A 71,452-nucleotide genomic window follows, 5' to 3' on the forward strand; every position below is an offset into this window, starting at 1 on the left:
GTGTGTACATACATACAGGCATATATACAAACACGCGTACAAATGTACAGTCAACCGCAAAAGTTTTTGGGACGTGGTTTCCACTGCAAATTTGAATTACTGCACTGTTAAGGCATGCCACTCTTAATTTATTGAATCAGTCTTCTAACTTCTACTTTAATGAATCAGGTTGCCAAGGATACTACATACTGGAGCATTTAATTTGCGGCTGTGTGACCAAGCTTCGCGAGAATTCAGCTTCTTGGCAGTCTCTGCGTCCCGCAAACTTTTGCGTTTGACGGTACATAAAAGGGGGTAGGACCCCCCTCCCCCGAAATGAAATCCCGACGACGCCCGTGACTCGAACAGCTCAAAAGTTCGCTTGCAAACGCGCCGTACAAAAAGCGGTGCAACGTTTTTCAGCATGCATATGAAGTTTTCTCGCCAAGGCCGATAGGCAAAAAATGTTTCAAAGGGTATTTGAAGAAAACTTCACACACGCATGGTCACGGGCAAGGTGGACAATTATGTGAGCGCAAATTGCCGATTAATGATTGTTGCCAAGAAAGATATCGTGCCTGCAATTATGTCGGTGACTGTTAAGAGAGCGTCATTTATCACTAACCGTCGTTCACAGCAGCTGCACGTTTTTGATACATCGGGTGCAGAAATGTAGATTTAAACGCATTTCAAATGTTCACATGCGCATGTTTCATGCAAAGCTTATTTATAAGACTCATTCATCCCGCAGCCTAAACAGCTGCTTCGTAGCAGCAAATTTGCAAGTAGAAAAATATTCAAGGTGCTGGAGATTCTAGATCAAATTTATTTCATACAAGGGAATAGATGCCCGATGGCTGCTGGCGGCAGGGCAAGTGAGCTGGTTCTTGGAGCCTTGGGGGGCATAATTCAAGGCAACTGGAAAGGCAAAAAACTATTGGGAGGGTAACGACAGGTTATTTTTATTGCACTAATCAGATCAAGATGGCAAACTTGCTCAGTAATTATTTACACAATGTAGACCCTCTATCCCGACATGAGATTGCAGTAGACTAAGGTCAATATTGACCCTTTTCGCGGCGATCCCGTGGGCGCTGTCATTTTTGATCACGTGGTGACGCCTCCATTGCTTGCCTCAACTGCCTCCGTTGCCTCCTTGTTTACAATGGTAGTGTATGACGCCAGCACGGCTTAGAAAACCTATGTTTTCGGAGATTTCATAGACGGTGACTAGGTGGACGACACGAAGCTTTGATCACAGCTTCAGAGAACATTCAAAAGCGCTTTCGGAGCTGATTAAGCTATGTCCAAACGACGCAAGCAGCGTATATGGTGCTTGCTGTAAAAGTGGGGCTAAATATGTATTTCAAGTTATCCAAACTTTCCGCTCATGAATTGAATCAAGATTAGCGTGTTTTGCTCTTCGTTCTTTATTTGGCACATATTTTGAAGCAACGGCTTGTCAAGTTTCTGACTCAGTAAGGTTCCTCGGTGCGGTCACTATCTCATCATTTTCTGCCTAATCACTCGTGGGTGTGCTCAGTTCCGTTAGATTTGTTCTTGCAGCACACAAGGCTTGAAACGTAGCTGTTCTGCAGATTATACCCTGTAGCAAATGCGTATTTTCTCTTGTGGACCGTCACGAAACATTCAGCTTCGACGTACCATTCATGCGCTATCGGTGTAGTATCGTCACTTATTGTGCGTATACCGTGCGCATATATTCAAGTGGTCACCCATGCAGTTATTCTTGCCACGTTGGCGAAAGTATACGTGTAAATGTTCTTGCTGGTTGGGGTATAGATGTGTGTAGATACTGTGCGCGAAACCTACTATGACAGAAAGCGGCGCTACTCCCGTTCTCATTGTTTAACGAGCGGTACCGACGTACCAGGGCTGAAGCCCTTTCTTTGAAGGTTAGCAATACAACGCTGGCGGATGAACAAATTTGTGTATCCTCGAGGAAAGCCGTACATCTCGAAGTGCCGGGAACATGTACGGACAATTGCAGCAGCGGTGCGCGAACTTCGCCCCACACATTCACAACATTCCTTAATATGCCAGTCACTATTTTTCCAGCGAAATACCGCACACGTATTCAATCCAAATGATTTAAACCAGCATGAATGGAGCACAGCGCGTTAGCGAAAACTCAGTTGCATTTCCGACAGCTGATTTATTTATTTCAATACTCTCAATGCCACGTGGGGCGTTACAGAGAGGAGTGGGTCTCAATACAATAATTGGAAATCGCGGTTTTGAAAGATGATGGAACGGGGATGCTGACAATGGAGGCGGGGAGGTGGTTCCAGCTGGTCGATGTCCTTGGAATGAAGGAATAAGCGTGTAGGTTTGTACGTGAACTTGGGACGCGGACCTTGAAGTTGTGATCGGTGCGTGCTGAAATATAATGAGGCGCAGCGAGTAGTGCATTCTTGAGGTGATGATTGGTATAGTATATTTTGTCGCACAGAAGTTGGGTAGAAGCGGTAATGGTTTCGTATTCGTGCGCGGTCGCTGAGGAGAGGTAGGGCGCGCCGCCGTAAGCGCCATCTCGTTTCTCTACAACAAACCGCCCCGCAAAAGGGTCAATACTATAACACAGCGCTTATTAAAATTGCAAGCAGAATTTTGCATTCCTCATTTAGGCTAAGGCGGATTGAACAAGCAAGATATTGCGCTCAGTAAATGTTGAAGCTATCACAGCTGTCTCATAAACGGTAGCGCGCGACGTCCTCGCTTACTACACGACAATTAACACTAGCCCATAAATCAACGTTACACGTAAATTCAGAACGCTGACAAAAAAAATAAACAATAAAAAAACGAGGAGAGAAAAACTAGGGGGCAGCGGGCAAATTGTATCTGCAGTATTTACTCTGTTTTGAAAACACTGCTTTAGACACGCATAGTCAGAACAATCAAACAAGCAACGCAGCGAATTGGGCGAGTTGGTGGGTTAACATATTTAGCGTACATGTGCAGCGCGACAAAGACGTGTCGTTCATTCTTTGTCCCGCGTCTGTGTCGCGCTGCACATATACGCCAAGAATCGTACAAGTGAACAACCTTGGCGTACAGTCGCAATCTTTTTGAGGGTGAACACGGGAGCGCGTGGCTTTCTATATCACCAGTGCCGTCAGCCACATTATTTCCGCGCATGCTCGGGGAGGGTAAATATTTATTCTCTTCTCTCGGGGAGGGTAGGCTCCTTTCGTGCGCATTACGTCATCGTAGCGCGCGTGTGTCGTCTGCAAGCAGTTTTTTGTCCTCAATAGAAACCAAATTATGACAGAAACCACGATTTTGAGGATTTTAATTCAGAACGTTGTGCTTCTTATGCTTGGCGTTATTGTAATTACTTGAACTTTTCACTTTGTTTAGTTTTCCTTCTGCTGTGTTCTTATCGTACAACGAACAGACAAGCGAACACAAACATCTGAACTTTTATTTGGTGCAAGTTCAACAAAAGATTGATCCGTTTAGAAGTAGTATTAGTAAGCAGGAATAATTTTCTCTTTGATGATGTTAGTACTTTGTCATACAACCCTTTGCGGAAACGACTGCTCCCATCCTGGAGGGCAGTGACGCGTACAGCGCTGGTACAAAGTCATGATGCGCTCGAAGGTCTTCCCATTCTTGTCGAACGGCTGCTCACAGCTCGTCCCCAATCGTCAGGCGGACAGGTTTTCGCACCATGGCTGTTTTGATGTACAGCGGTGAGCACTGTTAGGGTGAACACGCGAGCGCGTGGCCGACGGCACTGTCAGCGCCCCGTTACGGTCATCACTGGAAACATTGCGCATGCGCATCACGCCTTCCGCGAAATAATTGTTCCACCGCGCGCATGACGTCATGAATGCACTTGTTCGTCGTCTGCTAGCCGCATTTTTGTTTTCTAAGCCCATGCATCCTGCATTTTAAGATTTCTTTAAACATCTGTGCTTGAACAGAACAAGACAAAAAAACTTGTATATCTATGGGGGCGTGTCTATTCGTTCCCTTCAAAGTTGTTGTGCATGCAACGCCGTATATAAAACAACCAAACATCTTTCGCAGCCGTTCATTCTGTCACCAGATCGTATTATGGCTAGGGTTCCCGATGATGAACGGCGCTCAATTGTCGGTCTTTCCCTGAAAGGTTATTCCCAGTGGTATATTGGTGCTTTAGTTAATAGGCCCCTGAAGACTGAACAGGATAATTCAAGCCTACAAGTATGAAGGTCGCATTCAGGATGCACCCCGCGCGCCCCGCTCTAAAGCTACCACAGACGATGAAGACGCCCTCATAGTTGCAGCTGCTGTTCGTAACCCTTTCTTGCCAGCCCCAGCAATACGCGAGGACTTGGATTTGGACGTTTCGGACACCACTGTTCGACGTCGCCTGCGTACTGCGGGCCTTCGCAGTCGCGTCGCAGCGCAGAAGCCACTACTAACGGCGGCAAACAAGGACGCACGACGGCAGTTCGCTGAGCTGCACGAAGCATGGACATCAGAAGAGTGGGGTCGCGTCATCTTTTCGGATGAGTCGACGTTTTCGACGCGACAAGACCAAAGATTGCGTGTTTGGAGACTACCAGGCACACGGTGAGGCAAACTTCCTGCTTTGAAAAGCAATTGTTTTAGTTAACGTCACAATGCCACGCAGGAACGACCCGGACAACGTGCAAGGTGTTTCTGCCAGTGGGAGATCGAGTGTGAACGTGTGGGGTGCTGTTTCAAGATATGGTTTAGGGCCCCTGCAACGTATACGTGGACACTTATCGTCGGAACAATACTGCAACATTTTGAACAATGTGCTGTTGCCATATGCGAGCAGTTTATTCCCAGACGGTGATTACCTGTTCCAACAGGACCGGTCACCGATACACACGGCGCGGGCTGTCAAGGAGTTCCAGGCGGAGCAGCACATGCAGCTACTGGAATGGCCTCCGAAAGGAGCGGACCTGAATGTGATATAAAACGTGTGGGGCCGTCTGAAAGCTTCTTTGGCAAGGAAGCCCCTTTATTCCGCGACTTCGGACCAGTTGCGGGCGCAAGTCAGCAACGAGTGGGAAAAGCTGAAAGCCGATCGGGAATATGTTCGATCACTTTACGACTCGTTACCTTCCAGAATAGCTGCAGTCGTTGTTGTAAGTGGTCACATGACTCGCTATTAGATTTGCTCATGTTTTTATATTTGTTCTCATGGTCTTGTTTAACTTGAATTGCAAAAGTTCAATTTTCTTGAATAAAAAGTTTAATAATTATCCCTCTTACACTCACTTTTTTTCCTTCACGCGCCAATCTTCAATCCAGATGGACCTTGAAATGCAGAAGGTATCAGCTCAGCGAACAAAAAATGCGGCTAGCAGACGACGAACAAGCGTATCGATGACGTGATGCGCGCGGTGGAAAGAGTGTTTCGCAAAGCACATGCTGCGCATGTGCAATGTTTCCAACGATGGCTGTTACGCGGCGCTGATAGTGCCGTCGGCCACGCACTCGCGTGTTCACCCTAACAGTGCTCACCGCTGTACCTCCATATATTTTCGCAGATGTTCATGTCAGCGCCTTTGGCCGGCCAGGAAAGCATGCTGATTATGCGATTTTCTATATGTTCCTTGACAACTTTTGCCGTGTGAACCCGCGCCAGTTCATGTTGAAACGTAAAGTCGGCATCGGGAAAGACGCCGTGAGCGTAGGGCAGCAACACATTGTCCAAAATTTCTGTGCAGTATCGCTGTAATGTAAGGGCACCTTCTATGCGATGCAGAGGCCCGAGACCATGCCTTGACACCGCGCCCCACACGTTCACGCAGTTTCGGCCACTCGCGGCGACTCCCTGCACATTGGCTGGCTCGTAACTGCATGGAAATCGTATTTTGACCATCCTTCGCAAAATCAAACGTGCATTAAGAAAAGTTTCTTACCGTGTGCCTCTGGTTCGCCAAACTCGCATACGTTGGTCTTGGCGAGTTGTAAAGGTCGACTCATCCGAGAAGATCACACGGCCTCAGTCATCAGCCATCCACGAGGCGTGTGCTTCGGCAAACTGGAGACGTGACTTCTTGTTCGAAGCAGTGACGATTGGCTTTCGTGCAGCTACAGAATTTCGCAGTCCAGCACTTCGGAGGCGTCACCGGACCGTAGCAAGGGAAGCGTCCACATCTAGCTGCTCCCGCACTTGCCTCGCGGACTGGAACGGATTCTCGACGACAGCAGCTACCATAAGCGCGTCTTCATCCTCCGTCGTTGCCTTTGGTCGACGCCTGTGCGGGGCATCACATAGTCGGCCTTCCTTGCTGAATGCCTGAATAATCCTGTTGACGGTCTTTAGCGGCCTGTGCACGAGAGCACCTAAGGAGCGCTGTGAATATCCCTTGAGCGAATATTGTACGATTTTCCACCTCTCTTCTTCGGGAACGCGGGCCATGCTGAAATTCAGTTGCTGCTCTGACAGATGCGGTAATGTGCAAGAATATATATACGCTCCTCAAAGACGGAAGCCGCTTTTTAAATACGCCCACAAGTGTCATGAGCATGCGTGGCCTGGCTACAGATCAACAATGATCTTGAGGACGCCCACAAAAGATTAGATATATTTTCAAGTTTATTGATGCATCGTTGGGAGCGTAATGAGAAGTTCAACATCGTCACCAATCCCGAACCATACGGCTACCTTATTGCGGTACGCGCGCAGCAGACGACACGCACTTGCTTGCGTGACGCAATGAGCGCGGCGGGAGAATTTGCGCACGCCGGACACACTGCGCATGAGCAATGCTTCTCGTTGCCGCCGCTGAACCGCGCTGTGACCTCAGAAGGCCACGCGTTCCCGTGTTCACCCTCAAAAAGATTGCGACTGTACCTGCTAGCAGACTAACCGGAAGCCGTAGGTTCTTGCTCGACCAATCGACATTCTCGCCCCCGTTGACATCATCAGATGCACCTTGGTGACATCACGACCACCGCTGGGGATACCGGAAAGGCTCGGAGAGGAGCGCGGCAATGTTTTTTAGGTGCGAAGCATCTTATGGCGGCGGCTTTGTCCGTCCCTCTCGCGGCGTCCCACACCCCCACAGCGCATGCACGTCCCCTCCCCCTCTCTCCAACGCTCCCCCTTTCTCTCCTCTAGGAATCCTCTACGGAGCGGCGCCTGCGAGCCACACCCCCACAGCGCATTCGCGTCCCCTCCCCCTCTCTCCAACGCTCCCCCCTTTCTCTCCTCTAGGAATCCTCTACGGAGCGGCGCCTGCGTGCCACACCCCCACAGCGCATGCGAGTCCCCTCCCCCTCTCTCTCCTCTCCTACGCTCCCCCTTTCTCTCCTCTAGGAATCCGGAGCAGCGCGCACGGCAGGTGGTGCGACAGCTGCAGGCTCCACTGGGGGCGCCACGGTAGTTCCGCGGTATGAAAATGACGGAGCGCGCGCCTCATTCTCTCTCCTGTGCAGCGCCGCGATAAGCGCTCGGGCCGCTGCCGCAAAACCATCTCCCGCTCAAGCTAACCATCTGCCTGCTGCTTCGCATCCACACATGGTTCCCTTTAGCGGCAGATGGAGTAATTTGTTTTTCTTTTTTGGCGCACCCGCGGCTGGTAGGGAAGCAGCGTTTGGCATCGTTGATCGTGACGGTATTCTGAACTCGATGCGCTTCTTTACTTGAAATATTTAAAAAATACCGGGGGTGGTTTAGGGGCCCTGTAAAGTGTTTCACTGAACAGCACAGCCTTCATGAGCTGCTATTCAGAAATCCATTGTTCACGGCCAAGGTTGCGTCTATACAATATTTTCGTTGGCGCAACGAATAAGCAACGCAAACTAGAGCAACGTGAGAACTGCCTCAACAGATTTTTTGCGTTGCTTACGTTGCGGAAAGGCAAATAATGCATGGAAAATGCTTCAGCTGATTTCACATATGGTCGACCAGACACAATAGCTTGACCGAAGTAGTGCATACTGTGGAAAGATCGGCCATACCCGAGCACAAGGAGGTGGTGCCATTTGCAACATCCCCAACATTGTACAGTTTCCACCATACGGAAAATATTGACTTGGACATATTCGCAATGTTCGTACAATGTAGTATTGCCTGCACTATACCGTCTATCCTTCAGCCCAAGGGATGGAAAATGATTTACGTATAAAAATTGAAATGAACACGCCCTGGAACAGAGGCCCCTAGTATACACCTTTTTGTATAGTTAGTGCTGAGGAAGTGAAGTCTTTCATTACAACACGTGTCATTTATTTATTTATTTATTTATTTATTTATTTTATTTATTTATTTATTTATTTATTTATTTATACATTTATTTGTGTGGGTCTCAATTGCTATGGGCTTGCGCTCCTCGATGAGCGAGGTCAGATGTTGCTCCAGCTTCTTGCTCTCGGACACAACAAGAAGCTCGCTCCGCAGCCAGCTCTGCAGCGAAAGAGAAGAGAGCTTAGGACCTGAACCGAAACAGCCGGAACCAAAGCTAAACAGAGCATAAAAGTGGATATTGGTGAAAAACTAGGAATTACTGAGCAAATCCACCGCTGTCTCACTTGAAGAGATGCGCCAGCCAATTATGTTTGCTTATTTTCAATTGCGTCACGGTGCAGGAGAACTACTTGGAATATGGCGTCGTTAGCGGCGATGAGGCACCGAGAGTCTAGCGATTTTATGTGCACTAAACCACGTTATTTCATGCAGTTGTTACAACGTATCTTAGTTTTCAGTCTGGGAAGTTGTCTTCATGCAGTAAAAATTTGCAATTGTGTTGCCCTGTAAGTATACGCATATGCTTGCTCAGTGTTTCCACCCACAGTTGTTTTGCCAGTGCCAAAATTTTTGTTTTTTCGTCATCACTCGGGTACTGCATACTGATTCGCCGAAAAATCGCGGCTGTCACCGAATCCCCGTGTGCCCATTAGCGTGCAGTGAAGCAAAGATGCTGTCCTCTTCAAAGTGTTAAACATAGTTGGCACGTCACGTGCCATAGTAGTACGAGAATGCAAGACTCAGGCAAGAGCAGTACATGCGTGTGCTTTAACTTCATCTCGTGTGTCATCGCCTTGCAATTACTGTGTGCTCTGTGCCAATTAAAAACACTGTATTCCGCTCTGACCCCCTATTCTTGCAAAATGTAAATCAGAATATCACTGACTGCTATTTGCTATATAATAGCTCTCATGCTAAACAATCACTCAGTAAACTTCTATATCGACGTACACAAAAGAAAAATTACCAGCTTTAAACGCAAGTACGGTGTACCTTTTGACTAGTCATTCAGCACTGTAAGAAGCGCTATTATGGCTTTGAGGCTCCGTTCATAAGCTGCAGCATCTGAGTTCCCTCCGGGAATATTGTTTACACACAATGGGGGCTCACACTCGTATATCATTCCGAAAAGACATTGACAGTTGTCTACAATGCAAAGTTGTGGCTGTTGGACCAGGAAAGTAAAGTCCACTGACAAGGCAACTACTAACATATTGGGATTGCTTTTTGCCATAGCTAAGGTGCTCTGTTGTCAAGTCCAATGCAATGAGCTCGTCAGCAATCTCCTCTGCTCGCGGGAAAATTATCAGAATATGCACGCGAAGGTTAAAGAAATGACAAAACGAGAAGGGAATAGTCCTTGCCTAGACACGTGATTACATGCTGTCAAAGCCGTTGCCATTGGCACGACTTTCCAGGCGGCGACGCTGAGCGACCTCGAAGCGGTTGTTGGCCGCCAGGGCCTCCTCCACACTGCATTGCAGCACGTTGATGGCCAGCACGTTTTGGCGCTCCATGCGTGCCATGTGTGCCGACTGCTGCTCGCGAATTCGCAGGGCTCGAATCTCGCGGGTGCGCTTAGTCTGTTGCCTCCGGTGGCGTTCAGACTCCTCCTTCATACGCTTCATTAGCTGCACCCGCGCCTGCTTCATGTTCTGAGGAGGAACAACATAAGAGATCACTGCTCTGCACTTCGCAAGTGAGCACAGGGTATTCATCAAAAGAGCCACATTGAAATTGCCGCCCCAGTTCGCTGTGACCTTGTGACGTCGCTTTGACAATTTTTGGCAACGTCGGCTCGAGCATAGTTATTTTTTATCGGTAGAGGCGGACTTCGTCGTATTCTAAAGGAACCAAAGACTAAACTTAGCAAGTTTCGAGAATTTTTACGCTGCAACAGCCGGAGTACGAGAAAATACTTTCAAATCGCTGACATCACGCTGACGCACCGGTGCGGAACTTCGGCGCACAATTCAAATGACTTAAGTTTAGCAGAATGACTAAAGGTGGGCAAATTGGTGTGGATTCATAGATATGCCTGAGGAGCGCGACGCAACACTGAAAAAAAAAGAAAATGATAAGGACGAGGCATGCCCGGTCCATTTCTTCTGTATATTTTTGCCTGTGACGTCATGCTGTCCAGGCAAAGCTACAAGTGAACTGAAGTTTACCCGTTTTTCTTGTAGTTATGAACCCTTTAACCATAAAATTTGAATAGCTTGGAAATAATGCTTGATCAACCTAAACTGAGAGGTTGGTTTTCTTTAGTATCCATTTAAAAGTAGCCTCAGTAGTAAGCCCAAAAAATGCCGGAAAGTAATCGCCGCAATAACCCCGTCCAGCTACCGTACCCAGCATCAAAATTCTCCCAGATCCACAAAGAAAACATCACTTCAAAACTAGGGCAGCGCTGCAACTATAACGTGGGACCCACCGATATCTCCTGCTGGAGCTTCTTGGCACTGCGTTCTGCATCCTCCTTGAGCCTGATCATGCGGGGCTGCTCGTTGACTGTCTTGTGCATTTGGTTGACGCTATCTTCCTGCTCTTGAATGCGCTTACGCCGCTGCTCCGCCACCTTGTTAACAGCCGCGCTATAAATTGGCAAGAAAGACCAAGAACAATCACAAGGTGCCGTCATCACTATCAGCTAATGTTTGGCGGGAACACACTGCTGCCAAATCTTGTCCATCACGAGAATGAGCACTTATATGGTAGACTGAGGAGTCAAACAAGCTCACGCAGATACAGCAGCTTTTGCTCAGTGATATGGTGTGGCTGGATCAACTTTTTAAAGAAAAGCAAGAAGCAAGGTTGATGTAAACTTGATACCGTATTTATCCAAATCTTGTGCACACATTTTTTCTAAGAAATGAAGTCTCCAAGTCACCTACGCATTACATTGGGATAGGAAACCAAAACTGCGCTTGCGGCGCTGGCAACAGCGTATTGTCACAGCCATCACAGGATGGCGATAGAGCACCGTTTTCATGAATGTTGCTGTGGGTTCATGTTGAGCTCAACTATGACCTATAGCGGCATTCTTCGGCAATCAGCGAAATTTCGCACGACTAGGCCCCAGATGCATCGGTGTGTACGGCTGCCAGCGTTTATGGCACTGCGCCAAGCTCGCTATCTGCACACAGTTGCCAGGAACGCTGTCAGTCGCATACTTCAACATGTCCGGTGCAGAGTCACGTAAAATCTCGCGAAAGTGATAGTATAGTATCTCTAGAAGTGATTGCTTGAGAATACCACACCTGTAGACTTGGTATTTGTGGCCAATGAAGCACAAATGGCGACGACAACGGCCACTTTCATTATGAAAGCTCATTTTTTTAATTCGCTTATATGTGAAGGTAAATTCTGCACGTCACGTTTTTCTGATTGGGAATGTATGGGCATGCTATATTTTACTTTTAGAAATCGGGGCCCGTTACACCCAGGTTCACCATTATTTTCTCAGTACCTGTGTGAAATGGGTGCACATTAGACTTAAGGGCGCGTTATAATCGGGTAAAAACGATGATCGAGTCTCTACACTTCACTCTTGACACCAGCATCCTCATTTGTGCTGTACAATACCATCTCTTCTCGGTCAGACATGGCGATATCTAGAGGAATTAAAACAGGCATAACCCTGATAGCTGCCGATCTATTGTAGTCTAATTGTTGTACCCTAGCTAGAGGCGCATCACTATGGCTAGAAAAAAACTCGTGGGGGCCACACAGTCCACATATGGGATGGAGGTTTTCTGGGAAAGCGTTACAGACATCTGCAAAGGAGTCGTGCAATATCAGCTCGAAGCTGTTAGTAAGTCAAATTAGAGGAGGCACTAGGGCATATTGCATGGCCACGGCACATTTCTTTGTTGGCACTCGTGCAGATAAGCCGGTCTGCAGGGTATCTGGTGCTAGGTATATTGAAGAGAGGCTTTTGCTGAGGCCTTATTAATACCAATGAGAAATCTTTTTCCTGTGAAGTTTATGCCATATTTTGGATTGAATATTATGCGATGCTACGTGTCCTGCGCAGCCTTCAGTGAAATAATGTCCCTTCAATAGAAAGATGTTAGGTAACAAAAAAAAAGATTTTAATGGGTTCAAATGCCATATTGGCACTTTACAGAAGTGTGCTTGCGCTACCACAATGCTGAATATCTGTGCTTTAGAGCTCAAAGAATAAGAGAGAGCATATAAATTCCACAGGCACGAACTGCTGACGCAAACGTGCAGCATCTAACCTTTTAGTGTTTTGCTGGCTCGATAGGATGACAGCCAGGTCATCACGTTCTTTCTTGAGAGCAGCTGTCTCGCACTCGTCACGTTTGGTTGCCTGTGTAAAACGAACAAATGGACAAAAAATGCTGTGAAATAAATGCAACTGATGAAGCAAGGCTACACTTGTCAGCTCGTGTTTCAGTGCACAATAGGGGCGACGAGCTTTGCAGGGTATTTGCAATGTTCCGGGGTATCTTAAGAGCTTCAAAGCACGAACACAACATTTAAAACTAGCGCATTGTGTTTGCATGAACATAACGGTATATATATATATATATATATATATATATATATAACATGAGTGGGACTTTCGATGGCTCTGCAAATAAAATACAGTTAATCCTTGATATAACAAACTTCCATATAGCGTAATACTCCATATAACGTATTTTAAATTCCTTTTTATAACATCTTGTGTCTTAACGCCACTGATTTTGAACCATATATAGTTAAAGGTGGATATAACGAAGTCAGTAAAATCGGAACCTTGCTTTGTTATGCCGAAATTTCATTACATTGAAATTCGATATCTGAAACGGAAGGGGCCGCAAAATTTTCCGAACTATCGTGAAATCTGAAAAAACAAATTTGAATGAGAAAAAAAATGGTGTTGAATTTGAGAGTCGGCGACGAAAGATGTGGTTTCATGGACATGTCCACGATATCTTCACATCGGCGGTATGAAGCAAAACCAGCCACGCTTTCGCGTGCACTTCACCCCTGCAGCTCATACACTCTTAGCAAATACCGGCTTAAAACAACGCATACAGGGCGGAAAGTAGATCAAAATTTCGACGCTTATAAATGGCTCACTGTAAGCGGCCTACTGCGTATGCGGCCTATTTTATGCGGCTCTTGCTTATGCGGCCTGCATTTAAACGGCCCATAGTAGGCCGCTTGGTAAACGTCACGCATAACCCCAAATTTCTATGCGGTATTTCAGATCAAATCTGTCCGGCTTACTAAGCGGCTCAAATCTTATGCGGCTCAATCTTATGCGGCTCAAATCTTAGTGGCCCATTGGGTATTTCTTACCAAAAAAATTTATTTTAAGACAGGCGCCGTCCACTCGGGTTTTGAGCGCTGTTTCATAGACATCGTATAGAATAAACATTATAGGAAATTGATAACATACAACACAAGCATGGCAACGCACTTCACACAAACATGGGAACGCTGGAATTGAACCCGCGTAACCGCGTGAGAACCAAACACGCTAACCACTACTCCACATGACTACGCTGCCTTGAAGACTCGCACAGCTATTTGTAGATACATTTGTGTTTTCCAGGCTGTTGTTTTATGTAGATCGTGCACCGTCGGCGATCGTGCATGATATACTCATAGTTGTGTAGGTGTTACCGATGCTTACGTGCTGGTGACAGTAGATGTATTTAAATGAGTATCAGTATACGAATAGCGCTTTCAACAGCTGTCATGTGAGGCCGAAAGGCTAAATGGGGTAGGATTACGGAGCATGTGGGCTGCACGAAAAGAAAGACTGCTTCGCCAGGCAAATGTAGTTCTTAATATTTCTCTTTATTCGCTATGATGCGGCTGCAGTCACTGTTTAACCAGCAACTCGGCTTTGTCTGTGAAACTTTCAGCCTCGTTCAGAAGGTTCAGTTAAAACTGATCCGCGCTGTTGCGCTGCCTCGACGGTAAAAACGACAATACGGCTCCGATATTCTGAGACGTCGAATAAGCGGGCGGGATATTACCTGCCCGTCTAAGTTTGTTAAACCGACAAATATTTCCATTCACCTCCACTGGCCTCAACAGGGATGCCCTGTCCGAAAGACTGACATATATAGCTTTTGTGAGTATCAAGAATAATGCTCTCGAACCGATCCTATTATGCTGTTCCGTTGTAGTTAATGATTTAGTGTTTATTTGAAGCAGCAAGGCGCGTCAGTATCTCCGCCCGTGAGCCTACCGTAACAGCATTGCTAATATCGGAAGCTTCACTGCTTTGCACACGCTAGCTTGTTTTCTCCTCTTCACCTGCCAGGTGCATGCACGGGACGTTGCAACGAGCTACCGTGGCCATACCTGCAGTGCCGTCGAGCTTAAGGAACGAAGGGATGTAAGAATCGAGGCGTCATTAAAGAATTTATATTATGGGGCTTAGCGTCCGGAAACTGCTGTGGATACGAGGGACGCAATAATATAGAGCTACGGATTCATCGTGGCCACCTGGAGTTATTTGACGAGCACCGAAAAGAACGACACAAGCGTTTTTGCATTTCCGTCGGAATGCGACAGGTGCGGCCGAAACGCTAAAGTCACCTTGTTACTGCGGCGACTGTCGTTGAAAGTGAACGAATCAGCTGCTTGAAATTTCGCATAACAAGGTGGGATTTTGCCGGCGTGTCGAAGCTTACAACGGTTCCATTCATATACCCTTGCAAGTCGACGACTTCGACGCAAAATTAACATGGAATAACCGCAATTGTATCATGCGCTGCATTTGTGTGATGAGCACCACCGCAATGAGCACTCTCTGCTATCTGGAATGCAAGTGAATCTCATGCGCAAGACGAGCTGCATTTATGCACAAACTACTTGTTTTCTCAAAAAAAAGAAGAAGAAAGTACCGTGCAGACTGCAATAAAGTGCACGCACTGTATTAAGTGAGCATGCACTATTGTGCTGTGTCCGGCAAAGGAAGGTGTGCCATGAAGTGGTTGCAAGCAGATGAGATGGACTGCCCGCTAGCATACGTACATTATCTCGAAGGAGAGATCGAATTCGGATTTAGGTGTCATGTACATTGGTAGAGTGCCTCTGCCTTCGTTATATCAACTGTGCCCAATATACACAGTTATTAAAAGCACACGTTTTTCTCCTACAACGTTAAGTATGCTTTTTGCGGAATGCCCACTTCATCTGTGTACGCCATCTGAAAGCATGCTGTACATTATTGCAGACACGTACGTTCATGCAGACACAGACAAAGAACATATTTTTCAAAGGAGAATGATTTATTTACAATACAACAAAGTGAAAGTGCCCAGCATAGTATCACTGTAGGTTTTCAACACAGAATGGGGACTTATATACCAAGCTCTGACAGTAACAAATAAAAGCCACACTGCTACAGTAAATACTAAAGCAGATAGGCAGTGTTAGTGCCTGCAGCTTTTAAAATGTGAAACAAGCATAACGCATTAACTTGCATGTACTTCATGCATTTGCGACCAACAAAAGTTGGGCCTCTCACTTTACCGTTTTCCTCGTTCATTAAAGAATGTTTTGTTTATAACCAAAACTACGTAAAATAGCAGATAACTACAACATGAGGAACAGAACACACATATGTACTAAACTTACTGTAAGGTCACACTTTCTATAGATAAGTTATCTAATGAGGAATTTAGACAGCTAAGTGCTCGCAGCTTTAATGAAAATAGATATCTATGACTAGCATGAAAAAAAGAAAGAATGAAAACGCTGCATGAAAATGTACGAGGTGTGTTCAAAAAGAAACCAAACTTTAGAAATAGCACGCAAACCGGCAGAGAGCATGCTGCGGCTACTGAACGCGTGTAGCAGCGGGTTTAGACAACAAAGTACCATTTGCCGCGTTTCACTCTGACCATTGGTTGGTGAGCTACAGCTGCCGAAGTGCGCACGTGTACAAGCTGTTTGTTCGATTGTTGCCAAAGTAACAACGAATGAGGTTGAAGAACGTGTGTGTGTAAAATTTTGCTACAAACTTGTCGAAACTTTCACGGAGACATTTCAATTGCTTAACCAAGCATATGGGGAAAACTGTATGAGTCGCACTCAGTGCTATGAGTAGTTTAAGCATTTTGAACAAGGCAGAATGTTGGTTGGTGACGATCCCAAGCCTGGACGACCTTCCACATCAAGACATGGTGACCATGTCAAGAGAGTGCGTGCTGTGATTCGTGGAAATCGTCGTTTAACTGTTCGATAGCTAGCTGACGAAGTGGGCATCAGCATAGGATCATGGCATCCTATTGAGAATGACAAACTTGAGATGCATCGTGTCAGTGCAAAATTCGTGCCGCGTTTGTTCAGTGTCGATCAGAAACCCCTGTGTTGAAATAAGCCAGTAACTGCATGCCACTGGCAATGATAATGAAAACTTCTGTAACATCACAACAGGCAATGAGACGTGGGTTTATGGCTCTGATATTGAATCAAAAGTGCAGTCGTCGCAGTGGGTTGGCGAACAGTCTTCTCGCCCAAGAAAGCACGCATTAGTCAGCAAAAAATCAAGGGAATGGTGGTGTTTTCCGACTGGAAAGACATAGTCCATCAGGAATTTGTACCACGTGGTCAGATGGTAAACAAGGCAGCCTACCAAGGAATTCTAGCACGTTTGCGGGATGCTGTGTGCAGTAGGAAGCCTGAATTGTGGAAAACCCAGACTTAATTGTTGCGACATGACAATGAGCTAGTTCACGCGTCGCTCCTTGTCTGCGGCTATCTAGGAAAACATCACACTCTCGTGCCCCATCCACCGTACTTTCCAGACCTAGCCCAAGAAGCCTTTTTCCTGTTTCCTGAACTTAAAATCACGTTGAAAGGATGTCGTTTCCAACCCATAAAAGCAGCTTCAAGACAATGCGACATGAGACCTACGTGCCATCCCAAAAAATACGTTCTAGGAGGCTTTCCAAAAATACATGACATATAGGAACAATGTATTGCCAGAATAGGGGACTACTTTGAAGGGGACATGCATAAAATGTTGTACAATAAGCAATAAAGATGTTAAAGCAAACGTTTGCTTTCTTTTCGAAGACACCTGGTATGTATTTGAATTGAAGAACTTGTTTGGGAGCCAAGCAACATAAAATCTTTTGTCTTGCGGAGCACACTCTGTATACATGCCGCAGTGGTTGGGTGAATGCAGAGAAATCCAAAGTGAAGTTTTTTATGTTTACATTGCTAACGAGAGAAAAAAATGCATTTTTAAATATGTGTTTCATTTTAACATAATTGCTCCGTCATCACAAACACATTAGATATCATTCATATATATTCAGAGTTATTTGTCCTGATGACTCCTGGGCCTCCAGGTGACCGTCGTACCTGGAAGGAAAAAGAAATGCCACTTAATGTTAGACGATTCCAAAAACTGTTTCACCTTGGCCCTTTAGGGCTATGTTTGTTAAATAGTTGCTCGAGGCCAATATAGTAGTGATCTTGCAAGAAACAGATCTCAATGTTAACCATAAACTTCTGAGACTGCGGTATAACGAGTCAAGGTCTTTATTTGACTGCCCTCATTTTGATGTGGCTAAAAAACCACACTTGACTACGCTTAATTGCACCTTGTTGGGGGAGAGAACAATCAGACTGCATTCAACACTCTTGCATTGCACTGCTATTTGACATGTGGGTTGTTGCTGTAGTGCACGGCATTGCATTATGTGCACACATTCTCTTCCTTTCTATTTTAAATCTCGGCTCTCCTGTTGCCTTTCATTCCCTTTATACCCTTTCCTCAGCACAGTCACTTGTATTTACGCTGGTGAACCTGCCTGTCTTCCTATCTTTCTACCTCCTTTCTCCAAGAGCACGTGTCAGCATTATAAAATTGTTGATTTACTACATCCAACTAGAAGTGTCCTTGATTTACTACAGAAACCTGAACATTCCATATCACACACTTCATATGTGAATAACTCATAAGAGATTGTGAAAGACATGCGATTGTGTCCGACCTTTGAATTTACAGCATTGTATTTGAAATTTCACTGGCATTATTAACACTAAAGTCTATCCCTAATTAATCTGAATATAATGCGTGCATACACAGTGTAAACAAAGTAATCAAGCCATGACAATAGACACAAACACACAATGCTCTGGCAAGCAACTAAAGAGAGAAACATACGTTCAGTTGCATTCTTCACGTAATGTACAAACACATTTTACATATACTTGGCCTCTTCTAAATCAACTCAATGAGCTTGGGCTTATTATTTATTTCACAGTCATATTTCCTCACACTTGCAGGTAATTATTGATTGGCCCACATTGTCAGCTCGTATATGTCCCTTACACTTACTGTTGTACTTGCATTTACACTGGCCTAAACTCAGTGACTTCACACTGTTCTCAAATCAGCAGAAATTAGTGAGAGGCTCTCGAATGTGTGTCCATCTCTAGTGATATTACAGCTCGTGTAAGTGCTTCAATGTTCTCCGCATGCGAGCAATATTGTAAACACTTGTATCTTTCTGAGCCCCACACCACTTTTGAGCTGGCAAAATATGAGCTTTTTCTTCGTGTGCTTCATCATAAGCATACATTTTCGCACTGCAATGAACAGCCATTTCTGGCCTGATTTTCGCTTACCGGTGCTGTGGTCCACTCTAACGTTCCAATGGAGAGCCCGGAGTTGTGCTTTCTTTGGTGGCGTCCTTATTAGTGTTGACTTCCCACTTTAATCCTGTATAGAAAAAAAATTCAGTTAAGCGAGAATAAAAAGAAAATGCAGAAATTTGATAACTCGACAAGCATAAGCTCATAAGAAAGGTCTTATTAAGGCCTATTTTCGGGCTAGCTTCATAGTCGCAAATGAACACAACATAGCAATCACCACACACAAGCAAAATGTCCAACTTGTAATGTTCTTTTGCTGCTTCCATAGTTTTTTTTAGCTATGCATGCAGCGCTTTTATCTCGCAACATTATGGAACGACGCAAGTACTGAAAACCAGATTTTTCCGTCTGCTATAAAACTTGAAATTGCTGCAAGCGACGTGACATGTCGCGTTCTTGAATGTTTGCCAGTTGCATAGAACTTCGCCCCCTCTACAAGTGACGAGTGTACTGCTTATCTCCAAGAGATAATGTGGCAAATCCTGCGGCTAGTGCAAACCGTCACTTCGGAGCTGCTGCGTCGTCGGAGTTATTTGATTATGGTCGCGTCACTCAAGCTTCGCGCTAAATCGGCCTTTGAATTTTAGTGAACTCGTCGCATTAAACAGGAAGGCCAGAAATCTACGCAAATCGACACACTACACAGAGGAAAGTGCGTAACACACCAGAAATTTTTTTTTCAAAATATAACCGTCGTTTGACAAACTGGAACTACGAAAGGCAATGAATTAATCACGCAAAGCCCACGAAAGGAATTAAAAAAAGGCACATTTCATGGTTAGAACGCCACACGCGATTACCAGCGCCGCTATAAAACGCAAGCCCTAACAAAAATTCGCGCATGAAGTTTCAACAAATGGACACCTGACTACGCAAGAAAAAAATCGCCTGCAATCATACAATTGGGGGAAACCTAAACGGAGCTACGCCTGCAGTTATAACTACTTCACACACCAAAACTTCCAATGCGCGTGTTCGCATTAGTACTACACGTTCAGATATTTAAATCACCGACATTCGTTATCTGCTGGCTCATAATAATGCAATGGTAGAAATTAAGCATTTAGTGAGCGTAGTGTATAGGAAGCAAAAACCGACCTACCAAATAGGCACAGGTTCGCAGCTCTACAGCACGCACTCCTGGGCCCGCCGATCCAGCGCACATGGCGGCCCGCCGCCGCTGATCGCCCGTGTAGCCGTTGTACTCGCACGAGTTGTCGAAGTTGCACTGCTTTTTTGCAATTTCCGGTAACAACGGTGGATTTGAACATCACTGACATCACCGAGAGCCGAAAACAATTGCTTCGTATACGCCGGCATGCGCCATGTTTTCGCTTCTTCCCGGTCCGGTCGGCGCAGCCTTTCCTCCTCCTCCTCCTCCGCCACGAAAGCAACGCGGAGCCGTCGACTTGTTTCTCTTCGTTCTCTCTTTTAAATGCGAAGAATTTCTTAGTCGGGGCATGTCAGGCGTCTGTCGGTGTCCGCGCGCCGGCAGGTGTTATCTCTCCGCTCTCAATCCCTCTCCCATAGCAACAGCTGCGGGCGCGCGCACAGCTGCGGGCGCACGCGCCCGCAGCTGTTGCTATGGGAGAGGGAGTATGTTGCTATCCTCGCCACTAGCAATCGGAGCAAGTGCTGCGGGCGGAGTAGCGGAGAGTGAGTGGAGAGGAGGAGCGCGCTCTGGCTTGTGAGGGCGCTCGCATCGCGGGAACTCGGCGGAGCTCCCGCGTGTGTGGAGAGAGTGTAGGAGAGGGTAGGTGCAGTGCTTCACCGCTCCTTCTCTCGCCGTTCGCTCTCTCTCCTCCCTGCGCCCCACTCTCCCGTTCGCTCGCTCGCATGGTGGGGGCAACTACAGTCCCGGCGACGATGTGGACTCGTATATGCGCGAGCAGGTGTTGCTGTACGTGCCCTTTCGGAGCGAGGCGATTGACGTTTTGGACGGCAACAAGTACGTGAAGCTGTACGAAGAGAACAAGGAACTGATCGAGCGCAAGCTCGATCAGTTCCTTGTTGATCAGAGAGTACAACCCGGCCAACGATGACGTTGTGGTTGGAGAGTTGGTTGGCCAGTACTATGCCGAAACAGGTGCTGATGAATGTGTAAATAAATGGTTACGGTACAAATCTTCGTCTCGTCATTAATTTACGCCATTAAAATTACTACGCCGTGTACTCTCGGCGCAAGAAATGCATTCGCATTTCCTCACGATTCCCTTCGGGAAGGTGGGGGCAATTTTTTGCCTTTCGCTTTACTTTCTCCCTCAAAGCATTACCCTCACTGCTCCTTACAGCTTTTGCTTTGTAACGCTCTCTCAACGCTTCGGCGCGCTTTTTGCGCGCCAAATTTGCAAGGCTGCATATAAGCGTTGCGTCCGCTCGGGGCCGCATATAGCGGGCCTAGCCTGCCGCCGCAGCCATTGTCACGCATAATATTGCTTGAAAGTCCGTTTATATGCAGTACTTTACGCTGGTACGAAAATATACCGCATATTTACCGGAAATTATCCGGTACTTGACTAAGAGTGTAGTGTCGCCCGTAGTGCGCGGAGCGAATGCTTCGGCTGCCTCTCGCTTCAGCCAGTCTCCAAAACTCGAGATTACGCAACCTCTAGTGCTAAACGTGCAGGACGACAGCGCACGATGCCATGCCATCTCAGCTTGCCCACTCTTTGCACACGTGCCATATTACCTCTAAAACAGGGCACGCGAGATGCACTGAGAGCCCGCAGCCACGGCCGCGCTAGAAAAAAAGTAGACGCACGACAACCTCGTACAACATTCTACCGCCGATGTGAAGATGTCATCAGTGATGGAAGTGACATTTTACTATGTTGCGCAGGCCAGGTATAACATAAAACTATTCCAATCTGTTTTTATTCCAAATCGGCCATTAGCCCTCCGTGATAGGCCAAACGGCTCCAGCTCTGCCCATTTGGACGGTCCCAACGCGCACCAGTCATGAATACCGGCAGAGTAGCTACTCTGGTGGACAAGCTGAAGAGTTTCAAAATGGTTGTTAGCAGAGTTTGTTGGTAGGATGACATACTATGGCAGACAGCGCGAAAACGGGACTTTAATGATGAGAACAGACGACACGGGCGGCGCGGAGTTGGGTTCCGTGCATTTGTGGCCAAATGCTTCCGAGTGTGATTCCGAGAACCGGGAATGGAAACAACTGTCGGTCCCTTTTGTTACAGCACGCTAGAATCGCAGGCACAAAAGGCATTGCTTTCCATCTGATAATATGGATAATGCGGAGGTTGAGGATGCATAGAGGAAGGGACAAATAGTTGGAAGTGGGTGTTATGAGATAAAGTTGGAGTGGCAGTAAGCCCTGTAAGGAACGCTATAGTTTAGACGTTAGAGGTCTTCTCACGTGAAGACATTCCGCCAGATGGGCAAAAAGTGGTGTTCCAACAGCTGTTGGCGTTGAGTTTCCGGCGTGTAGGGCGGCACGTTTGGTCGCACTTAGCCAAACAGGAGGATCAGATCAGATCGAAGTAAAGTAGGCGATGCGGACAACGCGTTCAACGAGAAACTTCCGTGTTTGATCACTTCCGGGTTGACGCCGTTGTACATGATTGTGATGTGCAGCTATATAGCCAAGCATAATGCCCACGTAGATGGTCCAGAACTTGTGGAGCGTCTTTTAAAACACTTGGAAGAACTTGGATCTTGATAAGCTGTGCGGAAGCGGCCAGTACGAACATGCGACCCGAATGGTGTCGTTATTATAATGAGGGGATCCCGTAGTGTAGAGAGCACGCCCTTATGCATTTGCTGCTTATGGCTGCGCTGATGATGAAGCGACCACTGTGGTCTTCGTGGGACGAGCTGAAACGCTGTAGAGAGAACGGAATTGCGCCCCCCGTTATTTCAATGTAACCTATTAGTCAGTCAAACAAGTCTGGCTACCTTTAAAGAATTCTGGGGTTGTACGTGCCAAAACCACGATCCGATTATGAGGCACACTGTAGTGGGGGACTCCGGATAAATTTTGACCAACTGAGGTTTTCTTTATTGTGCACCCACTGCGCGGTACACGGACGTTTTTAAATTTCGCCCCCATCGAAATGCAGCCGCCGTGACCGGGATTTCATACTGGCCACCTTGTCACTGCTATAAGCTACTCATCATACAATATGTAGGAGGAACGCCGAGGCAGGATTCGATCCCGCAACCTCGTGCTCAGCAGCGCAACGCCTTAGCTGACTGAGCCACCCCGGCGGGGCAGCTTTCATAATAATCAAAAGGAGAAGTGGGATTTTCAAAATAAATTAAGCAATCGGCGTCATCTAAACACCATCCACACAAGAGTTTAATATGCGTGCTATAATTGTGCCACAGTTAAGTGCACGCGCCTTATCCCTGCCGATCATGATGTTGGACATATTACTGACGATGACCGACAAATAACAAGGAACACTTACTAACGAAGAAATTTGTGAATTCGGACCAACATGCGGGCCATGAAGCATTTCTGGCGCCATTAATCGCTTCTGGCGCTTTTCTATCTTTGCAAAACAAAAATGGCAGTGGCGTCACAAGCGTGCTGCGACGGTACTTTACGCAATTTCAATGGGCAGAGAGTATACTTGAGCTAATGTTTTATTACTGTTAGCGTTGCGCAGAAAGATAGTATGGGGGCGAATGGTCTGACAGATTTCTTTGCTGCAAGATTGCAACTTAGCGACGTTTCGTTCTCGAGAAATACGAAGTGCATTGGATCGTATGTGTGATCGGGGGGATACCAAACAATTTTGTTGCGCCCAGAATTGCGTCGGGGTCCGGTTTGTCGATACTTCATTTACCCATGTTCTTTATATAGATGTCCAATTGTATTATGATGTTTTTCACTTTTAGCGACGACAAATTATGACATTAGGCCAAGAAAGCAGACAGAACAACGAACAGTCAAAAAGCAGAGTTCGGAAAAGATCTGGCTAAAAAACAGCACCAGACGAGTCATGCCAGACAAGAAACGGCTGCATGAGTGCTTCCAACAACTTACAGCTTCTAAAATGTCACATCTGTACGTCTACATCTCTTCCCGAAAGTTTTTCAAGTAACCGATCATTGAGATCAGCCAACAGTATTGTACTGTGTGACGGTTATAATACCTATAAATGGCAGAAACAATAGCCAAAACCAACCTGCAGGCGTCGCTGGTCTGACCGCGATGAAATGGCTGCATTGCGTTCATCCAAAACATCTTGCCAGAACTGCATGTGCAACAAAAAGAGGAAGCAAAGCTCTGTTACGAAACACGTCTGCTAGCTGCAACCGGTGCAACTGAAGTGTAGCTATTTGGTTCATTTTTGACAAGCAGCAGCACTAAATAGACGAGGAAGAAGAAAAGAGCATTGAAACACAGCGCTTGTGTTGACGAGATCATTTTCCCTTCGTCCTCCTCAAGTTAGGGTTGCTTCACACCTCGGCATTGAATGTGTGAGCTACTGCGGGGACATTACCGCTTTCCGATGTGTATGCCTGGGGTAGAGCACTGCACGGGCTCGGCCTTACCCGAAAGCCCGGGCCCGACCCGGCCCGCGGGCCGGGCCGGGCCGGGCCGGGCCGGGTAGGGCACTTTTTTCACGGGCTCGGGCCGGGCTCGGGCATGGCATGTGCTTTTTGACGCGGGCCAGGGCCGGGCTCGGGTTTTTTGACGCGGGCCCGGGCCGGCCTCGGACTTTCTGGTGGTGTGGTGTAACGTGCAAAGGGTTATCCTCGCGCGTGTCGACTCTGAAAAGCATGTCTTTTTCTCTCTCGGGCCGGGTTCGGGCCGGGCCGTTTCAAGCCGGGCTCGGGCCGGGCTCGGGCCCAAGATAAAGGGGTGGCGGGCCGGTCTGGGCGGGTAACGTAGATTATTTTCCGGGCCCGGGCCGGGCCCGGGTTGTGCCGTAAAACTTTTCGTCGGGCTCGGGCGGGCAGCCCAAAATAAAAACGGGCCCGGGCCGGGCCCGGGCTGAAAAATCGGCCCGTGGAGTGCTCTAGCCTGGGGGGCAATATAACGCATGGATCTAGCTTTTTGAATGTTCACTTTTCCTCCAACGTCATTGAGTAGGCAGCGTTCAATTGGCGCTCCTGCCTCGCCGAGCAAACACCCGCTGACGAAAGCGCAGCACCGGTTAATCACGAGACAGCAAATGAACGTTCGTAAAGCGAGATACTTGTGCGATACCAAACCTGTATGTACCAGGCGCCACCGTCGAGTACACGAGAGTTCTAAGCTGGGATAATAACGATGCAGGTGACGATATGAGTGATATGAAGCGAACTTTCCTGTTTACATTACTCGCCCGTAATGTGTGCTCTTTTCCGTATTACACACCAATCATTTTCCGTATCCAGAAACTTCTGTGTTGAGAAATTGAGTGAACTGGTCCACAGGAAGAAGTATATTGGGCTTTTGCATATTCATGTATGTTCCTGAGCACATGCTCTGTCAAGTAAAACAAACAGCAATACACCTTATTTGCACTGCAGCACACAAGAGCACACAAGTCGTGTGCGCTGATGAGAAGTCCCGATCCAGCAAGGCCAACTATTAATGGGAAGCGTTCTTGAAAGAGTCGTTCCTGTTTTTTTTTTCATGTATTTGGCCTCTTTTGCGAAGCAGCCAGTAAGCGAAGCAGCTAGTAAAAGGAAAGAAGGTGTGGTTTGGATAGTAATCGTACACAACTTCTGCCTGAATTAAAAGCTCTGCGCCTCAAAAGAAAATGCGTAGAACTACATAATTAACCACGGCATCTGCGCTTCTCTAGAAGCTGCTTTGCCTCAAAGACTGGGTACTCTTGCTCTATATTTATGGTTGCAGTTGTAATAGTGAGGGTGTCCGCTCGCGTTGCATCCAGAAGGCTGTAGAGACGAACACTGCGCTCGCTGCGTCCTAGGTACCAGCGAATTTCTAGAGATGCATATGCCCAGTGCCACTGGGCATGTGCTGATACTACACATATATACACATATATGTATAGAGCGTAGTTCAGATGGACTGTGGCTGAAAGAGAGACGAAGACCAAGAGTAAAGCTAGCGTTAGCGTTACCGAATTCGTCTACGCCTGTCACCTCTTGCTCGCATCACAAAAGTAAACAGGATAAAGACATTTCAGCCAGCTCCTTGGCCTCCACTGATGAAATGAACAACCTCCATCATACTCAGACCACTCGTTAGAAAAGCATTTTGAGCGTCTGTTTTCGTGATCAAAAGTATTTATTTGCATCAGCAGTGGACAAGCAGCTTACATGTGAACTTGGAACTGCTGCCCTACCTCCGAGCACCCTTCAGAGCATAAGTTATCAACTCGCTACCACTGACCAAGCATCTGCACCGAATGTCACACAGTGCCAAATAAGAGATGCGTCCATATTAAACAGCGTCACAGCTGCCCCATCAGAACCTTTCGACGTTGGAGAGGGCACAAAAACACAAGCATTATGACAGTTGCCAAATCCCTAGCACAAAAATTCGCATAACACGCTGAAGACATATGGGAAAGAAATGGTAGATCAACAGCTAAGGGCAACATCAGCAATGATAAATTGAAGAACAATATCAGCAAAAGCCACTAACACAAATGACGAGGAAAACTGTCGTCGAAAGCACAGATGCGACACAAAGAAAATCTATGTGCTAGCTTACTAAGCCGCAGACTGATCCCATGGATGCAATGTGTTCAAAGAAAACAGATATCGACAACCACACCTTCAGCACCACCGATCATGTCAGCCCACAAATACTTCTGTGACAACGCTGTTCACAATGACGAAAAGGGCGCTGCCACTTTCTGGGCTCACCAGACCAACATACGTAGCCTCGACTACTTAGTGAACCGAACATTCAAACAGGAAACACCGCGTGTCTACAGATCACGACAGGCAAACCGACCCCTACGACTTGCGAGTTCCCGCTGGTGCAAGGTGTCCGAGCTTTCATTCATCGGGGCATGCTTATTTCATACTGAGCGCAACAGCCAGCATCGGCAACCTGAGCTCTGCTGGAAGTCACCGGACTGTCGTACTTTTTTTCTGAATTTTTTTACGGTTTTACGAAGTTTACAGGTTTAGCAATCCAGTAATTGCACCTTCTCATATTTTCGTTTGTCATCCTCTTCATGCTCACTCTCAAGTTGTTGTGCGTGCTATCTTGGAGAGAGGGGGAATATGGAATGGTGGATGGATAGACGGCACCTGGAAGTGAGGGAAGATAAATAAAATCGCTGTTCGGGCGACCATGTTTCGCTACGCCCGAACCTCCTGCTCGCGTTACATATGTATGTATATACACAGACATACAGGATACACACATCGCAAGAGCAGTAGCCATTCGCTGCAGAACATTTATATAATTCATAGCATCCAAACTCTAGCAAACCAAGCATGCTTCACATAATGTAGATGTCAACTAGAGCTCTCTTGATTATTGCTTTCAGAAGCCACTGATATATCCATCTGTTTTCTTGGCATTGCCACTCAAGGACCACCTCAAGTTCGATTACAAAGGTCACGAACCTAAGCAAATGATTAGCCTTTGCAACAGTAGCTCAAAGGAAAACAGTGTGTGTCACTCGCCTGGCGGAGCCGCTCTTTTCCCGAGCCCCTAAAGCCGCACGGTGAGCCGGCTGGCAGTGGCCGCGCTGAAGGAACAAACACGTTCCCTGGCTGGCCTGCAACCAGTCCACTGTGGAAAGGGCGTTTCTGGGTGGTGGCTGTCCTTGAAGCTTGGCTGGGTGCACCATTTTCACGGGCCTGCCGCAATACACACGACGGTGTGCGTTTAAAATTTACTACAGTTGAAAAGCCAATGTTCATCTAAAGCATGCCAAAGGACAGTGTGTTCTGCAGTTTGATCTAGCCCACAAGACACTATCTGAATGCGCAATGCATTTGTTTACACTATCCCAGAAGGCAGTGTATCGAAACTAGCCTAAACAGAAGTTTGTATAGACGATCGCAAATAAACGCATTTACTATATTCATTTATCGTTGAGTAGCCATTACATAATGATATTTAACTAATCCGCACCGTATTCTTTTCACGAACGAGTGCCATGTCCAGTTTGACCCAAACCCTCGCCTGCCCAGATTGTACGCATAAGCAGTGCCTGTATTGACACATATTGCTTCACCTCAGGAACAGTTACATCACTCAAACAATCTCAGACTGTTTCTTCACTTAGCACGTGCTAAATCCAAATTCCTTATCTCAAAGTTTGCGACCAATAACAAGCTCCCTCAGGTACATTAACGAGAAACACATTCATGTGTTTAACCTCTCATGCTGCAGAAATGTCCACAGAAGTCAAGAAGTAGAGTCTGCCTATTTTTCAATGAAGTGTAGTTGGTCTTTTCCTGATGACCATTTAACTCGCACCACACATACGCTGCTGAAATGTACTTCCGCCTGGAGAAGTGGTGCAGGAAGCTTGAGGCAACGCCAAAACATGTGTATTGCTCTGTTTTCTTCCGGCTTGCCAAAGTACCAGTAACAGCTACACTGTCATACTTGGATTTACAGAAGGACAACATCGGATTCAGTAAGCAATAGGGTTTAACATTCAACAAAGGAATGATGAGAGATGCCATAGCCAGTGACTATTGGGAATTCTGACCAATTAGGGTTCTTTATTATGCAACGGAAACTTTTTAAATGAACAGCCTTCACATTCCATCCTCATCACAATGCCAGCTGCCGGGAATCGAATCTGCGACCTTACGCCCAAGCAGCTAAACGCCACTGCCGCTGATCCATTGCGATTGTGGTAGGTACCACATATTTCTCTTCAGTGTCCTTTTGAAGAGAATAGTTCAAGCAGATCCATATTTTTCGATTACAAATTATAAATACCAAGAAAAGCCATCTTCCTATGAAGGGTGACTAAAGTAAGTCACATATAATATCAAAGCAAATGACAGGTGGTGACACCACATATGAGCCAGTGTCTGCCTAAGGTAAGCTGATGTTCTTTAAGAGAAGACATTGAAAAATTAGCCAAGACTCAACCCGCCAACTTCTAGAACTTCCTCTGCAGAAGGGTGGGCCAGAATAGTGAAAATACCATGTAGTCTGATGCTGAACTGATGTCCAAATGTCCTCATTTTCTTCCCTAATAAAAATGCCTGATAGAGCTCAGAAAGAAATTAAAATCGCTCTACCTTTCCAGTCCGGCTCAGAAGTCACATGTATGGATGCATGCGCACAAAGTACCGAACTGAAGATTAGGTGGGTGTAGGTAGCTAGGCTAGAATGACTGTGCTTTGCCTCTTTCCCTAAAGTAAATATATTCTGTGGTTTCACGCGCCAAAACCACACACAAACTGGAATCGACACGTGCATCGGAAAGTTCGCAAGGACGATATTGCTGCACGTGTGTGGTATTTGATTGTTTGAATGAGGCGTGCGGGCGCCATCACTCGAGAAAAGAAGAGGAAGAACGAGCTGGGTTCGCGCTGTGAATCTAACCGGTCAGCGCTGCAACCGCTGTTGTAAATACAACCTGTAAATAGTTGCTCGTCTTACTGACTGGTCCTTCGCGTAGCATTGGGGTGGAGGTGCTTTAAAAGAGAGGCTTCGCGACCTATTTGGCTACCCGTCAGGTCGCCAACAGGCTGCGCGAAAAGAGCTTGCTACCCGTTGTTACGTATCTACCTGGGCCAGCGTATGACTTGTACGTTCTCCACAAGGCAGCCCGTTTCGTCAGCGTCGCCCAGACGGCGACAGTGCTCGACACCGACGGTGGCGGGCAGACAAGCGTCCCAAATCGGGAGTGAGCATCCTTTGTTGTTGCCCCGAGGCAGCCCCTTTCATCAGCGTCGCCCAGACGGCGACAGCGCCCGACACCGGCCATGACGAGTTAACCGGATCGAGGCGAGAGGCCAACTTCCAGGAATTGCTACCGTGGGAGCGACAACGATCTCGGTTTTCCAGAAGAGCGCGCAGTGGCAGCAAAAGACGAGCGCAAGGATACAACGGTAGAGGAGGAGTTGGCTGAACACGACAAATCCTCTGATTGGCCGCACCAAGGTCAGCAAATTCCCCAGACGAGTCTCCTAGGGAAGACGAAGGCTTAAAAGCGGAGACCGGTGGTGCAGGGGGGAGGTTGACGTGACCTGAAACGAACTGAGACGTGGAATATGCTCCTAATGGAGTGGGCTTCCGTACAAGGAGCCAGTGTGAATAATGTAAATTAAATCAGTTTCCTCTTTCCTACTACCGGATAGAGTGCTCAATGGCTTGGGGGATTCCCTTGGCCCAAACGCCACCCCGAAAGCCGCAACACCGTGTGCAGTCGTCGACAGAATCGTATGTCACCTACATACAGGAAGTGCTCGCGCTTTGCCGGAAAGTCGATGAGCACATGACCGAGGTTGACAAGGTGGGCCATATGCTAAAAGGCATCGCGGACGACGCCTTCAATTTGCTCGTCTATAACGACGTTTCTACTGTCGACGCCATCGTCCAAGAATACCGCTGCTTCGAGGTAGCCAAAAGCCGCCGCGTCGTCCCACAGTTTTCCCGGCTCCGAAACACCCCTGCCACGTCCTCTTGCTCCGCTCTTCCTGCCACACGACCTTTTCAAGAGAACGTCACGCGTATCATTCACCGTGAGATTCAAGCGGCGAGTCCGGCCCCCCTTCATCCACGACCGCTCGACGATAGCTTTGACCCAGCGGCCCGTACTATTTCCGTTATACAAGCAGTTGTGCGGCAAGAAATTGCAAACCTTGGTATCCCTACAGCCTGCTCTGTCTCCCGACCTGATTCGGCACCCACTCCTATGTCCGCAACCTTTAAAGACCAGTATTTCGTTCCCAGACCACGTAATCCTGCTGAATGGCGAACCCCAGGCGACAAACCGATATGCTTCCGCTGCCACCGAGTTGGTCACGTAACCCGGTACTGCCGCACCACCTGGATGCCGCCGTACTGGGGCTCATTCCCTGCTCCTCGCCCATACGCCGACGCTCGCCGTTACTCACCTCGCCATCCGTACCCTACTTCTGATGCCCCTGAAAGCCGCTCCTCCGGGCGATCGCCGTTGCCTGAACGCCGTCGCTCCCCGTCACCCCAACCTCGCCGCTTTTCCTCGCCAAACCGCCGGACGGAAAACTAGGCAATGCAGCTCTTGGAGGTAGTGCTGCATCACGTTCGTCCTGTCCATATCCTCCGTTGACGCTCCTCACGAACGCGAACCTAATTGACGTAGACGTGGATGGTGTTCCATTCAAGGCATTGATTGATACTAGAGCCCAAGTGTCCATAATGAGCGCTAATCTATGTCGTCGCCTCAAAAAAGTTCTTACGCCTGCCATCACTCGAGCCGTACGCGTCGCCAATGGCGCCACTGTTGCCGTCAGTGGTATGTGCACTGCTCGCGTAGGAATTGCTTGGCTGCCAAGTTCCAGTCCTGTTTACCATGCTGACCAGTTGCCCTCATGACCTAATCTTCGGACTCGACTTTCTGACGACGCATTCTGCCCTCATCGACTGTTCCACCTGTACGCTGTGCCTCGAGCTTCCTCTTGATTCCGACGTTCGCCCCGAACAACCGAACACCCTCTGCACTACAGCGTTTGTTCGGTTACCTCCAAAAGCCTTAACCTTCGTCGAATTGGCCTCAACGGCAATCGTGCCTGGTGGCCACTATGTCGTCGCTCCTATTCGTGATGTCCTCCTGGCGCGCGACGTCTCTGTGCCACACTCCGTCGTTACCCTTGCCGCTAATCGGATGTGTCTCCCCGTTATCAATTTTGGCTTGACGAAGCGAGTGTTACCTGAAGGCATAGGGGTGGCGACGTTCCGGTCAGTGACAGACGACCACGTCACTGCTTTTGCAGCCGACGCGTCTCCAGATCCTCCTGATTACCTGCAGGATGCCTTGAACCTCGACGGCCCATTACGTCCCATGGTCGCTCCGGACCTCGCTCCTGACCAAGCAGCCGCCCTATATCGCCTTTTTCTGTCCTACCGCGACATATTTGACACTTACAATCGCCCACTTGGTCAGACGTCCCTTGTTCAGCATCGGATAAACACTGGTGATGTTGTTTCCATTCACCGCCGACCGTATCGTGTGTCCACGGCAGAGCGGCAAGTTATTCAGCAGGAAGTAAAGAAGATGCTCGCCAAAGGCATTGTTGAGCCCTCGTCGAGTCCTTGGGCGTCGCCGGTCGTGCTCGTCAAAAAGAAAGCTGGCAGGTGGCATTTCTGCGTTGATTACCGCCACCTAAACCGAATCAATAAAAAGGACGTTTACCCTTTACCATGAATTGACGACGCTCTTGATTGTCTTCACGGTGCCAAATACTTCTCGTCCATTGACCTTCGATCTGGTTATTGGCAGATTTCCATCGATGAGCAAGACCAAGAAAAGACCGCTTTCGTCACTCCAGATGGCCTCTACTAATTTAAGGTTATGCCGTTCGGTTTATGCAATGCCCCCGCCACGTTCGAACGGATGATGGACTCTGCTTCAAGGTTTCAAATGGTCAACTTGCCTTTGTTACCTCGACGACGTCCTTGTGTTTTCTTCTACATTTGAGACCCACCTTGAGCGCATCGCAGCCATCCTTGACGTCTTCCGCAAGGCTGGGCTCCAATTAAACTCATCGAAGTGCCACTTCGGGCGCCGACAGATTACAGTGCTCGGCCATCTCGTCGATGCTTCCGGAGTACAACCCGACCCGGAGAAGGGTCGAGCAGTAACGGCTTTTCCTGTACCTCAGTCTGTCAAAGACGTCCGGAGTTTTGTGGGGCTCTGTTCTTATTTCCGACGGTTCGTGAAAGATTTCGCAGCAATCGCTCGACCACTCACTAAACTTCTGAAGAAAGACGTGCCTTTTACGTGGGGTTCCCCTCAGGCTGCCGCATTTTCACGCCTTATCACGATTCTGACCAATCCACCGATCTTGGCCCACTTTGACCCGTCCGCACCTACAGAGGCCCGAACCGATGCCAGTGGTTATGGGATCGGCGCCGTCTTAGCGCAACGCCAACACGGACACGACCGCGTTATAGCCTACGCTATCCGCGACACCGAGACGTGCACAGCCGGCTCCTGACAACTGCAGAGCGTAACTATTCGATTACCGAGCGCGAATGTCTTGCTCTCGTCTGGGCTGTTTCAAAGTTCCGCCAATATTTATATGGCAAGCCCTTCTCAGTAATCACAGACCATCATGCGCTGTGTTGGCTTTCGTCGCTCAAGGATCCTACTGGCCGGCTCAGTCGTTGGGCTCTCCGACTACAAGAATATCCCTACACAGTGACGTACAAGTCGGGACGCCAACACCAGGACGCAGATTGCCTCTCTCGCTACCCAATCGAAGACCCGACGTCTACGTCTGAGCCTGACACCGATGCCTGCGTTCTCTGTTTTTCCACTGGTCCATGTCACCGACGAGCAGCGCCGTGACCCGTCCTTGGTCATTGACCGCCTGGAATCGCCACTTACCGACAGTTCCCTTCGCTTATTCACACTTCAAGATGGCGTACTGTACCGCCACAACGTTCACCTCGACGGCCCAGCATTACTCCTTGCGATCCCTAAACACCTTCGCTCGGCTGTTCTCCACGAACTTCACGACCTCCCCATTGCCGGTCACCTCGGTGTGTCACGTACCTACGACCGGATCCGCCGACGCTTCTTTTGGCCAGGGCTTGTTCGCTCCGTTCGAAGATACGTAGCTGCGTGTGAGAAATGCCAGCGACGCAAGATACCATCGACGCTCCCTGCTGGGTACCTACAACCAATCGACATTCCCGCGGAGCCATTCTTTTGGTTGGTTTAGATTTACTTGGTCCCTTTCCTCTTTCTACCTCTAGGAACAGGTGGATGGCTGTGGCCACAGATTACGCCACGCGCTACGCCATCACCCGAGCGCTCCCTACAAGCTGCGCCACAGATGTTGCCGATTTTCTTCTACGCGACGTGATTTTATTACATGGAGCTCCGCGACAACTTCTCACAGACCGTGGCCGGACATTCCTGTCAAAAGTTATCGCGGACATCCTGCAGTCCTGTGCCACGAGGCACAAGCTATCCACGTCATACCATCGGCAAACAAATGGCCTCACAGAGCGTCTTAATCGCACTCTCACAGACATGCTCGCGAAGTATGTCTCTTCAGACCACACTGACTGGGACCTGACTCTACCGTTTGTAACCTTTGCGTATAACTCCTCGCGCCACGACACAGCCGGCTATTCCCCATTTTCCCTTCTGTTCGGCCGAGAACCAGCACTGCCCCTCGACACAACTCTCCCTGTTCACGCGGCACCCACCAGTGAATAAGCACTTGATGCCGTCGCCCGCGCTGCCCACGCAAGGGAAATTGCCCGTGACCGCCTTCTGAACTCCCAAGAGAGTCAAAGGCGTTTGTAGGATCGGCGACACCGAGACGTGCACTTCCCGCCTGGTTCTTTGGTGCTTCTGTGGTCTCCGTCGCGTCAGGTCGGCCTGTCAGAAAAACTGCTGTCTCGTTACACAGGCCCCTACTGAGTGCTTCGGGCCGTGACTCCCATCACCTACGAGATCGCCCCTGACTCCCCATCTGCTTCCCAGTCCAGCGATATTGTGCACGTTACACGACTGAAGCAGTATCACCCTCCCAGTGATGACATTTAGACGCTCCGGGACGTCGCTTCTGCCGCCGGGGAATTATGCTACACGCGTGTGGAATTTGATTGTTTGAACGAGGCGTGCGGGCGCCATCACTCGAGAAAATAACAGAAAGAACGAGCTGAGCTCGCGCTGTGAACCTAACCGGTCAGCGCTGCAACCGCTGTTGTACATACAACCTGTAAATAGTTGCTCGTCTTACTGACTCGTCTTTCGCGTAACAATGTTGAACCACGTTTTATTCCAAAGTACATTCATAGGTGGAGGAGAAAATCAGCTTTATCTCAGAACCCCTGGTCAGTATACTATTGCTCAGCATATGAGCATTTCTGCATTTTGCCCCCATCTAAATACCATGGCCTAAGCCAAATCCAATCCACACAGGACCTTGACATTCCATGCCAAAGCTTCTCTCGAAATTGAGGTGATTTATTTTTTTATTTTATTCATATTACGGGCCTCATAGGTCCATGCAGGGAGGACCACAGAAAACAAGCGTTCTCAGCAGATAACAATGTGTGGCGCACAGATGGTATCATCGACATTATTGTGACATCGTGACAAAGCAACATAAGAAATGTCGTGTAGCATTAAGACTGGGTATGATGCTGCTAGTCAAAGAAAAATAAACATCGCTGTAAGTGTTTCCTATGGCGTGCTCATGGGCGCTATAACGTAAAATGATTCCAAACTGTTTTGATTCCAATTTCTGCAATCAGCCTCCACGATTGGTCAACACATTTTCGGGCCGTTCCCAACTTCGCCTGTCTGTCACGCGACGTCACGGAAACCGCAATAGCTCCGGCCCCATCTGATATAATTTGTACACACTGATTATGCATGATTAAACCGCACAAAAGAAAAATAATCATTCCTCATTCGATGTCTTTTCACCAGTAGCTCTCTGCTATTGGTCCATTGTTATCTGGCTACGCCCACTTCGCCTGTCTGTCACGCGACGTCACCAAACTGCGAAAACTCACCACGTCAAAGTGACGTGTACGCGAAAAAATGCATTAATATGCCGAACAAAACTGAGAATTTTTCTGAATAGCCAAAGACTGCCCCGTTCCGAAAGGAATCAAAGATGGCTGCCCGCCGATCGCTCAGGCCCTCGCTACTCGCACCTGCCGGTGAGCGTGTATTTATTTGCGCATTATAAACCTTTTTGCATGGCAGTAAAACGTTATCGAGCCCTTTCGGCATGCATACGACATCGCTCTGCCAACTCTTCCTTGCTGAGGTTCCGTTTTAGCGCCATTCTTATCCTTCCGTTTCACGCCGCCGCGATTTTCGACCAGCCACCACTAGCTAAGTAAGGCGAAGCGGACCAATCGGAGAAGCCGGCACCACCCTTTTCATGCGGTTATCTATTTTCACTGTGCTGGCTCGGCTCCATCGAAACCCTCTCCACTAGAGCGTGCTCCTTGCATCTTGTCAGCCAATTAGATAAGAAAAACCGCTGAGTGTAGACAATGTTATTGGCTTTGAAAGCGAACAAAGGTGACATCCTATAAACGAGGAGAGTGTTTGATTGGGTTGTTCAGACAACGCTGCGGGTTACCGCCCGATGCTTGCGTCGGTGGTTAGGTAAATTTGACGTCAGGAGTTTGGAATCAAAACGGTTTGGAATCATTTTACGTTATAGCGCCCCATTTCTGAGAGCCGTAGATAAAAGAAAAATCTTAAAAAGACAAGTAAAAAAATGTGACACCAGTAGTAAAAAAAATGATAGCCTCGCGGCTGGCATCATAACAGACAAATGAAATAAACGTTGTCATGAAAACCCGCTGTGGTTGCTCAGTGGCTATGGTGTTGGGCTGCTGAGCACGAGGTCGCGGGATCGAATCCGGGCCACGGCGGCCGCATTTCGATGGGGGCGAAATGCGAAAACACCCGTGTACTTAGATTTAGGCGCACGTTAAAGAACCCCAGGTGGTCCAAATTTCCGGAGTCCCCCACTGCGGCGTGCCTCATAATCAGAACTGGTTTTGGCACGTAAAACCCCATAATTTAATTTTTTTTTCGATGTCATGAAAGAGCCTGAATAGTGTACGTTATAGGATAGTACATACAGTAATAATTGGAGGACGCTTAAGCTTCGCCTTTAAGCATGGAAGACAATAGCATTCAAAGATCCCTGATTGCTTCTCACGCTTCCCGGCGACTGCATCTTATGTACCGTAATCTCTATCGGGAAACGCTCGCGGCGAATGCTATGCACGAACACGAGCTTTGTGGTAGAAACGCAGCCTCTTGCAATGACCGATCCCGGAGAAAGTGCACAGCCACGTCCACAAAATTTATCATTTTCAGGTTTCTTTTTAAAGCGAAGCTTTCTGGGTCTCCCTGATTCGTCCGTGAGCGACGAAAACGCACTGCAGGTAAGCCAGCTTACACAATGGAACCATCTGAGCATCGGCGCACCCAATATAACGGCGCACGACAGTTGTACCGCAGTTATACCGATAAGATCAATGGGAAGTGCAACGCCACGCTACCGAGACGAACTGTATATCTGCCGTTGCCGATACACGGGATCGGCCTTATGGGCACGATCGCGCTCGCGCTTACATTGGCGTACGGCAGCCTCTTCTGCCGGGCGCTGCACTCGCGGCCTAGCCATGGTGACGGCCGGGAATGCATTGCGTGACGCGTGCAATGCAATGCAGATATATACAGTTCGTCTGAGTAGCGTGGCGTTGCAGTTACCATTGTTCTTATCGGTACAACTGCGAATGTACACTGCAGTGCGCGTATTGGCAACCGCAGAGACTCTAACCGTCTAACGCTGCGACCACAAGGCAATACTGTGCAAGTGTACAGTCGCCCGTAAAAGTGTGAGTGTATACGTGTAGGCAACGGCTACATTATCTAAAATAAAGGCTATGCAACTTAAAGAAATGTGCCTTCATTTAACTTCAACGTTCAAAAAACACCATCTTTTTTTTTATATATATAATTTTTTTTGTCACTTTCTCGCTCTCCCGCTCTTGTCCCCTCGTCTTAGAAACCGCGCCTAGCCAGTCAAGCGCCGGCGCTCATTTTCTTTTCAGTCTCTCCCTTTACAGCCAGCCACAGCGGACATCGACGTGACGTCACTCCACTAACCCTTTAAAACTAACCCGCCGAGGATGACGAGGCCGCCTTTGACGAAGATAGGTCCTCCTATCGAAACGTTGGCCAGCCTTTCTGAGGCACCTTATCCCTGTTTATAATCCTTATTCACCATCCTGAACAAGCAATCAAATCACATATGCATCGCATCGCGTTGCTCAGCATTTATTCCGTTCGTTGCGGGGTCGTTTGCTTTAGACTTTCATTCAGTTTGTATGGGAGAAAGCTTCGCATTGAACCACCTTTCTTTATGAAACGGGCTTTGACTTTTTTTTTGCACATTCAATATTTCAGTCTGAGAAGATTTAACATAAAAGGCATGCACTGTTGGTGTTTTGTTTCATGTCATTTGTTTTTGGGCTCTCATTCTACAAATTTCGAGCAATAACTTTGTCAAGAATGTAAGACAAGGTATGAGCAATTTTAGCCATAGAATGGCTCGGCAATATAACCGGCATGCAGGAATGTCATATAGCAAGGCATGGCATATACATATGCGTAAATATGTACGGGAATTTCCGCTCACGAGACGCCGGCGACGGACGCCCACCCCAGATTTTCTGCGAATCGGGGCCCTTAACGCTGTCGCGTTAAAAACGACTTGACTGGTAATATAATGTGGGAATGCATTGACCGCACAAGCTGACCATTCGAAAACAGTGAATTTGTAGGTGCTTTTAGTTTCAGCATATCTCATGGCCATCTACAGCATTCACAATTCAAGCACGATCTGCTGACTATGCAAATTTGTTGCTCTCACACTATGCAAATTTTGTTGTGTCCGAAAGGTAATACTGTAAAATATCTGATATAGTAGGCCTCGTATAATGCTTTCGTCTTCTCCCTACACTGTTCTGAAGACTTAAAAACTAAGCGCGTCACAGAAGCCAGCGACATTGTCCCAGTGTGCTGGCTTGATCCAGACCGTTCGGTGCTGCTGGACACTACCGCCCCTTAACGGATCCAAAGGCCTCACCTGGTAGAATCTCGGCGTGGCTTGCAGCTGGAGGCACTCTTCTTCTTGGGGCTTTGCGCCCAACCAGTCCGCAAAGTACCGCTCACGGGCAGGTCTCCGAGCCTACATGTGTCAACAAAAAGTGCACCAGTTAGTATCTCCGGCACAATAAGCTATGAGATAGGCCCAGTTGCCCTTAGGCGCCCGATCAGGGTTTTTAGTACACACATTCCCTGATGTGTTAGGCGTGCAGGCATTCCGGTTTGACTTGTTGCGTGCATAGCCAGTGAGCTTTCCTTCACGGGATTCAACGTTTAGCTTGGCCTCGTAATAACTGTAATGACACTTAGCATTAAAGGAGGGGGCAAAAGTTTGGACCATTTAATTTAGGAACAAAAGTTTCTCTTTCTAGCAAGGCCCGCGACTACTCACCGCCCGAAGAGTGCGTGCCAAGGGATGCGTGGTACACTCCCATAATTTTATGGCAGTTCATGCCATAAGGAAAGTCAGGCGTACGCGGTGCATGTATGTACAGCAAGAATTTTGTTAGTGCTTAAAGCGTAAAACAGAAGGAGTGAAACTAAGAGGAGTGGTACGTGTTGCTGAAAAATATGACAAACCTCGGGCAGGCGAGCAATGAATCTCCTCTGCTGCGTGTCTTTCACTCTTGACGCTCCCACTTCATCGACGTGATGAGCAAATTAAAAAGGAATTACAACGTAGAGACTAGGGAACCGTTAAGCTTTGTTTGCGGTCACTGAATCACTCGCGAGGCGCTGCTGCCGAAACACTGCGATGCTATTGTGTCGCTGTGCAGGGATGTACCAAGCTGTACTGCCGCATGCGTGCGATTGATTCAAATTTCGTTCGCAAAGACAAGTGGCGCTGTCAGCGCTGCGGCTGCCTTCTGCTTGATGACGGGGATTGTGGTTGTCGTTTTGCAAAGCAATGCTCTGGTAGAAAGTTAATCGCAAAAATACAGAGACGTGCATTTGTTTAGAAACAAAAAAAAGTCGCAGTTCCGCGCGAAAGGCGAAGCATCGATTGCGATAGAAAATTAGCAGATAGCTATATGAAGCAAGGATAGTAGTTTAATGGGCCGTATAAAGTTGTAAACATTGGCTTACTAACTAAATAGACTAACACGGTGTCACGCGCGCTCAGGTAAACATGAACACATCATGCTCGATGACCCCGGAAACTCGCAGTGAAAACGCCTGAGTGAGAAAGCGCGCTAGCAGCAGCGGGCAAATTGACCTTGGCGCTTGTCTCTCGTCTCGCTTCAACGCAACTAAATGTCGAAAGCACAGTGCATAGGAAGCTACCTGCACGCGGCGCATGGACTTTGTCCCCATCGCAGTTCCCTTTGAAGATGAGGCCTGCGCGGGCGCGCACTTTGCCCACATCGCAGATCGCTTTCAAGATACGGCGCCCGCGCGGCCGTGCTGTGAACAGCAGCCGACGGAGGAGAACGTACCCCCCTCCCACCCTCCCTCCCTCTCCGTCACCTCGCCCCCGTGCTTCGCGCGCGTAAGAAGACCGCGCGCTTTCGGCCTGCCTTCCACCCTCGCGCGCGCTACATTGAGCCGCGATTGCCGGCTCACCCTCGTGCGCTTTCACTCGCACACACAGCGTACGGCGCGCGGCGACGACTTCAGCGCCGTTGGACTTTATACGCAACCTCAGGGCGACGGCGGCGCCGACGGCAAAAATGCGCTTGGAGTGTCCATATAATTGCTAACGCAATAAAATAAATGTTCGCTTACTCCTGCTTTGTTTTACCTGAGGTCTAAAACAATGTGTTTAGACATACTGTATACCATAGAGTTTCATTCTGTAATTACTGTATGAATCTATGCTATATACTCGTGGACAACTTTTGAATATGAAGCGAAGGATACGGAACCACAGCGCGCCTATTTCACTGCTGCTGGACGTAGTCCCGCAGTTTTGTTCATGTTTTTGTACGTGGGAAATAAAAAAATAATATTTCGTTTTTTTTTTCAGCACCTAATTCGAAACGATATGTAATATTCACCAGTCATCTACTAGCATTTGTGTTTTTAGTTTGCCCTTTCCAGTTTTCGCGCATGCGAGACCGTCGCACATTTTACGCGTTCCTCAAAGGTAAGATGGCGCCCGCCGCTTCGGGTGAGCATTCATCGCTTGCTGTACCGCCAATAAACTCCCCTGAGTAGCTGTTGACGAACGACAGCAGAAAAAGGCCATCGAAGCTCACAAAACAAGTGTTTGCAGCATCTAGGCGGAAAAGAAGCGAACCTACCTGGAAATCGAAAAGTTGGCATGTGGTACATACAGGCGAGTGAGCGAGCTGACTGCAGCGCCGGCTCTACTGGCGCCAGCGCAGTTTTTTTTTTGCCGTCGGCTTCGGCGTCGCCGTGATGTTCCGTAAAAATTCCAAGTGCGATAACACCGTCGCCGCGCGCCGCATGCTGTATGTGCGAATCAAAGGGTGCGAGGAGAGCCGACGATCGCGGCTCAATCTCGCGCGCGAGGTAGGAGAGCGGGAAGGAAGTGCGCCGCCTTCCGTGGCGCTCTAGGTTCCAGTTGGAGGTAATGGAGGGGGGCTGCCTTGCCCTCCCGCCGCGACTTCGTTGTTCCGCGGCTCCGCGTGCCATATCTTGAAGGCGATCTGCGTTGAAGGCAAGTCAAGGCGCTTGGATGGCTCACACCTTTGCGCGTGCTGCATTCTCGCCGCTCAGTTTGCGTTGATGCGATAGACAGCACGAAGTTCACTTCGCTCGCTGCTACCCCAGCGCTTCCTCACGGCAGTGTTTTGACAGCGAGTGTCTGCGCTCATCTAGTCTAATGTCTGCATGCGTGCCTGTGCGTGCTGACGCCCTGCTTGTTAATTTAGTTAGTGAGCGAAAGTTTGGAAGTTTATACGGCCGATAAAACAACTATCCTTACTTTGTATACCAGTCTATTTTCTATCGCAATTGATGCTTCGTCTTTCCGGCGAAACTGCGACTTTTATTCTAAATCATACAGGCACCTCTTCTCAACTAAAGGAATAGCAGATGTCATAATGCCTTGTGGCAAATATTAAAAAAATCCTTGCACCTAATACGCTAATTTAATTTAGTGGTGACGGGTTTAGAAGTGACAGCGGACTCTTCTAGAATGTTCCAAACAAAAATATTTTTTTGCTAATATAAACGCAGAATATCACCACTGCACCCTGATTAAAACGAACGCGATGATACAGTTCATTTCTATTGTGCTCTTACGATCTTATCAAAATACAAATGACTACTCTAGTATGCGCATTAAATGCACTTCACAATTCCTTCATCGGCCTTCGACACGTGCAATTTGGTTACCATCTCACGCAAGAAAAATCGTGGACTCATCAGCCTTTAGTCACGACAGTGGTAAGCAGCTCCACTGCAAAATACTTCACACGATATACCAACCTCATGCATACAATCTTTATAATGCTTACATAAGCGACGTCTGTGATTAGTTTTCACTTGAACGCCACTGAACATTGATGATTAACTGTTGTTACACCTTGTGCATCTACAAGCAAGCAGATTTATAATAAGTTGCAGTTGGGATTATCGGTGAGATGATAGTTATCCGAAATTTCTTGTATGACTCTGGATAGACTCCTACAAAGATTTACTGCACCCCGAATTTGACCACGCAGTATATTTGACGGCTGCAAATTTTTGTGGGGGCCCTGGTGTTTGAAGAGAGGCAGAACGGTTTGTGTCCGCTTCAACTTAGAGGAAGGTATTAAGGCAACTTGCAACGTGTTGTCGTCTAACTTGGAAGCCGCGGAGTTGGGTATTAGTCTTCAGGATAGAGCACTGCACGGGCCGATTTTTTCAGCCCGGGCCCGGCCCGGGCCCGATTTTACGTCGGGCTACCCGCCCGAGCCCGACCAAAAGTTTTGTGGTGAGAGCCGAGCCCGGCCTGGGCCCGGAAATAATCTACGTTACCCGCCCGGCCCGGCCCGCCACCCCTTTACCTTAGTCCCGAGCCCGGCCCGAGCCCGGCCCGAGACCAAAAAAGACCACCGAGTGGCATTAAAAAAATTAAACAAAGAAGAGAAAGAAAGGAATTTATTTTTAAGGCATGTATACATGTCATATGCAATTATGAACACTATTTGAGTGGTCTGAACGCAAATACCAGCGCGCGAAGTAGTACGAATGACCCTGCCGAGCAGTATCGCCAGCACTTTCCAACGGCGCGACTTTGATGCGGCCCAATCCACTTCTATCCCCACGCCGCGAGCGTATTTTTCCACGTCGGGCGCCTCACTGCAAAGCATGCGCCGCACCAGCCGCTTGTCCCACTCAACCGTATTCTAGTACAATCTGCCGAAGCGCAGCCACGACCACTGATCTCCACGCCACGACAGGTCCTGAGCGCAGCGCATGTATGGAGTAAATGGCGACAAAAAAAAAAAAAGCGTCTGGTTCGTCCATGGTGCAGTGTACTGCGCTGCTGCTAGGCGGCTGGTTGAGAACATGCGTGTAATCATAGATAGACGCAGTGCCATATTTCAGCTGCGTGACTAATTATCTTACCAGTAATCGTTTTACCAATTCGCCTTTGAAGAATCAGCAAGTCGCGAATGCGCTAACACCGCGCAGAAAGCATTATTTACATTGATTTAGGTAAGGAATACAATGGCATCCTTTGGTTTGAGGCGACTTCGGTCTTTATGGACTTTTACATTCTGTTCAAACAGCGCAAAATACGACGGAAGAAGAAAAAGGAGGTACACAGGAGTAAGCACTGCTAGCTTCCAGCTGCTCCGGGGCAACACGTTTTTCAGAGTCGAGACGCGCGAGGATAACTCGCTGCACGTTACATGCACTCCACCAGAAAGTCCGGGTCAAAAAGCCCATGCCGTGCCTGAGCCCGGCCGGAGCCCTTGAAAAAGCTGCCCTACCCGGCCCTGACCCAGGCCGCGGGCCGGGCCCGACCTTTCGGGTAAGCCCGAGCCGGTGCAGTGCTCTACTTCCGGACTCTCCACAATATAGCGCAGTGCATTTGCTCATGAGGAACCTCGAAAAATATTCAAGTTAATGTGTGGGGAGCCTTAATCTGGGTCTGACTTGGCACTGACACGATCTTGGACTAGGAATTTCTGGATGGCGAAAGAGGACGATATGCACGGTTCAGTGTTTAATCGAGCATTTCGCACTTTCGGAGCATAATGTATATAAATGGAAGAATGAATGTTGTAGTTTATTCCATTCAAGCGGGCTGATACAAATAGCCGTGGTGTTTCAAAGACAGTGCTGTTCAAAGCGAGTGCTATCGCGATAGGTAACTCATGTTTACCACACTAAAGGACAGGCCGATGCATGACCATGCCGTCATGCGTGACCACCTCGTTCGTAACGAATAGACCTCGAACACAGGAGCTACGTCTAGGCGATGCTGGCGCAGTTAAGCAGCCGGCAGCTCGACCACTGCGGACAAGTGTGCTTGGTCTCTGGGCTATATAGGCAGGATTGTGGGCAACAATGGAGGTGTCTCGTGTTCTAACTGCAGCTGACACAGGCTAGCGAGAGCAGCGGGCGCCAAAATCTTGCACATGTTATTAAAACAATTACCGAAGCTGCGTTATAAAAGATGTGCATGTTTCTCAATGCATGGTTATTACTGAATAATTACATAAAGCGGGAGTGTTGACGCCGTGCTTTACTTTCAGCCGCGAGTAGCCTGCTTGGTGATATCCAGATGCTTACAAGTCGCTTTCTTTTTAAACAGTTTGGGATGGGTCAAGAAGTAGATATTTGCCGTCGCATAATTATTAATTATCAGCGTTTTTCTTTTCTGATAAGACATGTTGAGTGTTGATGCTGAGTTAACATACATATGAGCGTATAGAAGCAATACGCATTTCAATAGACGGTTGTGCATCAACGAGCAAAAAGAATGAACGTACAATGCGGAGGCATCAAACTTTCTGTCAAAAAAGTTCATTGCTTGGAAAAATATCAGGAACATCGTTGGAGAAAAATAAGTTCAAATTTTAAAGCCCGCTCCAACATCAGTTTGTCGGCGGCATTTCTCACAGAGGTTAAGTAGAATACCGAATGTCACAGTGTCCAATTTGGATATTCTCAGTAATAATCGTCTGTTATAACGTGTCTCACAGTGTGGGGTTGTTGCACAATAGGTTGTCTCGTCAGTTAAAGCTACGGGGGACCATTAGTATGTTTTACGGAATTTTTATATATAGCCTGTGGCAGATAGCATATTCCTTGTGCCTAATTGAGCCGGATTATTCGAAGAAGGCGGACATACTTGCACGAGAAATTGAAACATATATTCAACTCATTAACGGAAGATGACTAATTACCTCGTTTTAATTATTTACGACATGGACGTACCAGTTGCTTTTCTGTTGCAGTGCATCAAATAGCGTTTTGTTAAAAAGTAAGGGGAACAATATCGCATTTCTACGACGAGTTTTATGGTGCATATCTCGGATCTGATGTGATTCTGTAAATTCATTTTAAGTGGATACGCCTTGCAAACTCATTGGCTGCAATGCTTAAATTGCAACATGTGCCGTAAAGTAAATAATTGAGAAGTAAATTAGTGCGTTTTTTAATTAGTTAAATATGTGTTTACATTTCTCGTGCAAGTAATCTCTGCCTCTCAAAATATTCCATCTCAAGAACTACAATTATTTTATCTGCAACAACGATTCTTGAAAATTCTGTAAAAATGAAAAATGATCACCCCGTATATCATACATAGGATATTTTCACGCACTGTTGATTCAGCAGTCATATACCGGTAAATTTGGTATGCAGGGGAACAAATTGCGAAATATAAAATTAATAAGATTTAAAAGTGCGCAGCCTCGAATCTCTGGTCAGGAGAGTCCCATTCATTCGTTAGATGTATACACGAGACTATCTCTGCAGGCAGTAGCTGACGCGCAATGATGGAGGAGAATGGGGACAGAATTACGCCGGCTCCATTAACACACGTTAACGTAACCTTGTTTAGTAGTAATTAACATGTTAACTACGACGGGATGTATTGTGCGTCCCGTAAACATTGGAATGCACACTTGAATTGCTACACCGTCTGTTGCTCCAATTTGTACTTTGAGTGCACGTATAGAGTTATGTGAGCACTGACGTACTTAAAATCAAGGACGAATCTGAAAATGGCCACAACGTTTTACTTAAAAGCACATTCAGGTGATATTAAAGAAGCGGGTGCTGCCTGCTGCTGATGTGAAATCTCAGCGCGCAGTAACAATGTACGTCCTTCCTCGAGAGGTACGTTTCGCGGTTTATATTAGACAGCGTATTATACAGCGTATTATATGAGCGTACAGAGAACATGTGCACCTAGTACACAATACGTTACGTACGGTGCAAAGCCCTTTGCACCGCCTTCTGTAGGCGCTGGACAGTCGCACTAATGCGGCGAAGGCATCAGTATTTAATTGAGAGCTTTCCTGTATCTCCCTTGCGTATATATATATATATATTGTAGTGAAGAAGAAGAACAGGGAGCAAGCAGTAGTGGGGCGCTCTCATAGATGTAGGGCATGAGCGCAGATCACGAGCTCTTGGCGTTGAGACCGTTGCTCTCTGGCGACTGAACTGGTTTTTCGCCTGCCGCTTGCCGTCAGTAAATCTCCTTATCAAAGTGGTGGAGGCGCTGGGTACCCCCTTCAAACCTGGAACTCCGAAGCCGGACGTTGCCCACCACTGCTCCGACAATGCCTGATGACGCCACCCAGCAAGACGCGGCCCAAGCTCCATCGGTCATCGTGTCAAGCGCGCTGCGTCAGCGCGATCCCGCTTTCTTTAGCGGCACCGATGACTATGATGTAGAAGATTGGCTAACGTCGTTTGAAAGGGTGAGCGCGCACAACAAGTGGGACGACGCTACAAAACTACGCAGCGTCCTGTTCTACCTAACACACGTCGCAAACCTCTGGTTTCGTAACCATGAGTCAGACTTCGCCAATTGGACGGCTTTCAAGACGAGCTTCGCGGAAGTGTTCGGTCGCCCCGCAGTGCGCAAGCTTCGCGCTGAACAGCGTCTACGCGGACGTGCGCAGCAGCAGGGCGAGAACTTCACGAGCTATATTGAAGACGTCATTGACTTGTGCAGGCGCGTGAATCCTTCTATGATTGAGCAAGACAGGATAAAGCACATCATGAAAGGCATAGACGACGACGCCTTTCAGATGTTGCTGGCCAAGGACCCACGCACCGTGTCTGAACTCGTGACCTTGTGCCAGAGCTTCGACGAACTACGTAAGCAGCGCGTCCTAGCTCGGCGGCAGACGTCAACAGACGATTCCCTCGCTGCGTTGACCATCGGCGGCGACCACACGGCGCTCCTGTCACAGATTAAGGAGCTTGTGCGTGAGGAAGTTGCTCGACAGCTTTCATTTTTTCCGACCACGCAAGTGCCTACGCCTAGGCTGACTCCAACCATCCGACAAGTGATACAGGAGCAGGTCACCGAGGCTTTGCCGTCTGCCTTTCAGCCGACTGGTGTCACCGCGCCGCTATCATTTGTGGTGCCGTCTGCTGCTCCTCCGGCTCCTGTTGCCGCGCCTCTGACGTATGCGGATGCCGTCATGAAGCCACGTCCTCAACCAGCACTAACCCCTCAACCACCAATTCGACCACCAGCGACGGTGCTTTTCGGGGCGCAGCCACAGTACGCAAATCCTTGGCGCACTGCAGACAACCGCCCGATCTGCTATGCTTGCGGAATTCCGGGTCATGTTGCGCGATTCTGTCGCCGACGCTTCGCGGCGACCACGAATACGCCGACATATCCAGACTACTCCTTCCGACCTCCGTATCGCAAGCAGCCAGAACGAGAGCCTGAAACATGCGCCCGTGATCACCAGCCCACTTCCGATGCCCAACCTTTTGCTGCTCGTCGGTCCCCCTCACCGCGCCGCCGTTCTCTTTCGCCTATGCGTCGTCGGTACAACACTGGTGAGGCGGAAAACTGACTACCGCAGCTTCTGAGGCACGAGCTGCGCCGTCGTCAACCTGTCTAAGTCCTCGCTTGCCCCCCGCCAATGTTATTGAAGTGTTTGTTGACGGTGTACGAACTCTTGCGCTTGTGGACACCGGCGCCGCTATTTCTGTAATGAGCCATACGTTTTGCCGTTCTATCCGTAAAGTGACGACGCCACCTTCAGGATTTTCTCTCCGTACTGCGAGCGCACAATATATTCAACCCGTTGCAGCATGTACGGCCAGGGTGCTCATACAAGACGTGATCTACAGTGTTGAGTTCCTTGTGCTGGCCTCGTGTTCCCATGACCTGATCCTCGGGTGGGATTTTTTGTCCCGTAACCACGCTGTTATCGACTGCGCTCGTGCTCAGGTAGAGTTCGCTGTGTTTCCCGAGACGCCTTCCACCCATGTGGCCGGTCCTGGGGATAGAAAGCTTGTCGTCACCGCCGATATTGACCTGCCACCTCAGAGTGCCGTCATTGTTCCCGTTTCCTGTGCCGCCCTTTCCGACGCCACCGTTCTGTTCACGCCATCTGACTTGTTTCTTCGCCGCCACAATACGTCACTGCCTTTTGCCATCCTCGCGCTTCATCAGGAGAATACCGGACTACTTGTTTGCAACCCCAATTCAGGCCCTCTGACTTTGCACCGAAATGAAACGCTTGGCCACGTTCAGCCTGTAGACGCTGCTGTTATTGTACCCCTTGACCCCTCTGTGCCTGAGACTCAGCATCCGCTGAACGCCCTGACCCCTCACCTTGCGTCCGACGCCGTGCTCTCGGAATCTTTTCACCGTTCCATCGACAGCGACCTCGATCCGGCTGCACGGACGCAGCTTCTTGCCCTTCTACACGAGTTCCGCACTTCGTTTGACTTACCGCAAGCGTCCCTAGGCCGAACTAATGCGGTTGTTCACACGATTGACACTGGGCCTCACGCTCCTTTGCGACAGCGCCCCTACCGTGTGTCACCTGCGGAACGTCGTGTCATTACGGAGCAGGTTGACGACATGCTTCAGCGCGGAGTCATTACGCCTTCTTGCAGCCCCTGGTCCTCTCCTGTTGTACTGGTCAAAAAGAAAGATGGCTCTATTAGATTCTGTGTGGACTACAGACGCCTCAACAAGATTACTCGCAAAGACGTCTATCCTCTTCCTCGAATAGACGACGCCCTCGATTGCCTTCAAGGTGCCGAATTTTTTTCTTCCCTCGACTTGCGATCGGGATATTGGCAGGTCCCTATGGCGGCGTGTGATCGTCCGAAGACGGCGTTCGTCACACCGGATGGCCTGTATGAATTTACCGTGATGCCTTTCGGACTTTGTAATGCCCCCGCAACATTCGAACGGATGATGGACGGCATTTTACGCGGTCTGAAATGGAAGATATGTCTGTGCTATCTGGATGACGTCGTCGTGTTCTCTCCCGATTTCGCTACACATCTCTCTCGTTTACGCACCATTCTCCGCTGCCTTACAAACGCACGCCTTCAACTCAACCTGAAGAAATGTCACTTTGGGGCTCGCCGGCTAACCATCCTCGGCCACGTCGTCTCCAAAGATGGCATTCTCCCTGACCCGGAAAAACTACGTGCTGTTGCCGAGTTTCCGAAGCCTTCTACCCTCAAAGAACTTCGAAGCTTTGTCGGCTTGGCCTCCTATTTTCGTCGCTTCGTCCGAAATTTCGCCTCCATCATCGCACCGCTTACGCGGCTCCTCGCCGGCCCCAGCGACCTTTCCCACTGGACACCGGCCTGCGACGACGCATTTGCGACACTGCGCCGCCTACTTACTTCGCCCCCCGTGCTACGCCATTATGACCCTGCTGCGCCAACCGAAATACATACTGACGCCAGTGGTATCGGTCTTGGTGCAGTTCTCGCGCAACGCAAGCCCGGCTTCCCTGAGTATGTTGTGGCCTATGCAAGCCGCGCCCTCACCAAGGCGGAAGCGAATTATTCGGTCACCGAAAAAGAGTGCCTCGCGATTGTATGGGCGTTAGGAAAATTCCGCCCCTATTTGTACGGCAGGCCTTTCGACGTTGTAACCGACCATCATGCCCTCTGCTGGCTGGCTTCCCTCAAAGATCCCTCTGGTCGTCTCGGTCGATGGGCTCTTCGTATTCAAGAATTCGACATTCGCGTCGTTTACCGATCCGGGCGCAAGCATTCTGACGCCGATGCGCTCTCTCGTTCACCCGTCAAATCCGAAGCAGGGCCTCCTTCAGCGGTAGACTTTTCCCTGGACGCTCTGACCATCACCGACATGCCTTCGGAACAGCGCAAGGACCCATGGATCGCGTCCCTCTTGAAAGTTCTCTGCGCCTCTTCACCCGCTAGCCAACCCCGTGCCCTTCGTCGACAAGCCAAGCATTTCGCAATACGCGATTCACTTTTGTACCGCCGCAACTACCTGGAGGACGGACGTAAATGGCTGCTGGTCATACCCAAGCACTTGCGAGCCGATGTGTGTGCATACTTCCATGCTGATCCGCAACATGCCCATGCTGGCGGGCTGAAAACGTATCAACGGCTCCGCCAATGCTACTACTGGCGTGGGATGTACACATTTGTCCGTAAATATATACGGTCTTGTTCCGCATGTCAACAACGAAAGACGTTTAACCATACACCCGGTCAGCTGCAGCCTTTACCATGTCCTGCCCGCCCTTTTGAACGCATTGGAATCGACCTTTATGGACCGCTTCCATGCTCTGTTGCTGGCAATCGCTGGATAATTGTCGCGGTGGACCATCTGACGCGCTACGCAGAAACCGCTCCACTCCCTGCGGCTGGTGCTCGTGACGTCGCTTCCTTCATATTGCGCCATTTCATACTCCGTCATGGAGCCCCTCGGGAACTGCTGAGCGACAGAGGCCGTGTGTTTTTGTCCAACGTGATACAAGAGCTACTCCGCTCTTGTCGTATTCTTCATCGCACATCAACAGCCTACCATCCTCAAACGAATGGGCTCACAGAACGTTTCAACCGCACGCTCGGTGACATGCTGTCGATGTACATTGATTCTGATCATTCCAATTGGGACGTCGTTCTCCCCTTTGTGACTTATGCGTATAACACCGCGACGCAGTCTACGACGGGCTTTTCACCATTCTTTCTTTTATATGGCCGTGAACCATCCTCCACGCTTGACACAATTTTACCGTACCGCCCGGACGCCTCCGAATTCAGTGCAATTTCTGACGTCGCCCAGCATGCCGAGGAGTGTCGTCAGCTGGCCCGCTCGTTCACGTCCGACAGCCAAGCCCTCCAGAAAGATCGCCGCGACACCGATGAGCATGTGCTGAGTTTTGCCGTTGGATCCCTCGTCTGGCTCCGCATACCTTTCCACTCTCCTGGCCTCACCCCCAAGTTTGCTGCCAAGTACCACGGGCCATACCGCATCATCGAGCGCAGGTCTCCCGTCACTTATGTCATTGAGCCGGTCAACCCCTCCTCGGACAAGCGCCGTCTCGGTCGCGACACGGTCCACGTCAGCCGCCTCAAGCCGCATCACGACCCTCTCATCCTTGCGTCCCCTTGAGTCGCCAGGATGGCTCCCCTTCGCCGCCGGGGTTATTGTAGTGAAGAAGAAGAACAGGGAGCAAGCAGTAGTGGGGCGCTCTCATAGATGTAGGGCATGAGCGCAGATCACGAGCTCTTGGCGTTGAGACCGTTGCTCTCTGGCGACTGAACTGGTTTTTCGCCTGCCGCTTGCCGTCAGTAAATCTCCTTATCAATATATATATATATATATATATATATATATATATATATATATATATTCAAATTACAATCCGACGCTATCACGTGTGTAGGTGGTGGTTAAGTCGTACCTTACAATTTTTCTAATGAATTTTTCGTTGCGGAATTCAGTTTTTGTTCACTAACGCCTTGCGCCACGCAAAGGGCCCGCCCTGTCAGGGTGGTTCGGGCTAATGTGCTTCGGCATGATTATTTCCGCCTGGCGCCGACGTCGGATTTTCTGCCACACGGGGCCTTTAACGCTGTCGCGTTAAAATGGAGCTGGGCAGGATGGATAACCGGTGGACCACTAGAGTTACAGAATGGATACCAAGATAAGGGAAGCGCAGTCGAGGATGGCAGAAAACTAGGTGGGGTGATGTATATAGGATGATGATGATGAAGTGGACGGCGTCCTGTATCTGCCTTTTGAACGTCGCTATTGGAAATGAGAAATAAAACTTTAACGTATAGAAGTTGAAGCTTGAGTGATACTGTTAAACATTAGGCAGAACTCGGCAGCAATATTTCTTTGCAACTTGTTTGGGCTATAACTAGCGCATGTAATGCGGTCCTTTATCAGGGGTTGCGGGCCAGAGGGGGCATTTTCTGAAATTTTGACTGGTTGCCCTATGATGTTTTGTACTCGCAACGATGCCCGGATTTTCTTTTTTGAGTGCCCGGATAACGGCTGTGGCTTTTGGCTCAAGGTCACTTGAAGGTCACCGACAACGGGACCTAAAAGCATTTCATGATTAAAAATGGACCATAGTTTGGTGACAGACAAGCGGTAGTGTTTCCGCTTCACGCGGTCGCCCATCCCCCCTGCATGATGTGGTGCGCACGTGCGTGCGTCTGTTCAATGCCGTGGAACGTTTACAGAACGAACGCCGTTCCCTCTGCCGTTCCTTCGTAAACCTAACGAGTTACCGTCACAGTTCCACCGACCCTTAACGGAACGGTGGCGTTCCTCGGTTCCTCCCAAAAGGAACTAGTTCCAGGAACGCCGTTCCGTGCAACACTGATGTATATATTAGCATTTTGGTTTTGTCTTTGACTAATTCTAGGTTAAGGCACGCAAGACAGCATTTGTTACCCGTTCAGTGCTCAGCGTTGCAAATGATTATGTGTGTGAAACAGCGGGCACACAGAAATCGGGGCTGCTTAGCTTTTTTTATTTTTAGAGCGCAGCACTTAGGAGCCCACTCGTGCGGCGAGCGTCGGCGTAACCGAGCGGACGAGCATAACAGCGAAGGACCAACGAGCAAGTGCAGCGGGGAATGAAAGGCGGCGATAGCGAAGAGAGCGCGCCAAAGAGGGTATGGCGAAAGCGTGAGAAGAAAAGCGTTGCGCCCCGCAGGACGTGTACTGCGACGATTGCGCCAGACTACCGCGCGTCATCTGTTCACTTCCTTCGGCCACTCACCGGCTACCAAATGTTAAACGTCATCCCTCGATGCACGACCCGCCTGCATGTACCAGAAGTTTCTAGAATGTTATCGACAGTTCTATGCATTGGCTGTTGTCACCAAAACTCTGCTCGCCGACTTTGCTCGACTTCACTCGCCGCTGTCGTTGTGCTTGAGTGTTACTGGTATCGCTGGCCACAAGTTCCCTCAATAAAGACTTCAATTTATACCTCCCAGTTTCCACACTGTGTCGTCTGCACTGTTATTACCACGTTACAATACAATACCAACAGTAAATAGTACCTATTAACGAGCTGCCCGAGCAGAGGCTCAGCGCCGCCGTCGAGAGGAGCCTGTCGTTCAGTATCAAATTCTTTGCCACAATATATGGCGAATTCAAAACGCATAAACAGCTGCGTTCAAAATTCGCCTGAGGGAGTATCGTAATGGTCAGTTAATTTTTTTCTTTTTCTTCTTGTCTGTTTGCTGCGCTGCGCTCCTACAGAGGCGATGTTTAGCGTTCTGGATTGGATGACTTACCGAAGCCACGTGCCATAACGGTCGCGTTTAACGCATTGAAATTGAAGCACAGATGATAATGCGTGTTAACTGGATTCCTCAACAGAAAGGGGGAGCTCCCTTGAGTGAAAGTTGAAAGGGCTCGCGCACGGCCTTTGAAATTTCCGCTGTTTTTGCGCAGTTGTGGCGCAGTGCAGTAGTTGATATTTTTCGGACACAATAGTCGGGGCGAGATCTACACCCTGGCCGCGCTTCTTTGTTTGCAATACCCAAACCCGGTGAGGTGCCCTTTAGGTGCCCGTGCATCTGCAACGTATTAAGTTTGCCGGCGCTTACCTCAAGGTTGTAGGGAGCTCCGATGGTGGGCGAGTACTTGATCTGGAGCGTGCCTGGTCCGGGAACCACGAAATCCTGGCCGTTGTACTGGTCGCCGAACGCGTGGCGCGCGATGATGATGGGCCTGCACCACTGCTTCACGAGCGGAAGGATGTTGCGGCAGACCATCGGCTCCCGGAACACGGCGCCGCCGAGGGCGTTGCGAATGCCGGCGTGTGGCGACATCCACATGTGCTTCAAGTGGTACTTTTCGAGAACGTCCTTCTCGGCCGTGATGGTGGCGCACTTGACGCCCACGTTGTGTATCTTGAGAGCCAGGGTGGCATCCAGGGTGGCAGTGTCGTTGGTCTGGTTGCGATGTTCGATTGATAGATCGAACACACTCAGGTCGGCGTCCACGTACAGCTCGATGAGCCTCTCGTGGGCCAGGTCCCAAACGACGTGCGCCATGTCGTCGCCCCGCATCTCTACCACGGGCGCGCACTTGAGCTTCTCCTTGGGGACAAGGGACAGCAGGTCCGAACGGCAGGGCTAGAATGATGCTCACTGGACTATAGAGCGGCTGCCTTGAAAAATGAGCGCGTTTGTGTCGCGGCAGTCGTGCTCGCGACCACGAGCTGATCGTGCCTCACGCGAGCAAAAAAAAAAAAGAAGTTTCTGAACGTTAATTTAAAGATTAAATTTAACACGAAAGCATGCATTCAGGTTAACCACTTGATATATACATCGGTGCATTGCAAGTTTGTTGCCTGAGTCGCTGAAAATAAAGAAAGTTATTCATTACCGCCTTCAACAATTATTTGCACAGCATTTCACTGCTTGGAACGCCCGCAGGTATCATGCCCCCAGAAGGATGGTCATGCTGATTTCCTAAATATGGCACATTCCCATCACTATGGGTGGGATAAGAAGCGGCCGGTACAATTAAAGTAATATAATATCATATGAAGAAATAAAGAGCAATATAAGTGTTAAAAATAAAAATCAAGGAGTAAACGTGCAGGATTGAATTACGGGGTTGAAATAAAACTCTAAATTTTGCATTAGAAATGTGCAAGCAATGAGAAGGATGATAATATTATATATTGCGCCAACTTTGTTGTGTTGAGAATGAAACTGTATATGGAAATTCAAACATCCCTGTAGCTGGAGCCCAGGGTCGAGGTCCCCACAGAAAGGATAATTTGGGAGGTCAATGGTTGTCCGAGTTGTCCAGGCCCAGACCTGGTCTTGCTGGTCTGAGCTGAGCAGAAGGGTCTCCTACTACGCCGAGCAAGTGAGCCCGCCCAGCCGGGAACGAGAGGAGACCGCATGGTCAGCTACAAGGAAATAACCGATTACTATCGGCTGGGAAGGGCCCGGTACCCACCAGCTCATCCCGCGCTAACCAGGAAACAGGAGGCGGCCTGGCGCCTCCTGCAAACAAACATGTATCTAAACCCGGTGGCCTGCAGCAGATTATATCCAGAGCAATACAACGATCAATGCAAATTATGTAAAGGTAGGGTGGATCTGCCACATATTCTATGGGCATGCTCGAAGGCGGCTCCTTTCGAGGGCCGCAAAATTCAAAACGGAGCCTATTTTTCGTTGTAGTGAGAATCACCGTCAGGCCAACAATAAATAAATGACCAATTGGTATCCGGTTCAGTACAGGAGTGATAGAGAGAGGACTGCGTCAAACAAGCCCGGTGCAAATAAAAATGTATCTGTCAAAAGCGGCATTGCACGTAAATGTAACGTCCTATTCAGGTGATGGATACCATTCGGAATTCCAGGGGAACTGCAGAAGCTGGAAGTCTGAGTTCCACTGACAGACAGACAAAGAACTTTAATGAAGGTCCTGAGAAGCTGTGTTGCCCCCTCTCAGGGAGGCGACGAAGCCGCGGGCCGCACCCACGTCGGGACGGGGAGACCAAGCTCCACCGCCACATCGTGGGCTCTCTGGACAGCCCAAAATTGGCGTGACTGGTCGGAGCTCCGAAGAGCAGAGCTCCACTCGTCTGCAGTGCATCGATGCGGGCCCCTCTGTAACGAGGGGCATCCCCAGAGCATGTGTTCCAAAGTACTATATCGTCCGCAGCTAGGGCAGTCTGGACTAAAGCAGTCTGGATTGATGTAGTGAAATAAATTCAGGTTGGTATATGATCCCGTCTGAAGCATGCGTAGTGTGACAGCTTGAGGTCTGGTTCGTGTCCCGTGTGGGGGAGGGTATAGTCTTCTACCAAGGTAGTAGTTTTTGGTAACCTCGTTGAAGGTGGAGAGAGTGTCACGGAACTCGACGAGCCTAGAATCGACGGAGCCTCGACTTGCAGTGGCGTCAGCGCGGTGGGTTAGTTCGCGCGCTTGGACGTGTGCGATGTCATTGAGGTTGCGGAGGGAGTCGAGTTGGGGTTCGAGATGGGCCGGGAACCACGTGGTTGTATGTGGCTTGATGACTTTGCCTTTGAGAATTCGATGAGCTTCCTTGGCGATGGCACCAGAGGCAAATGCCCGAACCGCCGCCCTCGAGTCAGTAAATATTTCAGCTCTCTCATCGTCGAGAAGTGCAAGAGCGATCGCAGCCTGCTCTGCCCTAGCCGGGGTGCTGTCTCTGATGGAGGCCGCATAAGTGACGTGTCCGTCGTGATTGACTACCGTTGCGACGAAGTCCGATGTGTGCTCGTACTGGGCCGCGTCAACGAAAGTGACCGTGTGAGGCGAGGCTTTTATGCTCCGGAGCAATGCCACAGCCCTAGCTTTGCGCCTGCTCGCATTGTGTTGTGGATGCACGTTTTTGGGAAAAGGAGCTACCGTAATGTTGTCCCGTAGGTAATATGACATTTCACATGTGCGTTCCATCGCTACAGTGGAGCCGATTCCTAAGACCGCGAGAATCTCCCTCCCCGCAGGGGTACTTGAGAGTCGTGATACTTGAGCCGTTTCCTGAGCTTCGATGATTTCATCGAGTGTCTTATGTACACCTAGTTGAAGAAGGCGGTCCGTGCTGGCGTTTATTGGTACTCCTATCACTTTTTTGATGCTTTTACGGATGAGCGTGTCCAGCTTGTGCCTTTCAGAAGCGTACCACTTGTGCATTGCAGCCACGTAAATTATCTGACTCATTAAGAATGCGTGGAATAGCCGTAGGAGATTGTCCTCCTTTAGACCACTCCTCTTGTTGGAGATTCTATTGATTTATCCAATCATGCACTCCGTCTTGGTCGTGATTTTTCTGAGCGTCGTGATGTTACCTCCGGTAGACTCGATGAACATTCCCAGCACCTTTAGGGTGTCGACCCTAGGAATGCTCGCCCCGCTTTTGGTGTGTAGTTTTATGTCAACTTCGTCCAGGGGCTTCCAACCCCTGGGTTTAGGACCTTGGCGGACCGGTCTGTAGAGTAGTAGTTCGGACTTCGTTGTCGAGCATCGTAGGCCTGTGCCATCGAGGAAGGTTTCAGTACGGTCGACTGCTTCTTGTAGGCTCGATTCCACTTGCCCTTCGCTGCCGCCGGTGCACCAGATAGTGATGTCATCGGCGTATATCGTGTGGTGAACTGTTTCGATTCCCGACAGGGATACCGACAGTTGCCTGAGGGCTAGGTTGAACAACAAGGGCGATAGCACTGCTCCCTGAGGCGTGCCTTTGGGTCCGATTGAATACCCTTCTGATTTGTGGTCTCCAAGCTTTAACGCGGCTTTGCGGTTCTCCAGGAATGATCTTACGTAACCGTGAAAGGCTTGTCCTAAGTTAAGATCCAAGATGGATTCCAGAATATGTCGGTGTGATATGTTGTCGAAGGCCTTCTCTAGGTCAAGCCCGAGAATTTCTCGCACGTCTCTCGTATCTTGGTCTATGATTTGAGTCTTGATTAATTTCATTGCATCTTGTGGCGAGAGGCCTGGTCGGAAGCCCACCACGTTGTAGGGAAGCAGACCGCTCCGTTCGACATGCTTAGAAATCCGATTGTGAATTACGTGTTCCGCTACCTTTCCTACGCAGGATGTAAGGGAAATCGGTCTGCGGTTGGATAGGTTTGGAGCTTTGCCGGGCTTCGGAATGAGGATTACCAGAGCCTCTTTCCAACCTCGTGGAACTTCACCTGTTTGCCAGGCCTTGTTGATTTCTTCTGTAAGCCACGCTATGGAGTCGTCGTCAAGGTTTCTAAGAGCCTTATTGGTGATTTGATCAGGCCCTGGCGCGGACCTGGCATTGAGGCAGTGTAGGGCCTCCCTGTCCTCGTAGACTTTGAAAGGGGCGTCCAACTCAGGGTACGAACCGCCCCTATACATTGGGTAGTCGTCTGGGTTGGCCAAGCCCAGGGGGAGATACCGACAATCGAGGTTATCCAGGGCTTTCGACACGCCTTCTTGGCGAGTGGTCTCATGTACGATTCTCTCTGGTACTTTGCTTTGGTTGGATCTAGCATTGGTTGCGTCGAGTAGGTGCTTGAGGAGATTCCACGTGGCGCCCACTCTCATTTGTCCGTCAACCGAATTGCATATTTCATCCCACTGCTGTTGGCTTAGTACCCGACAGTGCTCCTCAATGGCTTCGTTAAGCTCTGCGATCTTTTTTCTAAGCCGCCGATTGAGCATTTGCCCTTTCCACCTGTTCAGTAGCGATGTTTTTGCTGCGAGTAGGTGTGCCAGCCGACTGTCCACCCGGTCGACTTCGAGGTTGGTCTGTATCTTCCTAGTCGCCGCTTTAATATCTGCCCTGAGCTGCTCGGTCCATTGATCCAGGTTAACTATCGTGCTCTGTTGCTCTTGCTGGCAGCGCGTTTTCCGGATTTTTCTAAAGGCTTCCCAGTCAGTAAACACAAATTCACGTAGAGGTTTGCATCCAACCTCTAGGGTTGTGACCAGAATGTTATGATCACTTCCTAGATTCTCGTTGAGATTGGTCCAGGAGGCCGATTTGAAGCCCCTGACGAAGCACAGGTCGGGAGTAGTGTCGCGCGTACAGGAGTTTCCGGTTCTTGTGGCGAACGCCGGATCTGTGAGAAGGAGGAGGTTGTGACCTGCCACAAGTCTATCCCTTTGAGGCGGGACTGGGGATAGCCCCACGCTTGGTGCGGGGCGTTGCAGTCCCCTGCCACCAGTAGCGGACACGCCTTGGCCCGGCTCACTGCCTTATTGATGATGTTGGTAAATCTCTGTTTATGATCGTTGGGCGAGCTGTACATGTTGAGGATGAAGATGCTCTCTTTGAGGTACCTCCCAGGAATAATTTCAATGAGCAAATGCTCGACATTGTTGGAGTTACAGCCAATGTCGTGTACGATAAAAGTGAATTGATTGGCTACCAGGGTACTGACGCCTCGTTTTCCTACCTCCTGACATGTGTGTGTTGTATAGCCGGGTATTGACACCGTGTTTATGAGGGTTTCCTGTAGTAGAATGACGTGTGGCTTTTTTACTGTGGACCGAATGAACTGTTGGAGGACATTCCTTTTTGGTTGGAAGCCTCTGCAGTTCCATTGCCATATTTCCATATTATTTTGGTGTACCGCCATGTTGTGTGTTAGTGTTGACACCTGTCTGGTGTCCTTGCATCAGGCACATGTTCGAGACTGCCGTCTTTAGCTTGTCACACCTGGCCACTAGGGTATGTATTGCTTCTACAACCTTGTCTAATACAGCCTCAAGCTTGTCTAAACGACTGTTGGTTGCGTTTTCGAATTTGTCAAATCGGCTGGAGAGGGCGCTTTTCGGCTGTCCGCCCGCCAGAGATAGTGCTCTTTTTTGGTTTGACCATTAACCACAGGTTCTGCTACTGTAACTTCTACTGGAATCACCGGTTCTGCTACTTGAACTTCTATGGGATCCTCGACCACAGGGGTAGGCGGCAGCGCAGATTGACTAGTGCACTCCTCTCCCGTCTTCCGATCGTCTTTTTTGAGTGTGGCTACTTCAGACCGGAGCTGGTCAAGTGCCTGCTTTAGTAATCTGTTTTCCTTTTCTAGTTGTGTGATTCTATTATGCTCTGGAGATGGACCCCCCGTTACCTTTTTCGGTGGGGGCGGCGGGCTCCTGACTCGGTCGGCCCAGCTGGATCCCGGACTGCCGCCGCCGCTGCTGCTGCTGGTGTGCGCCCGGACATGCTATGGGCAGGTAACAGCCAAACTGGTCGGCTCAACTGCTGCGGCTCTTTTGTGTTGCAGTGCCCTTGGAATGCGGCCATGAACAGAAGCCAGAATGTTTTGCTTTGGAGCTGTTTGACTAAGACAGAATTGTCTGTATCTTGCTGAAGTGAAGTACGCCTTAACCGGCAAAAAGGAAACAACTGGGAAATCCAGGGAAGTTCTGGCAAGAGATTCTGATATTTCATTTTAATTTCTTCTACAGTGATACTGTACCCAAATTAGGTTAACTTTCTGGAAGTGTGGTCGCACTAAACAATGCAATGTTGGAAATTTTTTCGAGCCTGTTGTCTAAGTTAGCGCTGAGCACACAGACAGCGAATCTCTTAGATTCACGAATGCTGACACAGTTGATGACAACTTGCGCAGAGCTTGCGCAAGCGGCGCGAGCCGTAAGTCTTGATTGTTGACCGGTTTGCTGCGCTGAGCTCGAATGGCGTAGGAGGACGAGTACCTTGGAGGACGGGTAACCGCTGTCGACAAGGAACCGCTGCTTTGTATTTGGTCAGTGAGGAAGATGCGACGGTCTCCAGGTTGGAAGCTCGCAGCCGTGTCTACGATCTGCCGTTGGCGTTTCCCTTATGTCCAGCGGAGCAGTGTGGTTGACATTGTGGTGATCTGTCCCCGAAGCGTAGATGGTAGTAGCACTGGTCGTCATCACCAGGCTGCTGCGACGGGGCGGTGTTATGGTCACGGCTTTGCGAGTGGCGTGTCGGCATGTGCTGATCCAGGCGTCGTTGAATGGAGCTGAGCTGTCGATTGATACCGTCGATACGGCGCGCAAGCTCTGTGGTGTTGAGCGGTGCGGTGACAGCCTGGACGGTGGGCGACAACTGCGGCAAAGAGGCCTCGATGACGCGATCCCGGCAAGTTGGTCGAGAGGTAGCGTAAGCTAAGCCTGCTGAAGTGCCTGGACGTGCTGTGTAAGTCGTTGAAGCCAACGTGCTCGCAGTAAGGAATCCTGGACTTCCATGTTGCCAGCGAGAGAACGCATGTGGCGGAGGAGCTGCGAAGGCTTGTGCTCGGCAAGTTCTGTGGACTGAAGTTGTCGCATCTTCTGGTCTTCCGAGAGTGACAGGCGGCGGATGAGTTCAGTCTTCAGGCGTTCGTAAAGGTTCGCTGTTGGTGGGTTGGCAAAGATATCCCTGACCTCGTTGGTGTTGCGGGCATCGAGGTGGGCGACAACATAATCGTAGCGGGTCCGGTCTTGCGTGATGCGCGCGAGGGCGAACTGGGCCTCGACTTGGGCGAATCATACCTCGGGCGAGCTGGCCCAAAACGGCGGATGCTTGACAGCGACACGTGCGCGATGTCATCTGCCGGGGTTCTGACGTCGTCGGCGGAGCCGGCAGGCGCGGTGAGGGTTGCGGAGGCGTCGCCAGGATGCTGCTGCACGGAATCATTGAGTTGGCGGTGCCGTTCCTGAAGCTGTTGCTCTTGCTTCTGGATCAGCTCCTGCTGCGTGTGAAGCTGCCTCTGGAGAAGCTCCAACTGTTGTCGAAGGGCGTCTTGCTCGTCCATGTCAATGTGTTATTGTCCATTGCCCGGGTGACCAGATGTGGGATATCGCGTCTGCTGAAGGACGAATCCCAACATAAAAACGTAACAACTGTTTATTCGATGAGCAATGGCAGCGGACGAGCATACCAACGCTACGGTAGCCTCGGTAGCGGAAGGAAAAAGGCAACTCTTCCCAGCCGGGCAGCCTGTTTTTGTAGCCACCCTCGGTGACGCATACCTCGGGTGACGCAGCGGTGGAGCTGTGTTTTATCGGCAACACGCAGTCCAGCGTGTAGCCATAGAGAAAGAAATTCAACAAGAGGGGACACTCGGCAAAAACTGGCAACAGGAAACACGTCACCATACGTCACGCTATACTTTTGACACCGAACGTTAGCTGCCGCGAGCATCGAAAAAAAAAGAAAGTGAACTTAAGTTAACAGGCATTGATTTATTTTTTAATTCTTTGCCGCGAAAACTAAATCGTTTTGCGTATAAATGAACTTAAGCTTTGCGACTTATTTTCCTTGCCTTACCTCTAGACACAGGTCAGTGACGCGCCAGATATATGCGTCATCCGCCAGACACTCCCCCGAAGCCAGCGAGGATGGCTGCGGGCGCGTTTGAGCGCTCGCGCGCGGCGACCCGTCTGTCTCCTTTTTTTCTTTAAATGTAACCTGGTTTATTGGGCTCTCGGCGTATTCTTGCGTTCCATCTGCACTGGGACAAGACACCACTGCACTATTGGACTACGGCAAGGTGAGAAATCTTGTTTCACAGTCTACGACGCAATTAGGCTTACGGCACGGGACCGAGACTTAAGACGCAGTTAGCGAAAAACAGCTCGGCCATCCTGGCGCAGTTAATTTGAGTTAATGAATCGTGCTGAGACATGTTTCCGACGCTTCCTATGGGACTATTGTAACTTATTTCGGTTTTTGAGCCACACTGGCCGCACAGGGCGCCGTGTCGCAGTTAGCGAGAATTTAGCCGTGGTGTGTAGTCTAGTTCGTCTTGCTAGGAGAAGTTTGTGCCGCTTTCTCTGACGCCACACATTACTGAAAAGTAATTTCGTTACTTTCTGCGGTACTTTTGAGGCACGCTGGCCGCACAGCGCGCTGTGACGCAGTTAGCGATAAGCAGCTCGGCCGTGGTGATAAAGTTTGGCGTGTAATTAATCTTAGAGGGACAAGTCTGTGACGTTTTTTGTGGCTCCGCAACAACATATATACCTTTTTCGGTACTCACGCCTGTTGAAAACGTGATGGCCGATTGCCAAGAGTGATAACATGGGGTGTGCTGCTGGCGCCGGCAGAACGCGCGAACGACGAACATATCAGAAACTTGTAATTCGAAAATTACGTCTTCTAAAGGACTGAAAAAAGGCATTGCACCCACGCATTTGTCTTGAGAGCCTGTTGCGTCCGTCTCTATGTATGTAGCGTACCGTCGCGTCGCCCGAGGCCAAGTTTTGGAAACGCGAAGTCGCTCGTGTATTTGTGCTGCCAAAGTGCAGGAAATAATGCCCGGAAATGCGGGAACGCTTGGAAATCAGATGTTTTCATATATGTTTGGGATGAGTCGGGTATTTTCTACGCCATGTATGTAAAAGCGAATTGCTTTTTGTAAGGCCGCCCATTCACCGCTTTCGCACGTTTCGCCTCTACACGCAGTATTTCTATGTCTAAATACCAAAATGACTCATGCTTGTAACATGCTGTTACGTGCTTGCAAATCTAACATGCTTGTAATTTACTTTTTTTTCAGCTGGTGCCGTCCGGTGGAGCTTCATACAGGAACTACTGCCTTACCTGCTGGTGTCACAACGTTGGATGAACGCACAAAAAGCGCGTAACGAGCTTTTATATAGAGCAAAATAAATATTTTCTCATTGCACAAAAGGTCTTGCGTCTACTTTGTGAAATTGCACGTGGCACAGATTCGATGGGACTTTACGAGATCGTTCGCAATCATTTTTACTAAATAATAAACCGATTCTGCACGAAGAGCAAAAAAAAAAAAAGGGGGGGGGGGGGGGGGCGCAGCCGGCGTGCTAGCTTGCGTTCAAAATGCGCGCGCTCAAAACCGAAACCGGAAGTGATCGACACCGACCGCTTGGCACGCTGCAGTCAATTCGGCCGCTGGGCCCTATGGGAGTGTCCCCTCTTGTTGAATTCCTTTCTCTATGGTGTAGCCGTGTTACGCTGGGCCGGATGATAACAAGGCGGAGGCTGCGCGGAAATATGCGCAGAGTGTGTCGCCACAACGGTAATAAATATTGCGGTTTGTGAGCGTCGGCGATTCATTTCGAAGCGCCGTCCGCTTTAGCTTTGAAGTGAACTGGAGAAAGCCTAGCCACGATATCGGCGCCGTCGAGCGATCAGCGGCGGTGAGGCTGCCGCACAAATGGGTCCCGGTCTCATCCTCACTACGGCAAGGAGATCTGGCCGTTCGCGAGCAAAACCGCCGTTCAACGGATGCCCGAAAATGGCAAACGGCGCTCGGAGAGTGACCGTGGCGGTAACGTGGACGGGCCTTGCCGCGACTCAGCGCTTCTCGGCTACCCGTTGTTGCTGCCGTCTCGGCCCGTGCTCATACAAAGCGTGCCGCTATGGACCCTGTGTTGCGCGCACGTTTAGAAAGACCAACGCTGTCGCACTCTGTTCGCGCAGCTAATGAGACGGCTAAGCAAGACTGTGTTCGAACGCGAGCGATTTTCACTTGCGTTGCGGGCCGTAATTACCGATTCGCAAGTGCGCACAAGCGAGCAAGACGACGAGTATGAGCAGGGAGCACGCGTACCTGCTAGCAGACTAACCGGAAGCTGTAGGTTCTTGCTCGACCAATCGACGTTGTCGCCCGCGTTGACATCATCAAATGCACCCTGGTGACATCACGACCACCGCTGGGGATACTGGTAAGGCTCGGAGAGGAGCACGGCATTGTTTTTTGATTTTGTGGCGTGCGCGCGGCGCGTAGCACTGCAGCGTTTGGCATCGTTGATCGTGACGGTATTCTGAACTCGATGCGCGTCTTTACTTGAAATCTTTAAAAAATATCGGAGGTGGTTTAGGGGCCCTGTAAAGTGTTTCACTGAACAGCACAGCCTTCATGAGCTGCTATTCAGAAATCCATTGTTCACGGCCAAGGTTGTGATTACGTTTCTATACAATATTTTGGTTGGCGCAACGAATAAGCATTGCAAACTAGAGCAATGTGAGAACTGCCTCAACGGATTTTTTTGCGTTGCTTACTTTGCGGAAAGGCAAATAATGCGTGGAAAATTCTTCAGCTGATTTCACATATAGTCGACCAGACACAATAGCTTGACCGAAGTAGTGGATGCTGTGGAAAGATCGGCCATACCTGAGCACAACGAGGTGGCGCCATTAGCAACATCCCCAACATTGTACAGTTTCCACCATACGGAAAATATTGACTTGGGCATATTTGCAATGATCGTACAATGTAGTATTGGCTGCACTATACTATCTATCCTCCAGGCCAAGGGATGGAAAATGATTTACGTATAGAAATTGAAAAGAACACGCCCTGGAACGGAGCCACCTAGTATACACCATTTTGTATAGTTAGTGCTGAGGAAGTGAAGTCTTTCATTACAACACGTGTTATTTTATTTATTTATTTATTTATTTATTTATTTATTTATTTATTTATTTATTTATTTATTTATTTATTTATTTATTTATTTCTGTGGGTTTCAATCGCTATGGCCTTGCGCTCCTCGATGAGCGAGGTCAGATGTTGCTCCAGCTTCTTGCTCTCGGACACAACAAGAAGCTCGCTCCGCAGCCAGCTCTGCAGCGAAAGAGAAGAGAGCTTAGGACCTGAACCGAAACAGCCGGAACCAAAGCTAAACAGAGCATAAAAGTGCATATTGTTGGTGAAAACCTAGGAATTACTGAGCAAATCCACCGCTGTCCCACTTGTAGAGATGCGCCAGCCAATTATGTTTGCTTATTTTCAGGACGTCACGGTGCAGAACTACATGCAATATGGCGTCGTTAGCGACGCTGAGGCACCGAGTCTTGCGATTTTTACGTCCACTAAACCACGTTACTTCATGCAGTTGTTAGAACGTATCTTAGTTTTCAGTCTGGGAAGTTGTCTTTATGCTGTAAAAATTTGCAATTGTGTTGCCCTGTAATTATACGCATATGCTTGCTCAGAGTTTTCAGCCACAGTTGTTTTGCCAGTGCCAAATTGTTTTTTTTTTCGTCATCACTCGGGTACTGCATACTGATTCGCCTAAAAATCGCGGCTGTCACCTAATCCCCGTGTGCCCATTAGCGTGCAGTGACGCGAAGATCCTGTCCCCATCCAAGTGTAAAACATAGTTGGCTCGATGTCACGTGCCAAAGTAGTACGAGAATGCAAGACTCAGGCAAGAGCAGTAGATGCGTGTGCTTCAACTTCATCTCGTGTGTCATCGCCTTGCAATTACTGTGCTCTGTGCCAATTAAAAACACTGTATTTCGCTCTGACCCCCTATTCTTGCAAAAACGTAAATCAGAATCTCACTGACTGCTATTTGCTATATAATAGCTCTCATGCTAAAGAATCACTCAGTAAACTTCTATATCGGCGCGCACAAAAGAAAAATTACCAGCTTTACACGCAAGTATGGTGTACCTTTTGACTAGCCATTCAGCACTGTAAGAAGCACTATTACTGCTTTGACGCTCCGTTGCTAAGCTGCAGCATTTTATTTCTCTCCGGGAATAGTGTATACCCACTAAGAGGGCTAACACTCTTATATCATTCTGAAAAGGACATTGAGAGTCGTCTACAAAGCAAAGTTGTGGCTGTTGGGCCAGGAAAGTAAAGTCCACTGACAAGGCAACTACTTACATCTTGGGCTTGCTTTTTGCCATATCTAAGGTGCTCTGTTGTCAAGTCCAGAGGCGTACCAACTATTTCTCGAGTGGGAGGGCAAACCGCAGATCTCTCTCTGTCTCTATTTGTATATATATATATATATATATATATTGTAGAGAGGCACTCTAGTTTAATTAATTAGAGCGTAGAGCACTGCAACGAGACGAGAGGTTACACAGCGCAGGCAACACAGGCACACGGCTTCGACCAACTCGTCGTCGTCGTCTTTCTTGAAGCAGTGCATACTGCTCGTTCTTCTTCAGTACAATTATCTCCCCGGAGAAAAGGAGCCGTCCCGGCGACCTACGGGCAGGAGAGCACAGGGGGGTCGAAATAAGGCTTTAGCCGCTGAACGTGCACGATTTCGCGCCCTCGGCGGCGCTTATCCGAAGGTGGCTCAAGGGGTTCTATCATGTAGTTCACAGGAGACGTTTGACTGACCACACGGTAGGGACCCTGGTACTTGGAAACGAGTTTCGCTGAAAGTCCAGGGCTGGTAGCGGGAACCCAAAGCCAGACTAGTGAGTCAGGAGCATAGGGTGCAGGAGAGGCGGAAGTATCCCAACGGTGCTTCTGTCGCTGCTGGTCTTCCGTAGTAAATGTGCGGGCGAGCTGTCGGCACTCTTCCGCGTGTGCAGCAGCTTCGGACAGGGCAGTAGACTCCGTTGTGTCAGGGCGATACGGGAGGATGGTATCCATTGTGCAGGAAGGCTCGCGTCCGTAAAGAAGAAAGAACGGGGAAAATCCCGTAGTGGTCTGTGTGGCGGTGTTGTAAGCATACGTCACGAAGGGTAGAACGCGGTCCCAATTGGTCTGGTCAGATGCGACGTACATGGATAACATGTCGCCAAGAGTACGGTTAAAGCGCTCAGTCATCCCATTAGTCTGCGGGTGGTATGCAGTAGTGGTGCGGTGAATTACGTGGCATTCCTTGAGTAGGGCTTCTATAACCTCAGAGAGAAACACACGGCCTCTGTCGCTGAGCAATTCTCTGGGGGCTCCATGGCGAAGTATGATGTTACGCAGAAGGAACGATGCAACATCACGCGCAGATGCGCTGGGCAGAGGCGAAGTTTCCGCGTAACGCGTTAGATGGTCTATTGCCACAATCACCCAGCGGTTGCCGTCTGAAGTACTCGGCAGGGGCCCGTAAAGATCAACTCCGACGCGGTCAAAGGCGCGTCCTGGGCAAGGCAAGGGTTGCAATGGGGCAGCTGAGGAACAAGGGGTATTCTTGCGGCGTTGGCAAGCGAGGCAGGAGCGCACATATCGGCGGACGAATCGGTACATTCCGCGCCAGTAATAACGGAGTCGCAGGCGCGCGTACGTTTTTAGTACTCCTGCATGCGCGCATTGCGGGTCATCGTGAAACGCTGCACATATGTCCGAACGTAGATGCCGTGGGACCACGAGTAACCATTTGCGGCCGTCCGAGAGGTAGTTACGGCGGTAAAGGAGTCCGTCACGAACAGCGAAGTGGTGTGCTTGGCGACGCAGTGTACGGTCAGAAGAAGGCGCTGATGGGTTGGACAGAAAAGCCAGCATAGAGACAATCCATCGATCCTTCTGCTGCTCCGAAAGCATGTCCGTGGCGGTGAGGGAGGACTCGCATATCGGTACCTTCGAATAATTGGGCTGGCCTGGCACAGGGGAGCGGGACAGGGCATCCGCGTCCGTATGTTTACGGCCAGAGCGGTACAGCACTCGAATGTCGTACTCTTGGAGGCGGAGCGCCCATCGAGCGAGTCGACCTGAAGGGTCTTTTAAGGACGACAGCCAGCAGAGGGCATGATGCTCAGTTATTACGTCGAATGGGCGGCCGTAGAGGTAAGGGCGGAATTTAGTTATGGCCCAAATGATAGCCAAGCATTCTTTTTCTGTAACGGAATAGTTGGCTTCCGCTTTCGTCAGAGCGCGGCTGGCGTAAGCAACGACGTATTCATCGAAGCCAGTCTTTCGTTGCGCAAGAACAGCGCCAATGCCGACACCACTAGCGTCCGTGTGAATTTCTGTCGGTGCGCTGGGGTCGAAATGACGTAGAATCGGGGGTGAGGTTAGAAGACGACGCAGCGTCGTGAATGCGGCATCGCAAAGTGGCGACCAGGCCGAGAGGTCGTGGTTACCCGCGAGAAGCTGCGTCAAAGGCGCTATTATGGTGGCGAAGTTGCGGATGAAACGGCGAAAGTATGAGCACAATCCGATGAAGCTGCGGAGTTCTTTGGTGGTCTTTGGTCGTGCGAATTCGGCGACTGCTTGGAGTTTGGTAGGATCTGGAAGCACACCATCTTTCGAAACAACGTGGCCAAGGATGACTAGCTGTCGGGCGGCGAAGCGGCACTTCTTGATTGAGCTGGAGTCCAGCATCGGCGAGGCAAGTGAGAACGCGTTCGAGTCGGAGCAGGTGAGAAGAAAAGTCCGGGGAAAAGATGACAATGTCATCGAGGTAACAAAGGCATGTCTGCCATTTGAGGCCGCGGAGGATGTTATCCATCATTCTTTCAAATGTGGCAGGCGCATTGCACAGGCCAAAGGGCATCACGGTAAATTCATATAAGCCGTCAGGCGTAACGAATGCCGTTTTCGGGCGATCTGACTCAGCCACCGGGACTTGCCAGTAACCAGATCGTAAGTCTAAGGACGAAAAGAATTCAGCGCCTTGGAGGCAGTCTAGTGCGTCGTCGATACGGGGGAGAGGATAGACATCTTTCCGGGTTATTTTGTTCAGGCGTCGATAGTCCACACAAAAACGAATTGTCCCATCTTTCTTTTTCACCAGCACTACTGGAGAGGCCCAAGGACTGTGGGAAGGCTGTATCACGCCGCGTTGAAGCATGTCGCCTACGTGCTCGTCGATGACACGGCGCTCCGTCGCGGACACACGGTATGGACGCTGTCGTAGTGGGACATGGCTACCGGTGTCGATGTGATGAACGACTGTAGCTGTACGCCCTAAACATTGTTGTTGGTGGTCAAAAGAAGTGTGAAATCGGGTAAGGAGGTCGACGATCTGCGCGCGCTGACTCGGAGTGAGCTGCGGATCAATACACCGAGCAAACGTTCTGTCACATGCTGGCTCAGACGTAGAGACAGGAAGAGCCATGGCGTCAACCTGAAGAGGAGTCGAGTCATCAGGCACATCGTATAGAAAGTTCGGCTCGAATTCGTCAGCAGACCTGAGGCACTCGCCATGGCGTAGGCTTGATGGACACGAAAACGGATTCGTAACGTAAAGTGCGCTGGAACTCTGGCGAATGGGAAGGATGGCGAAGGGAAGCAAGAAGGGATGACGGCGTGCAGCAAGTTTCGATGGCGTGAAGAGAACTGTGGAATCGTAGAAAGCAGCACAGGAAACGGGCACAAGGGCGGAAGAGAAAGCAGGGATATCGGTGTCGGCGGCGACGAACACTCTAGCAGAAGAAAGAGGCAAATCTTCAGAAAGACATCAGCAAAATGGAGTCAGCGCAAGTTCTGCACGGGCACAATCAATAACTGCGCGATTAGAAGAGAGGAAGTCCCATCCTAGAATGATGGCATGAGAGCAGCGGGGAAGAACAACAAACTCAATGTGATATAAACTGTCTTGTATGGCGACACGGACGGTGCAAGTTCCTACAGGCTCAATTGGCTCAGCGCTTGCTGTACGTAGCGAAATAGCGGAAAACGGCGTCGCGACCTTTCGGAGCGTACGGCGAAGCTGGTCGGCAATCACTGACACCGCGGCACCGGTGTCGACAAGCGCGTGAACAGCGATACCTTCCGCATAAACTTCAATGACGTTCGCAGGGGATAAGCGAGGGCTTGAGCAGTTCGATGAGATCGCAGTTTTTGCCTCCGGAACTGCGCCTTTTAGTTTTCCTCCACAGCGGGGGGGCGACGGACAAGGGGGGCAGGGAACGTCGACGGGGAGAGGGAGACCGACGAGTGGTGAAACTTCGAGGAGCAGGAGACGAGGAAGCGAAGTGCGGAACAGGTGGAACATAGCGGGGCTGAGAGTCAGGTGTATTCCCTTGTGGTCTCGCAGTATCGGGAGGGTACCAACCCCGCCGGCGGCAAAATCGTGCCACGTAGCCAGCAAAGCCACACGCGTAGCAGATCGGCCGATTGTCCTGGGTACGCCACGGATTGTGAACAGGGGGCCCAGGCTGGGGTGCACAATGTTGAGCCGGGTGTAGGGGCTGCGGAGGCGCGCAGAAGTCGCTTCTGGGCACGTAGTTTGCAGCTGCAGAAGGCGACGCGTAGAAGCCGCTTGTGGGCGTGTAGTGTGAAACTGCAGGCGGAGGTCTTGGACTGGCAACGACGGCAGCGTACGTGAGCGGAACCGGCGCTGGAGGGGGCTGATGAGCGAGAGGTAGTGCGTCGCTCACTTGTTCGTGTATGACCCGACGTAGTTCCGGAGACAAGGAGGACTCAGACGACCGGGTAGCAGGCAAAAGGGACAGTTGACGCGCGACTTCCTCTCGAACAAATTGTTTGACTTGGTCGAGGAACGCGGAGTGGGCGGGAGCAGCATTGAAACTGTCGGTGAGGGCCGAAATCGTGTCGTCCGGCGCGGCAGCTCGGCGCGTAGTGAGGCGTTATTTGCGGAGCTCGTCGTAGCTCTGGCACAGGGTGATCACCTCGTCAACCGTTCGAGGATTTTTCGCCAAGAGCATCTGGAAGGCATCATCGTCGATGCCTTTCATGACATTCTTTATCTTTTCACTTTCTGGCATAGTGGGGTTGATGCGCCGACAAAGGTCAACGACATCTTCAATGTAGCTGGTGAAGTTTTCACCCTTTTGCTGAGCGCGACCACGCAAGCGTTGTTCCGCACGAAGCTTTCGCACAGCAGGGCGACCGAAGACCTCTTTGAAATAATTAGTAAAAGCAGTCCAGGTGGTAAGGTCGGATTCATGATTCCGGAACCAGAGATGAGCGACTCCAGAAAGATAGAAGTTGACGTTAGTCAGTTTATCCTTGTCGTCCCATTTGTTATGCGCACTTACGCGGGCGTATGAGGAGAGCCAATCCTCGACGTCATGATCGTCGGCGCCACTGAAGACAGGAGGATCGCGGTGGCGTAGGGCACCGGAGCAAACAGGCGATGCCTGGGGAGGATCGGGCTGCTCGGCGTCCTCAGGCATGGCAGAGACGAGAGGGAGCGTCCGGCTGCGGAGTTCCAGGTCGGTAAAGGGCCCAGCACCTCCACCAAATGTAGAGAGGCACTCTAGTTTAATTAATTAGAGCGTAGAGCACTGCAACGAGACGAGAGGTTACACAGCGCAGGCAACACAGGCACACGGCTTCGACCAACTCGTTGTCGTCGTCTTTCTTGAAGCAGTGCATACTGCTCGTTCTTCTTCAGTACAATAT

The 71,452-nt window shown here is 49.3% G+C and overlaps 2 protein-coding genes and 2 long non-coding RNA genes across 4 annotated transcripts; 1 reads left to right on the forward strand and 3 right to left on the reverse strand.

The window, feature by feature from the left end:
- Positions 1-9,594: 9,594 nt before the first annotated feature.
- Positions 9,595-24,090, reverse strand: LOC119453951 (chromosome-associated kinesin KIF4A-like). The gene is made up of 4 exons (XM_049660535.1): positions 24,025-24,090; positions 12,469-12,560; positions 10,659-10,818; positions 9,595-9,879 (listed from the first exon to the last, which is right to left on the reverse strand). The coding sequence occupies exons 3-4, from the start codon at positions 10,746-10,748 to the stop codon at positions 9,601-9,603; spliced, it is 369 nt and encodes a 122-aa protein (XP_049516492.1). The 5' UTR covers positions 10,749-10,818; positions 12,469-12,560; positions 24,025-24,090; the 3' UTR covers positions 9,595-9,600.
- On the reverse strand, positions 17,376-20,155 carry LOC125942372 (uncharacterized). The gene is made up of 3 exons (XR_007465047.1): positions 19,974-20,155; positions 18,845-18,938; positions 17,376-17,572 (listed from the first exon to the last, which is right to left on the reverse strand). It is a non-coding gene; the product is annotated as an uncharacterized LOC125942372 (long non-coding RNA).
- A 1,766-nt stretch (positions 24,091-25,856) lies between the features above and the next one.
- LOC125943481 (isocitrate dehydrogenase [NADP] cytoplasmic-like) lies at positions 25,857-58,744 on the reverse strand. The gene is made up of 4 exons (XM_049662817.1): positions 58,523-58,744; positions 53,577-54,071; positions 38,585-38,686; positions 25,857-25,871 (listed from the first exon to the last, which is right to left on the reverse strand). Exons 1-4 carry the CDS (start codon positions 58,742-58,744, stop codon positions 25,857-25,859), a joined length of 834 nt encoding a protein of 277 aa, XP_049518774.1.
- A 3,064-nt stretch (positions 58,745-61,808) lies between these two features.
- Positions 61,809-63,102, forward strand: LOC125942374 (uncharacterized). The gene is made up of 2 exons (XR_007465049.1): positions 61,809-61,960; positions 62,969-63,102. It is a non-coding gene; the product is annotated as an uncharacterized LOC125942374 (long non-coding RNA).
- Positions 63,103-71,452: the final 8,350 nt, after the last annotated feature.

This window comes from Dermacentor silvarum, chromosome 1, assembly GCF_013339745.2.
Source record: "Dermacentor silvarum isolate Dsil-2018 chromosome 1, BIME_Dsil_1.4, whole genome shotgun sequence".
Classification (NCBI taxonomy): domain Eukaryota; kingdom Metazoa; phylum Arthropoda; class Arachnida; order Ixodida; family Ixodidae; genus Dermacentor; species Dermacentor silvarum.

What these genes read in the sequence shown, in the direction of transcription:
- LOC119453951 (XM_049660535.1), bottom strand. Translation starts at nt 10,748, where the DNA reads ATGCACAAGACAGTCAACGAGCAGCCCCGCATGATCAGGCTCAAGGAG. An exon ending in AGCTCCAGCAGGAGATATCG is followed by an intron (nt 9,880 to 10,658) that starts GTGGGTCCCACG and finishes GTTCCTCCTCAG; the next exon opens with AACATGAAGCAGGCGCGGGT.
- LOC125943481 (XM_049662817.1), bottom strand. Translation starts at nt 58,744, where the DNA reads ATGTACAGCTCGCCCAACGATCATAAACAGAGATTTACCAACATCATC. An exon ending in CACAAGAACCGGAAACTCCT is followed by an intron (nt 54,072 to 58,522) that starts GTACGCGCGACA and finishes CTTGTCCCCAAG; the next exon opens with GAGAAGCTCAAGTGCGCGCC. An exon ending in GAGCTCCCTACAACCTTGAG is followed by an intron (nt 38,687 to 53,576) that starts GTAAGCGCCGGC and finishes TGACACATGTAG; the next exon opens with GCTCGGAGACCTGCCCGTGA.